This window comes from Arachis stenosperma, chromosome 4 (genome assembly GCF_014773155.1).
Source record: "Arachis stenosperma cultivar V10309 chromosome 4, arast.V10309.gnm1.PFL2, whole genome shotgun sequence".
NCBI classification, from domain to species: Eukaryota; Viridiplantae; Streptophyta; class Magnoliopsida; order Fabales; family Fabaceae; genus Arachis; species Arachis stenosperma.
Genome location: NC_080380.1, coordinates 18398704 through 18470792, shown reverse-complemented (window position 1 = coordinate 18470792; position 72089 = coordinate 18398704). Strand labels below are relative to the sequence as shown.

General features: G+C 38.6%; 1 protein-coding gene and 2 non-coding genes across 3 annotated transcripts; all 3 read left to right on the top strand.

Moving 5' to 3' along the window:
* Positions 1–22135: 22135 nt before the first annotated feature.
* LOC130978722 (small nucleolar RNA R71) lies at positions 22136–22243 on the top strand. The gene has a single exon (XR_009086340.1). It is a non-coding gene; the product is annotated as a small nucleolar RNA R71 (small nucleolar RNA).
* A 13981-nt stretch (positions 22244–36224) lies between these two features.
* Positions 36225–37849, top strand: LOC130977016 (uncharacterized). The gene is made up of 4 exons (XM_057902010.1): positions 36225–36438; positions 36536–36587; positions 36666–36733; positions 37143–37849. Exons 1-4 carry the CDS (start codon positions 36298–36300, stop codon positions 37722–37724), a joined length of 843 nt encoding a protein of 280 aa, XP_057757993.1. The 5' UTR covers positions 36225–36297; the 3' UTR covers positions 37725–37849.
* A 24554-nt stretch (positions 37850–62403) lies between these two features.
* LOC130978019 (small nucleolar RNA R71) lies at positions 62404–62511 on the top strand. Its single transcript, XR_009085683.1, has one exon. It is a non-coding gene; the product is annotated as a small nucleolar RNA R71 (small nucleolar RNA).
* The last annotated feature ends 9578 nt before the right edge of the window (positions 62512–72089 follow it).

The window sequence follows — 72089 nt, the reverse complement described above, 5'->3', positions numbered from 1 at the left end:
TTGCTTGCTTCTTGCTTGACCATACATTGAGAGATTTGCCAAGGAAGCAACACATGCCACTTGTGCTTCTTCTATCAATTCTATCCCCAGAAAAATCTGAATCACAATAACCCACTAAGTAAAAGGAACCAGTTTTGGGATACCATAAACCATAATTAGTTGTACCAAGCACATATCAGATGATCCTCTTGACAGTTGAGAGATGAGATTCCTTAGGTTTTGATTAAAATCTTGAGCACACACTAACACTTTGTATGATATCAGGCCTTGAGGAGGTTAGATACATCAAAGAACCGATCATCCCTCTATAAAGTGCCTCATCAACATCTCTAGCATGTTCATCCTTCTCAAGCTTGATATTTGGATGCATGGCGGTTTCCATCGACTTGGCACATTCCAGCCCAAATTTATTGACAAGTTCCTTGGCATATTTTTCTTGATGAACAAAAATACCTTCTGCAGTTTTCTTGATTTGCAAGCCTAGGAAGAAAGTTAATTCTCTCATCATGCTCATATCAAATTCACTTGTCATTAGCTTAGCGAAATCTGCACACAAAGTCTCATCAGCTGAACCAAAAATGATATCATCAACATAAACTTGCACAAGAATAAAATGATCATTGTAATTCTTAATAAATAGAGTTGTGTCAGTGGCTCTTCTTTGAAAATTGTTTTTCAATAAAATGACCTAAGCCTCTCATACCAAACTCTAGGAGCTTGTCTTGAACCATATAAGGCTTTAGCTAGTTTGAAAACATAGTTAGGAAAGGTTTTATTTTCAAATCCAGGAGGTTGTGCCATATAGACCTCTCTATCTATTTTACCATTGAGGAATGCACACTTTATGTCCATTTGAAATAGCTTGAAGCTGCAATGAGCTGCATAGGCTAAGAGCAATCTAGTGGCTTCCATTCGAGATACAGGTGCAAATGATTCATCAAAATCAATCCCTTCCTCTTGATCATAGCCTTGAGCAACCAATCTTGCTTTGTTTCGGACAATGGTTCCATCTTCACCCAATTTATTTCTGAAAATCTATTTTGTGCCAATGACTTTCTTTCCATTTGAGTGAGGCACTAAGGTCTAGACTTGATTCTTCTCAAACTGCTGCAATTCCTCCTCTATTGCTAATACCCAAGATGGATCAGCAAGTGTTTCTTGGATATTTTGAGGTTCAATCTTTGATATGAAAGCAATGTTGTTGGATTCGGCTCTTTTCAAAGATGATCTAGTAGTTATTCCTTTGGAGGGATCACTAATTATGAACTTTTTAGGATAATTTTTCAGAAATTTCCATTCTCTTAGCCTTTTGGTTTGGGTTGAGGATTCAGGCTCCTCTTGATCAACAATTTCCTCTGCATCAGGATTGTCTGCTGCGACAGGAGATAATTCCAAATTGTCTCCTATAGAATCAATGTTTTTGTTGCTTACAGATACAGTTTCTTGAGAGCTTGAATTTCGTTGAACTGTCTCAGTGTTTTTAGTCAATTTAACTATAAAGCCTGGACTATCATAATACAAACAGTAGGAACACAGTTAGACTCACAGAATGTGACATGCATGGTCTCCTTGATAAACCCCATTTTTAAGGTTTATCTTGTGTTGAATTTAAAGGGTTTTGTCAACTTTTCTCCCATGTATCCAATGAAATAGCATGGTTTTGTAAGTTCTCCTTTAATTGTGCTTAAGAGAGAAAACATGCTTTTTAGGTCTTAAAATAGCTAGATTTAATTCACCTTGATTACATTAGATGCCTTGATATGTTTGTTAAGTGATTTCAGGTTTAGGAGGCAAAGATTGGAAATAAGGAAATGAAGAAAAAGTATGTAGGAATGGAGAACTCATGAAGAAATGAAGGAATCGCAAAGCTGTCAAACCCGACCACTTTGCACTTAATCGATCATAACTTGAGCTACAGAGATCTAAATGAAGCGGTTATAGTTGCGTTAGAAAGCTAACATTTAGGGCTTCAAAATGATATAAAATTTATCATATTTGCATCGCGTTTAGGGGCACGCACGCGCACTATACATGTACGCGCCGATGCTGGCACGTAATTCACTAATTGCAACTCGTGGCCAGCGATTTTTGAAGCATTTTGAGCCCAATCCAACTCATTTCTGATGCTATTTAACCCAAGGATTGTAGAGGGATGAGGCATCTTTAGTCATAGTTTAGTTTTGGAGGAAAATTTAGTTTTAGAGAGAGAATCTCTCTCTTCTCTCTAGGATTAGGATTAGGTTTAGGTTTAGGTTAATCTCTTCTTAGATCTAGGTTCAATTCATGATTTGATTTACTTTTTCTTTACAATTTCTTGTTCCTCTACTCTTCCTCTCTCTAATTTTGCATTTCATTCTTGTAATTGTTTACTTTGTTGTTGATGCACTCTTCCTTCTTCTATTTTCCTTTAATGCCATTTGAGGTAATTCATGTAGATCTTGTTTTCTTTGATTGTTGTTAATTCTTTGCAATTAGTTGTTGTTAGATTTTATTCTTGTTGTTGATTTACTATGCTTTTCCTTTATACCTTCCAAGTGTTTGACAAAATGCTTAGAAGGATGTTGGAGTAGAATTTTAGTGCTCTTGGCTTGGAAAGGTAACTTAGGAACTCTTGAGTTACTAATGTCCAAGTAATTGATGATTGAGATCCATTGACTCTAGTTCTCACTAATTGAATTAGTGGAGAGTTAGGACTTATGGACTAGGATTGATATAGATCATTTGACTTTCCTTTACTACTAGTTAGAGGATGACTTAATGGGATTGATCCTTGCCAATTCTCAAGTTGTGGTTAGTGATTAGGATAGAGATCCTTGACCACCAACCCTTGCTAAGACCTTTTTAGCTATTAGTTTACTTCCTTGCCATTTATCTTTTATGTCTCTTATCAAAACCCCAAACATAACTCATAACCAATAACAAGAACACTTTATTGTAATTCTTAGGGAGAACGACCCGAGGTTTAAATACTTCGATTATTAGGGGTTTGTACTTTTGACAAACAAATTTTTGTATGAAAGGATTATTGTTGGTTTGGAAACTATACTTTACAATGAGATTTCATTAGTGAAATTCTAAACCGTCAAAAATTCATTCATCACTCCTCAACAGTTTTAGAGTTCTTGTTATATACTCTATAGGCTTTGCTGTTTGTGGATTAACCAAGAAAGATACCTTCATGTGTTTTAGGATCAAATTTTCTCAAATTTTCTTTGATATTCAATATAAAACACTTGCAACCAAACACACGAAAGTAATTAAGATTAGGTGGATGACCTTTCCAAAGTTCATATGGAGTTTTCTTCAAAAATTTTCTTATGAAGGTTCGATTTAAAATATAACAAGCTGTATTCACAACTTCAACCCATAAGAATTTTGGAACTTCATATTCACACAATATAGCTCTAGCCATTTCTTATAAACTTCTATTTCTTCTTTCCACAATACCATTTTGTTGTGGTGTTCTAGGACATGAGAAGTTGTGTGATATGCCTAGTTCATCACAAAAAGATTCAAAGTATTGATTTTCAAATTCTTTGCCATGATCACTTCTAATTTAAATAATTTTTAAACTCTTTTCATTTTGAATCTTCTTACTAAATTTTTCGAAAATAGAAAATGCTTCATGTTTATGAGCTAGAAAGATCACCCAACCAAACATAGTGTAGTCATCCACAATAACCATGCCATAACTTTTTCCTCCAAGACTTTGAGTCATAGTTGGTCCGAACATATCAAGATGCAATAGCTCCAATAGTTTCTTAGTTGAGACATCTTCCTTGGGTTTAAAAGAGGTTTTTGTTTGTTTACCCATTTGACAAGCATCACAAGTGATGTCCTTATCAAATTTAATATTAGGAAGACCTCTTACTAAACCCCTTTTTAACAAGATTAGAGATTTAGAACATGCTATCATATCCTAATCTCTTATGCCACATCCATTTTTTTCAGATTCTACTGAAGAGAAACAACTCACATTTTGAACTTTAAGATCATCTAGTGTGAGACCATAAACATTGTCACTTTGATGAGCGGATAATTTGTACCCTTTTTGGCACTGTTTTTAGTATGTTTTTAGTAGTTTTAGTTGAGTTCTTAGTATATTTTTATTAGTTTTTAGTTAAAATTCACTTTTCTGGACTTTACTATGAGTTTGTGTGTTTTTCTGTGATTTCAGGTATTTTCTGGCTGAAATTGAGGGACCTGAGCAAAAATCTGATCCAGAGACTGAAAAGGACTGCAGATGCTGTTGGATTCTGACCTTCCTGCACTCGAAGTGGATTTTCTGGAGCTACAGAAGCCCAATTGGCGTGCTCTCAATGGCGTTGGAAAGTAGACATCCTGGGCTTTCCAGCAATATATGATAGTCTATACTTTGCCCAAGATTTGATGGCCCAAACCGGCGTTCAAAGTCACCCTCAGAAATTCCAGCGTTAAACGCCGGAACTGGCACCTAAATGGGAGTTAAACGCCCAAACTGGCATAAAAGCTGGCGTTTAACTCCAAGAAGAGTCTCTACACGAAAAAGCTTCATTGCTCAGCCCAAACACACACCAAGTGGGCCCGGAAGTGGATTTTTATGTCATTTACTCATCTCTGTAAACCTTAGGCTACTAGTTTTCTATAAATAGGACCTTTTGCTATTGTATTGGAGAGCTTTTGATCATGTTTTTATGATTGAACTCACTTTGGGAGGCTGGCCATTCGGCCATGCCTAGACCTTGTTCTTATGTATTTTCAACGGTGTAGTTTCTACACACCATAGATTAAGGTGTGGAGCTCTGCTGTACCTCGAGTATTAATGCAATTACTATTGTTCTTCTATTCAATTCCGCTTGTTCTTTGTCCAAGATATCACTTGTTCTTCAACTTGATGAATGTGATGATCCGTGACACTCATCATCATTCTCACTTATGAACAAAGTGACTGACAACCACTTCTGTTCTACAAGCAATCAAGGCTCTAGTGAATATCTCTTGGATTCCTGATACACGATGCATGGTTGATCGCCTGACAACCGAGTGCTCGCCTGACAAACGAGCCAGCCATTCCGTGAGATCAGAGTCTTCGTGGTATAGGCGAGAACTGATGGCGGCATTCAAGAGAATCCGGAAGGTCTAACATTGTCTGTGGTATTCTGAGTAGGATTCAATGATTGAATGACTGTGACGTGCTTCAAACTCCTAGCAGGCGGGGCGTTAGTGACAGACGCAAAAGAATCACTGGATTCTATTCCGGCCTGACCGAGAACCGACAGCTGATTAGCCATATGCTGTGACAGAGCATATGAACATTTTCACTGAGAGGATGGGAGGTAGCCACTGACAACGGTGAAACCCTACATAAGCTTGCCATGGAAAGGAGTAAGAAGGATTGGATGAAGACAGTAGGAAAGCAGAGAGACGGAAGGGAAGGCATCTTCATACGCTTATCTGAAGTTCCTACCAATGAATTACATAAGTACCTCTATCTTTATCTTTATGCTTTATTCGTATACCACTATACCCATTTGAGTCTGCCTGACTGAGATTTACAAGGTGACCATAGCTTGCTTCATACCAACAATCTCCGTGGGATCGACCCTTACTCACGTAAGGTATTACTTGGACGACCCAGTGCACTTGCTGGTTAGTTGTGCAAAGTTGTGTAGTGATCACAATTTCACGCACCAAGTTTTTGGCGCCGTTGCCGGGGATTGTTTTGTGTATGGACAACTGACGGTTCATCTTGTTGCTTAGATTAGGTATTTTTCTTCAGATTTCTTAAGAATGTATTCTAGTGTTTCATGATGATCTGTTGAAATCTGGCTGGCTGAGAAGCCATGTCTAATCTTATTGGACCGAGGTTTCAACTAATCATCACAATAGCTTGTTGATTTCTATCAATCTTGCTATTGGAACAATGATCTGCTAAGGCTTGGCTGGCCATTGGCCATGTCTAGTGTTTTGGACCGAAGCTGTCTTTGAAAGCTTGGCTGGCTGTGAAGCCATGTCTAATTCCTGGACCGGAGTCTTAGACTAGCATTGCAATGATTCCTGGAATCCGAACTAAGAATTCTGAAACTTTTATTTTCTATTTCCATATAATTTTCGAAAAAAGCACAAAAAAAATTTCAAAATCATAAAAACCAAAAATATTTTATGTTTCTTGTTTAAGTCTAGTGTCTAATTTTAAGTTTGGTGTCTTGCATGTATTGTTTATTTGATCTTGGTTCTATTTTCAAGTCAATAGTACAGGGAACTGAAGGTTCAGAACATGCAGCAGAGGAATTACACAGAAAAAGCTGGGCGTTCAAAACGCCCAGTGAAGAAGGACAGACTGGCGTTTAAACGCCAGCCAGGGTACCTGGTTGGGCGTTTAACGCCCAAAAAGGTAGCATTTTGGGCGTTAAACGCCAGAATGGATACCATTCTGGGCGTTTAACGCCAGGATGGCACAAGGGGAGGATTTTGTTTTCAAATCAATTTTTTTTTTCAAGTTTTCAAAGTTTTTCAAAATCAAATCTTTTTCAAATCATATCTTTTCAATCAAATGTTTTCAAAATCAATTTCTTTCCTTTTTCAAAGATACTTGCTAACAATTAATGATTTGATTGAACAATTCAAGTATGTTGCCTTTTCTGCTGAGAAAGGTTTAATGTTTGAATCATATCTTTTCTTGTTAGGCAAGTCATAAATTTTTAAAATCAAATCTTTTTTTTAAAATTGTTTTCAAATCATATTTTTCTCAATCACATATTTTTAAAATCAATCATATCTTCTTAACCTCATCTTTTTCAAAATAGTTTTCAATCAAATCTTTTTGATTTCTAATTTCAAAATCTTTTTCAAAAATCATTTGATTCCTTTTCAACTGTGAGTTTTCGAAAATAATCAATCAATTTTTCAAAATGATTTTAAAAAAACTTTTTATTTAATTTTCGAAAATTCTCTTCCCCTCTTCCCACATCCTTCTATTTATGGAGTACCACTCCTTCTCAATGCACAATTCGAACTCTATCTGGTTAAGTTCGAATTCTTCCACCTCTTTCTTCTATTTTTCTGTTCTTCTGACACCTCAAGGAATCTTTATACTGTGACATAGAGAATTCCACATTTTCTTGTTCTCTTCTCTTTCATATGAGCAGGAGCAGAGACAAAGGCATTCTTGTTGAAGCTGACCCTGAACCTGAAAGGACCTTGAAGCGAAAGCTAAGAGAAGCTAAGGCACAATTCTCTATAGAGGACCTAACAGAAATCTTCAAAGAAGAAGAAGACATGGCAGCCGAAAATAACAACAATGCAAACAATGCAAGGAAGGTGCTGGGTGACTTTACTGCACCTACTCCCGACTTCTATGGGAGAAGCATCTCTATCCCTGCCATTGGAGCAAACAACTTTGAGCTTAAGCCTCAATTAGTTTCTCTAATGCAACAGAATTGCAAGTTCCATGGACTTCCATTGGAAGATCCCCATCAGTTCTTAGCTGAATTCTTGCAAATCTGTGACACTGTCAAGACTAATGGGGTTGACCCTGAAGTCTACAGACTTATGCTATTCCCTTTTGCTGTAAGAGACAGAGCTAGGACATGGTTGGACTCACAACCTAAAGAAAGCCTGGACTCATGGGAAAAGCTAGTCAATGCCTTCTTGGCAAAGTTCTTTCCACCTCAAAAATTGAGTAAGCTTAGAGTGGAAGTCCAAACCTTCAGACAAAAGGATGGAGAATCCCTCTATGAAGCTTGGGAAAAATACAAACAATTGATCAGAAAATGTCCATCTGACATGATTTCTGAATGGAGCATCATAGGTATTTTCTATGATGGTCTCTCTGAACTATCCAAGATGTCTTTGGATAGCTCTGCTGGAGGATCTCTTCATTTGAAGAAGACGCCTACAGAAGCTCAAGAGCTAATTGAAATGGTTGCAAATAACCAATTCATGTACACTTCTGAAAGAATCCTGTGAACAATGGGACTAATCAGAAGAAAGGAGTTCTTGAGATTGATGCTCTGAATGCCATATTGGCTTAGAACAAGATATTGACTCAACAAGTCAATTTGATTTCTCAAAGTCTGTCTGGAATGCAAAATGCACCAAGCAGTACTAAGGATGCTTCATCTGAAGAAGAAGCCTATGATCCTGAGAACCCTTCAATGGAAGAGGTGAATTACCTAGGAGAATCCTATGGAAACACCTATAATTCTTCATGGAGAAATCACCCAAATTTCTCATGGAAGAATCAAGAAAGACCTCAACAAGGTTTTAACAACAATAATGGTGGAAGAAATAGGTTTAGCAATAGCAAGCCTTTTCCATCATCTTCTCAGCAACAGACAGAGAATTCTAAGCAGAACCCCTCTGACTTAGCAACTATGGTCTCTGATCTAATCAAAACCACTCAAAGTTTTATGACTGAAACAAGGTCCTCCATTAGGAATTTGGAGGCACAAGTGGGACAGCTGAGCAAGAAAATTACTGAACTCCCCCCTAGTACTCTCCCAAGCAACACAGAAGAAAATCCAAAAGGAGAGTGCAAGGCCATCAACATGGCCGAATTTGGAGAGGAAGGAGAGGAAGTGAACGCCACTGAGGAAGACCTCAGTGGGCGTGCACTGACCTCCATTGAGTTCCCCAATGAGGAACCATGGGAATCTGAGGCTCAAAATGAGACCATAGAGATTCCATTGGACTTACTTCTGCCTTTCATGAGCTCTGATGAGTATTCCTCCTCTGAAGAGGATGAGTATGTCACTGAAAAGCAAGTTGCTAAATACCTTGGAGCAATCATGAAGCTAAATGACAAGTTATTTGGAAATGAGACTTGGGAGAATGAACCTCCTTTGCTCACCAAAGAATTGGATGACTTGTCTAGGCAGAAATTACCTCAAAAGAGACAAGATCCCGGGAAGTTTTCAATACCATGTACCATAGGCACCATGACCTTCAAGAAGGCTCTGTGTGACTTAGGGTCAAGTGTAAACCTCATGCCTCTCTCTGTAATGGAGAAGCTAGGAATCTTTGAGGTGCAAGCTGCAAGAATCTCATTAGAGATGGCAGACAACTCAAGAAAACAAGCTCATGGACTTGTAGAGGATGTTTTGGTGAAAATTGAAAACCATTACATCCCTGCTGATTTCATAGTCCTAGAGACTGGGAAGTGCATGGATGAAACCATCATCCTTGGCAGACCCTTCCTAGCCACAGCAAAGGCTGTAATTGATGTTGATAGAAGCGAACTGATCATTCAAGTGAATGAAGAATCCTTTGTGTTTAAGGCTCAAGGATATCCCTCTGTCACCATGGAGAGAAAGCATGAAGAGCTTCTCTCAAATCAGAGTCAAACAGAGCCCCCACAGTCAAACTCTAAGTTTGGTGTTGGGAGGCCACAACCAAACTCTAAGTTTGGTGTTGAACCCCCACATTCAAACTCTAAGTTTGGTGTTGGGAGGTTCCCACATTGCTCTGATCATTTGTGAGGCTCTATGAGAGCCATCTGTCAAGCTCCTGACATTAAAGAAGCGCTTGTTGGGAGGCAACCCAATGTTATATTTTGACTATTTTCTTTTGTTATTTTATGTTTTTTGTAGGTTGATGATCATAAGAAGACACAAAATCAATTGAAAAAGCAAAAACAGAATGAAAAACAGGAAGAAAAATAGCACACCCTGGAGGAAGAACCCACTGGCATTTAAACGCCAGTGAGGCTAGCAGTTGGGCGTTTAACGCCCAGTCTGGCACCATTCTGGGCGTTTAACGCCAGAAAGGGGCACCAGACTGGCGTTAAACGCCAGAAAAGGGCAAGAACCTGGCGTTAAACGCCAGGAATGGGCACCAGCCCGGCGTTTAACGCTAGAAATGGCTCAAAACGTGATTTTGAATGCCATTTGGTGCAGGGATGACTTTTCCTTGACACCACAGGATCTGTGGACCCCACAGGATCCCCACCAAACCCACCACTCTCTCTCTTCTTCACCTATTCACCAATCACCTCAATACCTCTTCCCCAAAAACCCTTCACCTATCAAATCCCTTCTTTCTCTTCACCACTCACATCCATCCTTCATAAACCCCACCTACCTCACCATTCAAATTCAAACCACTTTCCCACCCAAACCCACCCTCACTTGACCGAACCTTACCCACCCCCTCTCCTATATATACCCTTCTTCACCCCTTCATTTTCACACAACCTAAACACCACTTCTCCCCCTCTTTGGCCGAACACAAAAGCCATTTCCTTCTTCCTCATTTCTTCTTCTTCTACTCTCTTCTTTCTTCTTTTGCTCGAGGACGAGCAAACCTTTTAAGTTTGGTGTGGTAAAAGCGTTGCTTTTTCGTTTTTCCATAACCATTTATGGCATCCAAGGCCGGAGAAACCTCTAGAAAGAGGAAAGGGAAGGCAAAAGCTTCCACCTCCGAGTCATGGGAGATGGAGAGATTCATCTCAAGGGTGCATCAAGACCACTTCTATGAAGTTGTGGCCTTGAAGAAGGTGATCCCCGAGGTCCCTTTTTCACTCAAAAAGGGTGAATATCCGGAGATCCGACATGAGATCCGAAGAAGAGGTTGGGAAGTCCTTACCAACCCCATTCAACAAGTCGGAATCTTGATGGTTCAAGAGTTCTATGCCAATGCATGGATCACCAAGAACCATGATCAAAGTGTGAACCCGGATCCAAAGAATTATCTTACTATGGTTCGGGGAAAATACTTGGATTTTAGTCCGGAAAGTGTAAGGTTGGCATTCAATTTGCCCATGATGCAAGGAGATGAACATCCTTACACTAGAAGGGTCAACTTTGATCAAAGGTTGGACCAAGTCCTCACTGACATTTGTGAAGAGGGCACCCAATGGAAGAGAGATTCAAGAGGGAAGCCGGTTCAATTGAGGAGGCATGACCTCAAACCTGTGGCTAGAGGATGGTTGGAGTTTATCCAACGCTCAGTCATTCCCACTAGCAACCGGTCCGAAGTTACTCTAGACCGGGCCATCATGATTCATAGCATCATGATTGGAGAAGAAGTGGAAGTTCATGAGGTTATAGCCCAAGAACTCTATAAGGTGGCGGACAAGTCCTCTACCTTAGCAAGGTTAGCCTTTCCTCATCTCATTTGTCACCTCTGTTATTCAGTTGGAGTTGACATAGAGGGAGACACCCCCATTGATGAGGATAAGCCCATCACTAAGAAAAGGATGGAGCACACAAGAGACCCCACTCATCATGAGATCCCTGAGATGCCTCAAGGGATGCACTTTCCTCCACAAAACTATTGGGAGCAACTGAACACCTCCCTAGGAGAATTGAGTTCCAACATGGGACAACTAAGGGTGGAGCATCAAGAACACTCCATCATCCTCCATGAAATTAGAGAAGATCAAAGAATCATGAGAGAGGAGCAACAAAGACAAGGAAGAGACATTGAGGAGCTCAAGCACTCCATAGGATCTTCAAGAGGAAGAAAGAGCCGCCATCACTAAGGTGGACCCGTTCTTTAATCTCCTTGTTCTTTATTTTCTGTTTTTCGAATTTTAGTGCTTATGTTTATCTATGTTTGTGTCTTGTGATCATTAGTGTCTTAGTGTCTATGCCTTAAAGTTATGAATGTCCTATGAATCCATCACCTTTCTTGAATAAAAAATGTTCTTAATTGAAAAAGAAAAAGAATTGCATGAATTTTGAATTTTATAACAGTTTAATTATTTTTGATGTGGTGGCATTACTTTTGTCTTCTGAATGTATGCTTAAACAGTGCATATGTCTTTTGAATTTATGGTTCATGAATGTTGGCTCTTGAAAGAATGATGAAAAAGGAGACATGTTACTGAGGATCTGAAAAATCATAAAAATGATTCTTGAAGCAAGAAAAAGCAGTGAATACAAAAAAAAAAAGAGGCGAAAAAAAAAACCGAAAAAAAAAGAAGAAAGAGAAAAAGAAAGAAAAAGAAAGAATAAAGTTGTGATCCAAGGCAAAAAGAGTGTGCTTAAGAACCCTGGACACCTCTAATTGGAGACTCTAGCAAAGCTGAATCACAATCTGAAAAGGTTCACCCAATTATGTGTCTGTGGCATATATGTATCCGGTGGTAATACTGGAAGACAGAGTGCTTTGGGCCACGGCCAAGACTCATAAAATAGCTGTGTTCAAGAATCATCATACTTAACTAGGAGAATCAATAACACTATCTGGATTCTGAGTTCCTAAAGAAGCCAATCATTCTGAGTTGCAAAGGATAGAGTGAGATGCCAAAACTGTTCAGAGGCAAAAAGCTAAAAGCCCCGCTCATCTAATTAATACTGATCTTCATAGATGTTTTTGGAGTTCATTGCATATTCTCTTCTTTTTATCTTATTTGATCTTCAGTTGCTTGAGGACAAGCAACAATTTAAGTTTGGTGTTGTGATGAGCGGATAATTTGTACCCTTTTGGCACTGTTTTTAGTATGTTTTTAGTAGTTTTAGTTGAGTTCTTAGTATATTTTTATTAGTTTTTAGTTAAAATTCACTTTTCTGGACTTTACTATGAGTTTGTGTGTTTTTCTGTGATTTCAGGTATTTTCTGGCTGAAATTGAGGGACCTGAGCAAAAATCTGATCCAGAGACTGAAAAGGACTGCAGATGCTGTTGGATTCTGACCTCCCTACACTCGAAGTGGATTTTCTGGAGCTACAGAAGCCCAATTGGCGCGCTCTCAACGGCGTTGGAAAATAGACATCCTGGGCTTTCCAGAAATATATGATAGTCCATACTTTGCCCAAGATTTGATGGCCCAAACCGGCGTTCAAAGTCACCCTCAGAAATTCCAGCGTTAAACGCCGGAACTGGCACCTAAATGGGAGTTAAACGCCCAAACTGGCATAAAAGCTGGCGTTTAACTCCAAGAAGAGTCTCTACACGAAAAAGCTTCATTGCTCAGCCCAAACACACACCAAGTGGGCCCGGAAGTGGATTTTTATGTCATTTACTCATCTCTGTAAACCTTAGGCTACTAGTTTTCTATAAATAGGACCTTTTGCTATTGTATTGGAGAGCTTTTGATCATGTTTTATGATTGAACTCACTTTGGGAGGCTGGCCATTCGGCCATGCCTAGACCTTGTTCTTATGTATTTTCAACGGTGGAGTTTCTACACACCATAGATTAAGGTGTGGAGCTCTGCTGTACCTCGAGTATTAATGCAATTACTATTGTTCTTCTATTCAATTCCGCTTGTTCTTTGTCCAAGATATCACTTGTTCTTCAACTTGATGAATGTGATGATCCGTGACACTCATCATCATTCTCACTTATGAACAAAGTGACTGACAACCACTTCTGTTCTACAAGCAATCAAGGCTCTAGTGAATATCTCTTGGATTCCTGATACACGATGCATGGTTGATCACCTGACAACCGAGTGCTCGCCTGACAAATGAGCCAGCCATTCCGTGAGATCAGAGTCTTTGTGGTATAGGCGAGAACTGATGGCGGCATTCAAGAGAATCCGGAAGGTCTAACCTTGTCTGTGGTATTCTGAGTAGGATTCAATGATTGAATGACTGTGACGTGCTTCAAACTCCTAGCAGGCGGGGCGTTAGTGACAGACGCAAAAGAATCACTGGATTCTATTCCGGCCTGACCGAGAACCGACAGCTGATTAGCCATATGCTGTGACAGAGCATATGAACATTTTCACTGAGAGGATGGGAGGTAGCCACTGACAACGGTGAAACCCTACATAAGCTTGCCATGGAAAGGAGTAAGAAGGATTGGATGAAGACAGTAGGAAAGCAGAGAGACGGAAGGGAAGGCATCTTCATACGCTTATCTGAAGTTCCTACCAATGAATTACATAAGTACCTCTATCTTTATCTTTATGCTTTATTCGTATACCACTATACCCATTTGAGTCTGCCTGACTGAGATTTACAAGGTGACCATAGCTTGCTTCATACCAACAATCTCCGTGGGATCGACCCTTACTCACGTAAGGTATTACTTGGACGACCCAGTGCACTTGCTGGTTAGTTGTGCAAAGTTGTGTAGTGATCACAATTTCGCGCACCACACTTCTTTTGGAAACAAATAAAATAGCCCCTATTTTCTCATTAATGACCCTACAATCTAATTTCCTAAAGGTTACAGCATAAACAAGGTCACATAATTGACTTATACTCAAAAGATTATGCTTTAACCCATCTACCAAAAAGACACTATCAATGCAAGTAGAAAAATCTTTGCTAACCTTACCAATGGCAATTATTTTACCTTTACTATTATCTCCGAAAGTGACAAATCCTCCATCATACTTGTTGAGTTTAATGAAAAAGGTATGATTTTCGGTCATATGTCTTGAACATCCACTATCAAGATACCACATGTCCAATTTCTTCTTGGATGTAAGGCAAACCAGCATGTTCTTCAACTGACCTTAGGTATCCAAATCCATTTGGATCCTCTTATGTGAAATCTTCTTGGTTACCAAGAGCATTATAATCATGAACAACTTTATATAATTTACTATCATTACCAAAAGACCTTAGAAAGATGAAGCATTGTTGAGGATCATGACCTTTTCAATTGCACTTATAGCAATGGTTCTTGCTCACTGATTTTTGTGCTTTACTGAAAATTTTTTGTTTGAAAATCTTGGAAGAGGAAGCTTCAGATTTTTTAACATTTTATTTGAAAATAGCCTTACTTTCTTCTTTAAATTCAAGTCCAGATTTTTCACAACCAAATCTTTGACAAGCAAGTAATTTATCAAGATTTTGTGAACCTTGAACAAATTTTGCTAAGTCTTTATTAAGGTTTTTAATTTGTTCATTTAGCCTTTTATTTTCAGCAATAAAATCAGTGGAGGCAATGACCGTATGCTTGAGTTTGAATTTGTTTAATTCAGCTCTTAAATCATTGTTTTCTTCTTTTAAAGAAATTTCATCACAAGCTTCGGTTGCCTTTACTTTTTCCAGTAAAAAATCATTTTTTGCTCTCAATGCTTTATTATCTTTCTTGCATTTAATATATTTATCTAAGAGTTTCTTAGAGTTCACAGTAAAGTCTTTGATAATGTAGTGCAATTCATCAATAGATAGGTCAGAGAGATCTACCTCATCTTCATCATCGTGATCAGCCATCAAGCATAGTTAAGCCTCTTGATCTGAGTCTTCAGAACTGGTGTCATTTTCCAAGTCTTCCCATGTTGCTATCATCACTTTCTTTTTTTCCTTCTTTGATTTTTCGCCTTTCCTTAATTGAGGACAATTTGACTTGAAGTGACCCGGTTCCTTGCAGTAGTGACATGTGAACTTGGCTTGATCTTTCTTAAAGTATTTGGATGAAGAACTTCCTTTGCCTTTATTTTTAAATCTCAATAATCTCCTCATTTTTCTTGCAAAGAGCACCATTTCTTCATCTGCAAAATTGTCATCAAATTTCTCTTCTTTGGTTGTCATTCTTGATTTCAGTGCTACACTTTTCTTCTTGTCATCTTTGTCTTGATACATGTTGTAACACCCTAATTACCCTAAGTCTTACCTCGCATCGTAAAGTAAAGGTTAATCAAAGGTTATGACAAGTCTAAAGCTTATACATATAATATATAGAAGAAGTAATGTATTCTAGAAGCCCGATGAAGGATACAACTCAAAAACAAGATTTGAAAAGCACAAAATGTACACACGAAGCTACTAACTTAACGCACAAGGAATAGATATAATATAACAAAATATAAGAGTAGAATAGTATAAAGATCTAGCCACGGCTTGCGGAGTTTTAGCCGACTAGTTATATATAGCCAATACAGAATTTTGAAAAGTTAAAACAGCTTATACAAGTTTTTCTCTCAAAGATAAGCCTATAGGAAAAAGTAAATACAAAAGTGAGAGATTAATACAAAATAATAAAAAAGACTCCTAAAACATATCCAGGATCCTCCACTTTGTCACCATTGGTGCGCGAAATTGTGATCACTACACAACTTTGCACAACTAACCAGCAAGTGCACTGGGTCATCCAAGTAATACCTTACGTGAGTAAGGGTCGATCCCACGGAGATTGTTGGTATGAAGCAAGCTATGGTCACCTTGTAAATCTTAGTCAGGCAGACTCAAATGGGTATAGTGATATACGAATAAAGCATAAAGATAAAGATAGAGGTACTTATGTAATTCATTGGTAGGAACTTCAGATAAGCGTATGAAGATGCCTTCCCTTCCGTCTCTCTGCTTTCCTACTGTCTTCATCCAATCCTTCTTACTCCTTTCCATGGCAAGCTTATGTAGGGTTTCACCGTTGTCAGTGGCTACCTCCCATCCTCTCAGTGAAAATGTTCCTATGCTCTGTCACAGCATATGGCTAATCAGCTGTCGGTTCTCGGTCAGGCCGGAATAGAATCCAGTGATTCTTTTGCATCTGTCACTAACGCCCCGCCTGCTAGGAGTTTGAAGCACGTCACAGTCATTCAATCATTGAATCCTACTCAGAATACCACAGACAAGGTTAGACCTTCCGGATTCTCTTGAATGCCGCCATCAGTTCTCGCCTATACCACGAAGACTCTGATCTCACGGAATGGCTGGCTCGTTTGTCAGGCGAGCACTCGGTTGTCAGGCGATCAACCATGCATCGTGTATCAGGAATCCAAGAGATATTCACTAGAGCCTTGGTTGCTTGTAGAACAGAAGTGGTTGTCAGTCACTTTGTTCATAAGTGAGAATGATGATGAGTGTCACGGATCATCACATTCATCAAGTTGAAGAACAAGTGATATCTTGGACAAAGAACAAGCGGAATTGAATAGAAGAACAATAGTAATTGCATTAATACTCGAGGTACAGCAAAGCTCCACACCTTAATCTATGGTGTGTAGAAACTCCACCGTTGAAAATACATAAGAACAAGGTCTAGGCATGGCCGAATGGCCAGCCTCCCAAAGTGAGTTCAATCATAAAAACATGATCAAAAGCTCTCTAATACAATAGTAAAAGGTCCTACTTATAGAAAACTAGTAGCCTAGGGTGTACAGAGATGAGTAAATGACATAAAAATCCACTTCCGGGCCCACTTGGTGTGTGCTTGGGCTGAGCAATGAAGGATTTTCGTGTAGAGACTCTTCTTGGAGTTAAACGCCAGCTTTTATGCCAATTTGGGCGTTTAACTCCCATTTAGGTGCCAGTTCCGGCGTTTAACGCTGGAATTTCTGAGGGTGACTTTGAACGCCAGTTTGGGTCATCAAATCTTGGGCAAAGTATGGACTATCATATATTGCTGGAAAGCCCAGGATGTCTACTTTCCAACGCAGTTGAGAGCGCGCCAATTGAGCTTCTATAGCTCCAGAAAATCCACTTCGAGTGCAGGGAGGTCAGAATCCAACAGCATCTGCAGTCCTTTTCAGTCTCTGAATCAGATTTTTGCTCAGGTCCCTCAATTTCAGCCAGAAAATACCTGAAATCACAGAAAAACACACAAACTCATAGTAAAGTCCAGAAAAGTGAATTTTAACTAAAAACTAATAAAAATATACTAAGGACTCAACTAAAACTACTAAAAATATACTAAAAACAATGCCAAAAAGGGTACAAATTATCCGCTCATCACAACACCAAACTTAAATTGTTGCTTGTCCTCAAGCAACTGAAGATCAAATAAGATAAAAAAAGAGAATATGCAATGAACTCCAAAAACATCTATGAAGATCAGTATTAATTAGATGAGCGGGGCTTTTAGCTTTTTGCCTCTGAACAGTTTTGGCATCTCACTTTATCCTTTGAAATTCAGAATGATTGGCTTCTTTAGGAACTTAGAATCCAGATAGTGTTATTGATTCTCCTAGTTAAGTGTGATGATTCTTGAACACAGCTACTTATTGAGTCTTGGCCGTGGCCCAAAGCACTCTGTCTTCCAGTATTACCACCGGATACATACATGCCACAGACACATAATTGGGTGAACCTTTTCAGATTGTGACTCAGCTTTGCTAGAGTCCCCAATTAGAGGTGTCCAGGGTTCTTAAGCACACTCTTTTTGCCTTGGATCACAACTTTATTTCTTTCTTTTTCTTTCTTTTTCTCTTTTTTTTTCGTTTTTCTCTTTCTCTCTTTTTTTTATTCACTGCTTTTTCTTGCTTCAAGAATCATTTTTATGATTTTTCAGATCCTCAGTAACATTTCTCCTTTTTCATCATTCTTTCAAGAGCCAACATTCATGAACCACAAATTCAAAAGACATATGCACTGTTTAAGCATACATTCAGAAGACAAAAGTAATGCCACCACATCAAAATAATTAAACTGCTATAAAATTCAAAATTCATGCAATTTTTTTTCTTTTTCAATTAAGAACATTTTTTATTTAAGAAAGGTGATGGATTCATAGGACATTCATAACTTTAAGGCATAGACACTAAGACACTAATGATCACAAGACATAAACTTGGACAAACATAAGCATTAATTTTCGAAAAACAGAAAATAAAGAACAAGGAGATTAAAGAACGGGTCCACCTTAGTGATGGCGGCTCTTTCTTCCTCTTGAAGATCCTATGGAGTGCTTGAGCTCCTCAATGTCTCTTCCTTGTCTTTGTTGTTCCTCTCTCATGATTCTTTGATCTTCTCTAATTTCATGGAGGATGATGGAGTGTTCTTGATGCTCCACCCTTAGTTGTCCCATGTTGGAACTCAGTTCTCCTAGGGAGGTGTTCAGTTGCTCCCAATAGTTTTGTGGAGGAAAGTGCATCCCTTGAGGCATTTCAGGGATCTCATGATGAGAGGGGTCTCTTGTGTGCTCCATCCTTTTCTTAGTGATGGGCTTATCCTCATCAATGAGGATGTCTCCCTCTATGTCAACTCCAACTGAATAACAGAGGTGACAAATGAGATGAGGAAAGGCTAACCTTACTAAGGTAGAGGACTTGTCCGCCACCTTATAGAGTTCTTGGGCTATAACCTCATGAACTTCCACTTCTTCTCCAATCATGATGCTATGAATCATGATGGCCCGGTCTAGAGTAACTTCGGACCGGTTGCTAGTGGGAATGACTGAGCGTTGGATAAACTCCAACCATCCTCTAGCCACAGGTTTGAGGTCATGCCTCCTCAATTGAACCGGCTTCCCTCTTGAATCTCTCTTCCATTGGGCGCCCTCTTCACAAATGTCAGTGAGGACTTGGTCCAACCTTTGATCAAAGTTGACCCTTCTAGTGTAAGGATGTTCATCTCCTTGCATCATGGGCAAATTGAATGCCAACCTTACACTTTCCGGACTAAAATCCAAGTATTTTCCCCGAACCATAGTAAGATAATTCTTTGGATCCGGGTTCACACTTTGATCATGGTTCTTGGTGATCCATGCATTGGCATAGAACTCTTGAACCATCAAGATTCCGACTTGTTGAATGGGGTTGGTAAGGACTTCCCAACCTCTTCTTCGGATCTCATGTCGGATCTCCGGATATTCACCCTTTTGAGTGAAAAAGGGACCTCGGGGATCACCTTCTTCAAGGCCACAACTTCATAGAAGTGGTCTTGATGCACCCTTGAGATGAATCTCTCCATCTCCCATGACTCGGAGGTGGAAGCTTTTGCCTTCCCTTTCCTCTTTCTAGAGGTTTCTCCGGCCTTGGATGCCATAAATGGTTATGGAAAAACGAAAAAGCAACGCTTTTACCACACCAAACTTAAAAGGTTTGCTCGTCCTCGAGCAAAAGAAGAAAGAAGAGAGTAGAAGAAGAAGAAATGAGGAAGAATGGAATGGCTTTTGTGTTCGGCCAAAGAGGGGGAGAAGTGGTGGTTAGGTTGTGTGAAAATGAAGGGTTGAAGAAGGGTTTATATAGGGGAGGGGGGGTAAGGTTCGGTCAAGTGAGGGTGGGTTTGGGAGGGAAAGTGGTTTGAATTTGAATGGTGAGGTAGGTGGGGTTTTATGAAGGATGGATGTGAGTGGTGAAGAGGAAGAAGGGATTTGATAGGTGAAGGGTTTTTGGGGAAGAGGAGTTGAGGTGATTGGTGAATGGATGAAGAAGGGAGAGAGAGTGGTGGGGTTGGTGGGGATCCTGTGGGGTCCACAGATCCTGTGGTGTCAAGGAAAAGTCATCCCTGCACCAAATGGCATTCAAAATCACGTTTTGAGCCATTTCTGGCATTAAACGCCGGGCTGGTGCCCATTCCTGGCGTTTAACGCCAGGTTCTTGCCCTTTTCTGGCGTTTAACGCCAGTCTGGTGCCCCTTCCTGGCGTTAAACGCCCAGAATGGTGCCAGTCTGGGCGTTAAACGCCCAACTGCTAGCCTCACTGGCGTTTAAACGCCAGTGGGTTCTTCCTCCAGGGTGTGCTATTTTTCTTCCTGTTTTTCATTCTGTTTTTGCTTTTTCAATTGATTTTGTGACTTCTCATGATCATTAACCTACAAAATAAAATAAAATAACAAAAGAAATAGATAAAATATAACATTGGGTTGCCTCCCAACAAGCGCTTCTTTAGTGTCAGTAGCTTGACAGAGGGCTCTCATGGAGCCTCACATTTTCTCAGAGCAATGTTGGAACCTCCCAACACCAAACTTAGAGTTTGAATGTGGAGGTTCAACACCAAACTTAGAGTTTGGTTGTGGCCTCCCAACACCAAACTTAGAGTTTGACTATGGGGGCTCTGTTTGACTCTGATTTGAGAGAAGCTCTTCATGCTTCCTCTCCATGGTGACAGAGGGATATCCTTGAGCCTTAAACACAAAGGATTCTTCATTCACTTGAATGATCAGCTCGCCTCTATCAACATCAATCACAGCCTTTGCTGTGGCTAGGAAGGGTCTGCCAAGGATGATGGTTTCATCCATGCACTTCCCAGTCTCTAGGACTATGAAATCAGCAGGGATGTAATGGTCTTCAATCTTCACCAAAACATCCTCTACAAGTCCATGAGCTTGTTTTCTTGAGTTGTCTGCCATCTCTAATGAGATTCTTGCAGCTTGCACCTCAAAGATCCCTAGCTTCTCCATTACAGAGAAAGGCATGAGGTTTACACTTGACCCTAAGTCACACAGAGCCTTCTTGAAGGTCATGGTGCCTATGGTACATGGTATTGAAAACTTCCCAGGATCTTGTCTCTTTTGAGGTAATTTCTGCCTAGACAAGTCATCCAGTTCTTTGGTGAGCAAAGGAGGTTTATTCTCCCAAGTCTCATTTCCAAATAACTTGTCATTTAGCTTCATGATTGCTCCAAGGTATTTAGCAACTTGCTCTTCAGTGACATACTCATCCTCTTCAGAGGAAGAATACTCATCAGAGCTCATGAAAGGCAGAAGTAAATCCAATGGAATCTCTATGGTCTCATTTTGAGCCTCAGATTCCCATGGTTCCTCATTGGGGAACTCAATGGAGGTCAGTGCACGCCCACTGAGGTTTTCCTCAGTGGCGTTCACTTCCTCTCCTTCCTCTCCAAATTCGGCCATGTTAATGGCCTTGCACTCTCCTTTTGGATTTTCTTCTGTATTGCTTGGAAGAGTACTTGGAGGGAGTTCAGTAACTTTCTTGCTCAGCTGTCCCACTTGTGCCTCCAAATTCCTAATGGAGGACCTTGTTTCAGTCATGAAACTTTGAGTGGTTTTGATTAGATCAGAGACCATAGTTGCTAAGTCAGAGGGGTTCTGCTTAGAAGATGATGGAAAAGGCTTGCCATTGCTAAACCTGTTTCTTCCACCATTATTGTTATTGAAACCTTGTTGAGGTCTTTCTTGATTCTTCCATGAGAAATTTGGGTGATTTCTCCATGAAGAATTATAGGTGTTTCCATAGGGTTCTCCTAGGTAATTCACCTCTTCCATTGAAGGGTTCTCAGGATCATAGGCTTCTTCTTCAGATGAAGCATCCTTAGTACTGTTTGGTGCATTTTGCATTCCAGACAGACTTTGAGAAATCAAATTGACTTGTTGAGTCAATATCTTGTTCTGAGCCAATATGGCATTCAGAGCATCAATCTCAAGAACTCCTTTCTTCTGATTAGTCCCATTGTTCACAGGATTCCTTTCAGAAGTGTACATGAATTGGTTATTTGCAACCATTTCAATCAGCTCTTGAGCTTCTATAGGCGTCTTCTTCAAATGAAGAGATCCTCCAGCAGAGCTATCCAAAGACATCTTGGATTGTTTAGAGAGACCATCATAGAAAATACCTATGATGCTCCATTCAGAAAGCATGTCAGAAGGACATTTTCTGATCAATTGTTTGTATCTTTCCCAAGCTTCATAGAGGGATTCTCCATCCTTCTGTCTGAAGGTTTGGACTTCCACTCTAAGCTTACTCAATTTTTGAGGTGGAAAGAACTTTGCCAAGAAGGCATTGACTAGCTTTTCCCATGAGTCCAGGCTTTCTTTAGGTTGTGAGTCCAACCATGTCCTAGCTCTGTCTCTTACAGCAAAAGGGAATAGTATAAGTCTGTAGACCTCAGGGTCTACCCCATTAGTCTTGACAGTGTCACAGATTTGCAAGAATTAAGCTAAAAACTGATGAGGATCTTCCAATGGAAGTCCATGAAACTTGCAATTCTGTTGCATTAGAGAAACTAATTGAGGCTTAAGCTCAAAGTTGTTTGCTCCAATGGCAGGGATAGAGATGCTTCTCCCATAGAAGTCGGGAGTAGGTGCAGTGAAGTCACCCAGCACCTTCCTTGCATTGTTTGCATTGTTGTTGTTTTCGGCTGCCATGTCTTCTTCTTCTTTGAAGATTTCTGTTAGGTCCTCTGTAGAGAGTTGTGCCTTAGCTTCTCTTAGCTTTCGCTTCAAGGTCCTTTCAGGTTCAGGGTCAGCTTCAACAAGAATGCCTTTGTCTCTGCTCCTGCTCATATGAAAGAGAAGAGAACAAGAAAATGTAGAATCCTCTATGTCACTGTATAGAGATTCCTTAAGGTGTCAGAAGAACAGAAAAATAGAAGAAAGAGGTAGAAGAATTCGAACTAAATCAGAGAGAGTTCGAATTGTGCATAGAGAAGGAGTGGTACTCGATAAATAAAAGGATGTGGGAAGAGGGGAAGAGAATTTTCGAAAATTAATTAAAAAGTTTTTAAAATCATTTTGAAAAATTGATTGATAATTTTCGAAAACTCAAAGTGGAAAAGGAATCAAGTGATTTTTGAAAAAGATTTTGAAATTAGAAGTCAAAAAGATTTGATTGAAAACTATTTTGAAAAAGATGAGGTTAAGAAGATATGATTGGTTTAAAAAAATGTGATTGAGAAGATATGATTTGAAAACAATTTTTTAAAAAAGATTTGATTTTAAAAATTAATGACTTGCCTAACAAGAAAAGATATGATTCAAACATTAAACCTTTCTCAACAGAAAAGGCAACATACTTGAAATGTTGAATCAAATCATTATTTGATAGCAAGTATCTTTGAAAAAGGAAAGAAATTGATTTTGAAAACATTTGATTGAAAAGATATGATTTGAAAAAGATTTGATTTTGAAAAACTTTGAAAACTTGAAAAAAATTGATTTGAAAACAAAATCCTTCCCCTTGTGCCATCCTGGCGTTAAACGCCCAGAATGGTGCACATTCTGGCGTTTAACGCCCAAAACTATACCCTTTTGGGCGTTAAACGCCCAACCAGGTACCCTGGCTGGCGTTTAAACGCCAGTCTGTCCTTCTTCACTGGGCGTTTTGAACGCCCAGCTTTTTCTGTGCAATTCCTCTGCTGTATGTTCTGAATCTTCAATTCTCTGTATTATTGACTTGAGAAGACGCAAATTAAAAATATTTTTGGATTTTTAATAATCAAAATGCAACTAAAATCAAATAACAATGCATGCAAGACACCAAACTTAGCAGTTTGTATACTACTGACACTGACAAAATGAGAATGCATATGGAGAACAACAAAACACTCAAGTCAAGAGAATTCAAAGATCAGAGTAAGAAATAATCAAGAATTACTTGAAGATCCTTAAGACACATGAATGAATGCATGCAATTGACACTAAGCTTAAAATGAGACACTAGACTCAAACAAGAAATTTTTGGATTTTATGATTTTGTAAATTTTTTTTTTCGAAAATTATATGGAAGAGAAAATAAAGGTATCAAAATTCTTAATGAGAATTCCAGGAATCATGCAATGTTAGTCTAAAGCTTCAGTCTAAAGGAATTAGACATGGCTAGCCAAGCTTCAGCAGGACATTGCATTCAAGAGCTAAATTGATGAAGATCAATCAGCTTTGGTGATGATAAGAACATCACCTTGAAACACTAGAATTCATTCTTAAGAACTCTGAAGAAAAATACCTAATCTAAGCAACAAGATGAACCGTCAGTTGTCCATACACAAAACAATCCCCGGCAACGGCGCCAAAAACTTGGTGCGCGAAATTGTGATCACTACACAACTTTGCACAACTAACCAGCAAGTGCACTGGGTCATCCAAGTAATACCTTACGTGAGTAAGGGTCGATCCCACGGAGATTGTTGGTATGAAGCAAGCTATGGTCACCTTGTAAATCTTAGTCAGGCAGACTCAAATGGGTATAGTGATATACGAATAAAGCATAAAGATAAAGATAGAGGTACTTATGTAATTCATTGGTAGGAACTTCAGATAAGCGTATGAAGATGCCTTCCCTTCCGTCTCTGCTTTCCTACTGTCTTCATCCAATCCTTCTTACTCCTTTCCATGGCAAGCTTATGTAGGGTTTCACCGTTGTCAGTGGCTACCTCCCATCCTCTCAGTGAAAATGTTCATATGCTCTGTCACAGCATATGGCTAATCAGCTGTCGGTTCTCGGTCAGGCCGGAATAGAATCCAGTGATTCTTTTGCGTCTGTCACTAACGCCCCGCCTGCTAGGAGTTTGAAGCACGTCACAGTCATTCAATCATTGAATCCTACTCAGAATACCACAGACAAGGTTAGACCTTCCGGATTCTCTTGAATGCCGCCATCAGTTCTCGCCTATACCACGAAGACTCTGATCTCACGGAATGGCTGGCTCGTTTGTCAGGCGAGCACTCGGTTGTCAGGCGATCAACCATGCATCGTGTATCAGGAATCCAAGAGATATTCACTAGAGCCTTGATTGCTTGTAGAACATAAGTGGTTGTCAGTCACTTTGTTCATAAGTGAGAATGATGATGAGTGTCACGGATCATCACATTCATCAAGTTGAAGAACAAGTGATATCTTGGACAAAGAACAAGCGGAATTGAATAGAAGAACAATAGTAATTGCATTAATACTCGAGGTACAGCAGAGCTCCACACCTTAATCTATGGTGTGTAGAAACTACACCGTTGAAAATACATAAGAACAAGGTCTAGGCATGGCCGAATGGCCAGCCTCCCAAAGTGAGTTCAATCATAAAAACATGATCAAAAGCTCTCCAATACAATAGCAAAAGGTCCTATTTATAGAAAACTAGTAGCCTAAGGTTTACAGAGATGAGTAAATGACATAAAATCCACTTCCGGGCCCACTTGGTGTGTGTTTGGGCTGAGCAATGAAGCTTTTCGTGTAGAGACTCTTCTTGGAGTTAAACGCCAGCTTTTATGCCAGTTTGGGCGTTTAACTCCCATTTAGGTGCCAGTTCCGGCGTTTAACGCTGGAATTTCTGAGGGTGACTTTGAACGCCGGTTTGGGCCATCAAATCTTGGGCAAAGTATGGACTATCATATATTGCTGGAAAGCCCAGGATGTCTACTTTCCAACGCCATTGAGAGCGCGCCAATTGGGCTTCTGTAGCTCCAGAAAATCCACTTCGAGTGCAGGAAGGTCAGAATCCAACAGCATCTGCAGTCCTTTTCAGTCTCTGGATCAGATTTTTGCTCAGGTCCCTCAATTTCAGCCAGAAAATACCTGAAATCACAGAAAAACACACAAACTCATAGTAAAGTCCAGAAAAGTGAATTTTAACTAAAAACTAATAAAAATATACTAAGAACTCAACTAAAACTACTAAAAACATACTAAAAACAGTGCCAAAAAGGGTACAAATTATCCGCTCATCAACCATCAAAGCAATGCACCAAGGTGGGTTACGACTTGCATCTGAAAAACAACAACAGAATATGGTATGAGAACCGGAGGTTCTCAGTATGGTAACAGTGCCTAGTGATGTAAGATATAAGACCCTGGGACGCTAGAGGCAATCTTAGAACTTCATATCCATCACAAGATTCATCTTAAAGCATAACTAAAACATTAAATCATAACTTAAAACCTTAACATAATAAAAGGGACAGTCTATCTTAGGGAATTTTCTAATCTAACAGCTCTCCGCTAACCCACAGCCTTCACCAACCTACCCTCCATGTGATCCCATCGCTACCGCCTTCTGAACCTCCTCAATCCCAGTAGAAAACACAGATAATATCAATACAAGTAAAACATAAGTATAGGCATATATGACAAGTAATTAAAGTAGGCAATTAGACATGTTATACAATTAGGCAAGCAATTACAAGTCGGCAAAGCAAACAAATAGATAGAAGATGCACATGATGAATGCCTGTCCTATTGGCTGTGATATCACATTGTCGGTTCAACTGCCAACCCGACACATCTCCATGGAGATGTCGCCCTTCGGAATCATAATGGGAACCCCCCGAGATATGGTGCTCGGCACACCGTCCAGGATTTTGTGCCTGCACACTCTAGTGATCCGAAGGGATGCGAGCGGGATACTATTGCCACGGACCTCACATCTCAATGGAAGCGAGACGAACCACCGCCCTCACATCGCCGCCGCTACCTTGACAGGCGGGATCCAACCACCGTCCCTGCCAGGCGCATAGCGTCTCAACAATCTCAATTTAAAAATGTTATATCAGTGGTTTTTTCAAAAATTCATTATTTCATCATTGCCACTCCAAGTCCTCGACTCATCTCAAACACTGTCAATTCATAATTTCCATTCCGAACTCATTAATTCATCAATTTCTCAATCCATTGTCAGTATTCACCAATTCACTACTCTTCCTTCTCTCTCAACCAAACCCATCCTCAATACACCAGAAACCTAAGCCTCCGTTCTCTAACTTTTCAAGGTAATATCAAATTAAATCTCTTTGGACCTTTTCTATGTTTGATACCCGAAAATAAGCCAAAGAGTCTTAAATAGGTGTCATAGAAGTTTACAAGCTTGTTGGGAAGGTGAAACAGTTAAAAACAATATTTTAGTTGAAAAACAGGGCATGTGCGTACGCACAGGAGTGTGTGTGCACACGCCCAGGAGGATTTTCAAGATGTGTGCATATGCATAGGGGTGTGCGTACGCACAAGTGTAAAATTTTCCAATTCTGTTCGCTCGCACAAGGCGTGCGAACGCCCTCAACAGAATGCACCTTCCAACGTGTGCGTGCGCACACAGAGCGTGCTAGCGCTCCCATCAGTAGCCATGTCCCCATGTGTGCGTACGCACAAGGCTGTGCGTGCGCACAGGTTCAAAAATCCACAGGGTGTGCGTGCACACAAGGCTGTGCGTGCGCACACAAACCAGAAATCACAAATTCTGCAGCATTGACAGAATTCAGATTTTGACACCAAACTTTGAATGATCATAACTTCCTCTATAAAAATTCATTTCCTACAAACTTTATATCCATTTAAAGATTGTTCAATGTACTTTAACTTAAAACAAAGTTCAACAAATTTTAAAAACAAAGGCTCAAGTTATGATTCGTCAAAGTTCACAAAAAATTTATTTTTACCAAAATTTCACAAAGTTCTCAATTTTCCATTTTCACTACCAAAACCAAACCAAAACCACATTAACTCCATCCCACATCATGTTTTACCATTTATGCCACAATCCACTACTTATATCATCAAATTCTCAAACCCAGTTAGTTATCCATGATTTCACACTAAAACCCATTCTCATCCAACAAACTTAACAATAATCATTTTACCACTTTCAATCATCAACATTAACCTCATTCATTCTCAATATTAATAATCAACATTGTTTAACAACATCAACAATATTTCTCATCTAAATTCATCACACATCATACATCAACAACATTATTCAACAATATCAACAACATCAATTCCTTATACATCATCAACCAACCAAAATCAACAACCATATCAATCCAAACCTATCCTATAGGTCACTAGCCTAAGTGTCCAGAAATATTATATATTACATAGAGAAAACCGAAACCATACATTGATCGATTCCCAATATACACTAAATCACGAAGTTGACCTCAACCGAGCTTCCACAAGTTCTCAAACTCAATCAAGCCATCAATTCAACTCCAAGCTCTAAGTAATTGCCAATAATCACAACTTCAAACTATATATACACATAATTTCATAACCAATCAACCTAGGGTTCAACTTAATCACAATTTCACAAGGGTTCAAGACACTCTTACCTTACCCAACAGTTTTGGAAGCCAAACCTAATAGTAATCAAGTACTAGAGTGTACCTAAACACTCATGATCACAAAATTTCACTCAATGCAAAACCCTAAAAATTTGAAATTTTGTAAGGAAGAATTGAGAGGGATTTCATGATTTTCTTACCAGTTTCTTGGGTGAGTTTTGTAGAGCTCTCCACTGTGATCGCGTGGTCGCAAACAGTGCGGCGATCGGAGCTCCGTAGCTCAAGTTATGAGCTTGGGAAGATGATGATGAATAGAGCTTTTTCTCCCTTCTCCCTCTTTTCTTTCAGCTGGTGTGTGTTGTGTTTGAGTGTGTTAAGTGCTGATGCGTTCATTAATGGAGGATTTTATATGTTGGGCTTGGGCCTAACTTGGGCCCGGTCCAACCCATTAACATTTTTAGCCCATTTGGCCTAACTTTGGGCCAAATCTCTAAAATTAATGCCCGGTTTTTAATTTCTAATATTTTCTTGAGGTTTTCTACTGTTTCTAATTATGCTCGCATAGTATTGGACAGACTTGAACTGGTTTGACCGGTTCAGCTGCCAATTCACAGTTTTACTCGGTTTTTTGCAGTTTTACTAAGTCCAAAAATCATATTTATATTTTATAATTCTCATTCTAAATTTTTGAAACCTAATTTTTGCAATTCAATTATTTAATTAGACAGTTAATTAGTCTCGGTTCTTACACATGTGAGTAGTTTTATAGGCCAGCAACTTACCTCTTAGCTCATCATAGGTGATTTTTATCAAATCATTTTTTCAAAGATGGTTGTGCTTTTTTACTTCCCACTTCTTAGTAAGAATCCTTAAGATCTTCCTTACCAAGGTTTCTTCAAAATAGCTCTTCCCTGTGGCATCCAAATTGTTGATGATTATTGAGAACCTTTCGAACATTTGATCAATGCTCTCCTCCTCCTTCATATTGAACATTTCATACTCCTTCATCAGCATGTCAATTATGGTTTTCCTCACTTGTTTAGTGCCTTCATGGGTGAGTCTGAGCTTGTCCCAGATTTCTTTAGCCGTCTTGCATCTTGACACTTTTTTGTATTCTTTAAAATTGATTGCACAGTACATTAGGTTGATTGCCTTTTCATTGAGTTCAACCTTCTTCTTTTCTTATCCTGTCCACTCATTGTCTTCTTTTGCCACAACTTCTCCATCAGCATTTTACTTTTTTGGAATGTCTGGTCCGTTGAGAATAATCTTCCAAATGTTGTAGTCGATTGACTGCACAAAAATTCTCATTCTCTCTTTCCAGTAAGAGTAGTTGCTGCCATTAAAGTAAGGAGGTCTATTATTTGACTGTCCTTCAATGAGAGTGTACTCTATGATGTTGGGACCCATATTGTTGGCCATGGATCTTTGCTCCAAGTTGTGAACCTTGACTCCTTGAGACCTTGCTCCTAAAAACAATTGATGGAACTGATTGAACTTGAGAAGGGGGATTGAATCAAGTTGGCTCAAAAATGAACGTTTCAAGCTCTGTTTTTGCGAAAGCTAATTTTGTAGGAGACTTTTTGTTTTGTCTCATACTCAGAAAAGAAACAGAGAAGGAAAGAAGAGAAAGAGGCTAGCATGTATCCTGATTTGGATTTTAAGTGCCATGAATCTTACGTCTAGTCTCCATCACAACCATGGTGAAATTTTCACTATAATCAACTGATTACAATCACCAATACTAATGAATTACAACCTAATTCATCTAGTATCTTCCACTAAGCTTTCTACCCCAAAGCCTAGCAACACAAGTGTTGTCCCAACTTCGAAGGGGAACCTAGCCAGATTCAGAAATACCAAGTGCTATCCCAACTTGGCAAGGGAAACTAAACCTTAGTTCAACAAAACCATATTACACAGAAATATTTCTTTGGCTTTTTCATGCCTCTCTCTTGCCTCTTCTCTCATGAATTTTTCAACTCACATTCATAAGCCTTTTTCTCAAATACAGAAAGATGACATTAGATAGTCATAGCAAAAAAAAAATCTGAAATAAAGCACAAATTGAAGGAAAATGATTTCAGCTCAAGTGTTTTGAGATGATGCTCTTGTATCACTCTATTTTCCTTGATTTCAAATATTGAAGTGAGGCCTCCTTTATAGAATCAGCTTGCTTTTTCAATTTATTCTTCCTTTCCTCTTCTGATTTCTCGTACTATCAATCTGTTGGAGCTGTCTCCTATGGCATGCAGTCCTTTTTCTATCTTGCTCCACTAACGCTGCTTGTTGGAGGGTCTAATCCACCAACCTCTATTGACGTTAGAGTTGCTGTCTTCCTTGGCATGTAAAGCACTTCTATCTTTTAGCCATTTCAACTGCTGTCCATAGCTCTGTGTTTTTGTTTTGCTCTTCCAAATTTACTTGTGATCTTCTGCATTTTGATTTGGTTATATCCTTGGAGTGGGTTGATGTCCTAATGTCTTAAGAGTGTCCCAGCTGTCCTTATTGTGTTGTTAATGTTCTTTTGTTCCAGCTATCCTTCATTTTCCATAATGAAGACAAATGCCCATTTATCACTTTACAAATGCATAGCCTTATTCCTTAGCATTTCGCTGAACCGTGCTTGTTAAAGACATTGGACTTATGTATTGAATTGAAGCATTAAAGGAATACTTAAGCAATACTGTTGGGCTAAGAAATGAATAATGGCCTGCATCATTAAAACACACTTTAAACCATAATTGAACTTTTAATCCAATAAATATTTATATATAAGCTCAAAATCAAACTTAGCTCAACAATACTTAATCTAGTCAAACAAAAGAAATCAATTTTTTACGTTTAAATTTTTCTGTTTGATTAATAAAAGTATATTTGACTATAAAAGTATATTTGATTTAAAAAGTAATTATATATCACATAATATTTTTTCATTTTTTATTTATATATGTGTTTATTTTTTTATTTTATATGAATATATTTTTTTGACAGTCAATCTTCTTGTCTCTTGTTTAAAAACAAATAGAGTAAAATGACAATTGGGTCTTTAAACATTTCGATTTTAGATTTATTAGTTCCTAAAGAAAAAAAAGTATCAATTTGATCCACTAAGATAGCAAACGATAAACATGTTATGTCCTTCTATCAATTCATCACGTATAACTTAAGGATGATACTTATATGTAACGTTAACTACTATGACGTATCTATTTATGAAAGATCGTCATATAGATAATAACTTTTGAAGTAAAACTTCACTTGTTTTAATAGAATTCGTGATAAATAAAAAATAATTAATAAAAATTATATAAAAACTGAAAAAATAATAAATACTTCATTATAAAGATAATAAATAATTTATTATCCAAAATTAAACTTTTTTTATACTCATGTAATAATAATAAAATACGTATAGATAATGAAATATACGAATAATTTTATTTTGTTTTTTATTATCTATTGACGGAAAAATATATAGACGTACTATTTAATTATTATCATAAAAAACCTAATTGATATATATTTCTTTAAGGATTAATTGGTTCAAAATCGAAATGTTCAAAATTATACTTTGCTCGAACAAATAAATAAATAAAAGTATTTTGTGTTTGTCTAAAGCATATTGTTACGTTGTACGGTTGTACCAACGTGTGCATACATAGTTTTACCGGATCTATCAATCAAAAGGTATACTCGAACCAAAATAAAATAAAAAGCTTACCAGATCGAATTAAATATAATTATATCTAGGTCACAAGTTATGGGGTGTAAATCTTTCTTAATAAATAAATAATAGCTATTTTTGTTTATAAAATTTAAAATCCACATACTATTTGACTTTTGTTTCAGTGTAAATCTCTTTACATGTGTTTCGAATATTATATTATTATTATCATTGATTTTGAATGAAACTAATTTTAAAAAATATAAATAATAAGTTAATAAATTTTTGTAAATAAATGAAAGAGTAGGTTCGGATGCACACGGGTTGAGATAGGTTGGTGGCGGGATCCAACCCAACATTGACCTGAGTTTAATGAGTGGGACACCTTTGGTTCAGCTATGCCCACATTTGCATGGCTTTTTTTTTTTTTTCTGAAAAAAACAATATAGATTTGTATTTATTAATGTGGTTATTTTTTGTGGTGTATGGTCACTTTTGTACATAAACTTTAGTGTTTTGACTTTGAAATATCGTGTGGTTATTACGAGAAAATTAATCCCAGGAAACTTTGGGTGACTCTTTGTACATTGTTTATTGTATCTATATTTGTGGTTGGAATGATCTTAGAGAAAGGTGAGTGGAGGGTGATGTGTGTTACAATTTTCTTATAAATAGTGTATGATGTGTTGAGAAAGCACTCTTGCATATAGTTTTATAGATTTATAACGATGTTTGTTTATTAAATAGTTAGAGTAAAGTATTATTATAATATCTGAGTTAAATTTTAGTTTTATTTTTAATATTTCAAACGTTTTATTTTTTTAAATATTTTATTTTATCTTATTTTAATTTTTTAGATCAAATTAAAAAAAATTTTAAACATTAATTTTTCTATTATTATTATTTTTTAATTTTCTTTCTGCTTCTTTTACATTTAAATTACTATAAATACTATTATAACCATTATAATTACAATTATAGTCTCTATCTAGAAAAAGATATAACAACGGAATAGATTGGTATTTTTAAAAGAAATAAAATTTAAATTTTGATTAAATGACTAAAATAAAATAAAATTTGCAATAAAAATATAACATTTCAATTACTATAAATGAAATTAAGATGTAATTCAAAGAAGAACTAGAATAATAGTTTACACTGGATAGGTAAAAATATTATTACTCTTTTTTTTTTGTCATTTTTTATTATGAAGTTACAATGAGAAGTATTCTCAGAAGTTAACGATGGGCTATGCGCAATTTTCTTTAATTTAGTGTTTAGTCTCAACTTTAATTGGCCCTAAGTCTAGTGGAATAGATTCACTGGACCGTGAAGAATAATACTAGGTAATCTCTTTAGTAATCAATCGTATCATGTATGTCTTCATGACCTCATTAATGTTTGGTCAATTTGTACAAGAATAATACTAGGTAATCTGTTCACCTGAAAAAAAAAATACACAGTAATAAACTTTTTTCAATTAATATTAGTTAATTTGTTTAAAAATTATTTTGTTTATCTTAAATTTTAGTCTTTAAGTCATAAATTATTAATTTTAAATTTTAAATTATAAATTTAAACCTTAAATTTGGTTAATATTGAGTATTGACTAACTAAAATTTAGTTTTTTATAATATTTTTTAATAACTGTGTAGTGCATTTATGTGATGATAAATTGATAATTGATGAATGTATAAATGTATTTGTCCAACTCTAGTTTCCTTCAACAAAATAGTATGATGGGGAAAGCCCTTTTGGGCAAACTTACCATTTTGGATAGTGAATGGAGCCATTTGAGAATTCAGCGCCAAAATCATTGTTGAACCATCATAAATTAAACTTCCTTCTAAAGCCATTATGCAATGCAAGTTATTACATTTCACCTAAGATCCAACAACTAACACAATAACACATTAGAATAAATTCAAAGAAGAATTTAGAAAGAAAAAATAAATAAAAAATGCAAGGTAAGGATCTATTAGAAAATTTATTATTATTATTTTCACCTACTTAACTTAGGTTACCTTTCGATGCCTAAGATTCAACCAAGAATCATATAGTGAGGCTAATCATACCAGAATGCTCTCCATATTCAAGGTTGTTAATTGACACCTACCTACCACATTCACAAAATTTCTCCATAACCGTCACTAATGAGTCATGACCCTTCATCTAAGCTATCATTTCTCCACCTGCAAATAACATCTTTCATCTGTATTACTCTCAGTGTTATAGGTTCTAGGGGCTAATTTACCTGCACCTCAAAATAGGGGTGTCAAAAATCCCCAGCAGGCTGGGATCTCCGCGGGGACCGCCCCAAATGGGGCCCCGATGGTGGGGAATTTTTCTCGTGGGGATGGGGATGGGGAGCAAAATTCTCCCGAGACAGGCGCGGGGACCCGAGCGGGGATCCCCGCCCCATCCCCGATAATTCCCCGAATTGTTAAACTTACTTAAATACTCTTACTTTATTTTTAACATAGGGGGTATTTTAGTAATTTCACCCATTAAAAAACCTTAACCCTATATTCCCTTCTCACCTTTGTTGCTGCGCCCTCTCTAACTCTCTATTCCCATTCAAACCCCAACTCTCCAGACTCCAGTCACTCACTCACTCTCCACTTTGTTCAAACTTCAAAACCCTCACAGCTAGCCATCGGCCACTCTTGCGCCGTCATCCTAGCAGCTTCACCGCGTCGTTCTCTCTCCTCAGGCACGGCGTCCTTCTCCTCTCCACTTCTGCGTCTGCGTGTTTGCTTCCATTCTCGTCACTGTATGTTAACATATTTGTCTCTATTGTTTTAACAGAGAACATGGAGATGTTTGTTGGAAGTTTTATACCGACAATGAAAGAATATTTGATGTTAAAGACTTTGTTTTATTGCTTTCTTTATAATGGAAGTTGCATTTTAAGATTTTATTTTATAGACTATGATTTGCTATGTTGTATTTCTGGACTTATAATCTTAGATAAGATATGTTTGTGTGTTTGTAATAATATTTTTTAGTTTGTTTTTTTGTTTTTTGATATTTTTTACTATAATTTCCATATGAATCTTAAACATAGGTAGATGGGGAATGGGGCCCCGCGGGAAACGCGGGGAATGCGGGGAACGGGGATGGGGACAATTATCCCCCCATGACGGGAAATGGGGCGGGGACGGGGATTAATTCTGGGGGCGGGGACGGGGAGTAGGGAAGCATCCCCCGCCCCCGCCCCGCCCCATTGACATCCCTACCTCAAAATGGAAGGAGCTCCCTTTTTCATCAATGTTATGTAATATACTAAGTCGTCCTTTAAAAAAAATATGCACATCAAACAGCTACAGAATTAATTATTATATATTTATGTATAAATATATATAATTTAATTTATTTTTAATATATATTTTATATTTATAATTAATTTTAGTATATATATATATATAATATCATTAATTTTCATAATATATAACCTTCTACTCTATAAACAATAAAATTTAAATGATATCAGAGCTCACTTTGGACAAATTAGTATACCATGGAATTATGCATTAGAAACAAATAACTTTATTTAAAAAAAATACAGATTAGTCACCCAACAAAAAAAAAACAGATTATAACTAAATTATTATTTTTTTATGTAACTTACTTAAAACGATATTTAATTTGAAATGAAATGAATAATATTAAAATTACACGCATGATCATTGCCCAAACCAGAGTATGTCCGACACTGATATACTATGCATGCGTTATATTATTGTTATCCTACATATAGAATTATACACTAAAAATTAATTATAAATTAAATATTATATCATATTATAAATTTCTTCTGAAAAAAACAAAATTCATGAAATTATATAGTCTCCTAGGCCATACAAATACTTGGATAATGATTTTAGTTTCACTTTATAATGTTCTAATTTCAATCTAACGCTACTAACATGTAAAAATTAATAAACTACTAAAAGTCAGTAATTAAATCGGTCAATAAAATACATCTTGAAATACTATAAAAATGCTTGAACTTTTATATATCAATTGCTCACTTGCAATCTTTTAGCTGCAGGGCTTTCTTTATTAGTTGCAACCAAAACAAACTTAATTTCAATTTAAAATTTCAAAATTCAAAACTCAACAGATTAAATAAAGTAAAAATAAAAGAAGAAAAACCACTCCGCAATGCTTGCTTATTATTCTAAACCGCTCCACTTCTTTATAGTATTATTATTGTTATTACTATTACTAATACTATTTACTCTCTGCATTCAAAAACTAATTAAAATTACAAAACACCATGTTCACTAATCACTACCACTTGTGAAGGAACTTTCACCCTTTCCTCACTAATCACTACTCTCATTATTATTATTCTCAAATGGGACAAGAATCAGATTACAAAAGCCAACTGGTATTGGAGATTTGCTCAATTTCCACACGTTCTGTTGTATGTGTTCATAGACTTGTCCCTAACAAAACTAATAATCCACCTTTCATTGATTGGTACTGCATTCTTGGAGTAAGTATTAACATTTCTAATGATGACCCTTTTCCTTTTTGGTGCTAAAGTTTGTAGCTTTTATCTTGGTTCTTCTTTATATGATGAAAAATAATAGGTGGCAGGAAATGCAGATGTAAATACAATCCGAAAGCAGTACCATAAACTTGGTAGGTTTTATTAAGGTTAACTCTAATTTTTATTATGATGTAATGAGTAATAAGCCTTGCAACTTTTTCTTGGGTCAGCCTTGCAACTTCATCCAGATAAGAATAAGCATCCCAAGGCTGAAATTGCATTCAAGCTTCTATCTGAGGTTAGTTTATGATATTCTTTTTCTTCCTTTTCCTTATTTTTGTTTTTATAAATTATTATAAACCTAGGGATGATGAATAAACGATGAGCAAATGGTTTTAAATTATAACAGGATAGAATATGTCTTTTGTCCCTAAGATTTAAAATATTTTTAACATTTAATTTTATTCAATTTTTTTAACATTTTCGTTTTATTTAATTTTGTCTCTAATATTTTAGATAGAGTTAATGTTTGAGAGTAATTTTGATTTAAATAAAAAATATTAAAGATATTTTAAAAAAATCACAAAAATTAAGAATAAAAAGCATACTTTACCCCGTGATATTGCAGTTGCATTGTAGAGCCTTAAAACCAAGTTCTTAGTTAAAAGGAATATAATCGGCACTCAGTTATTTTGATTTTTATGTAGGCATATGCATGTTTATCTGATGCAGCAAAAAGAAAAGCTTTTAACTTGGAGCGAAGCAAGAGTTTATGCATTGAGTGCAACAGAATCCCTAGCAATTCAAACAATAATAATGGATCTTCTTCAAGTTTCAAATCATCAAGGAGTAGTAGCATCAGCAGTAGTTCAAGATCATGTAAGCTTTGGCGAAACATCAATGACATAAGAGAAAGATTAAGGGAAGAAGCTAAGGTGATAGAGAAATGTTTGAGGGTAAATAATTCAGTGCCAACAAAGAATTATGATGATGATTATATGCATAGAAGTAGAGGGCCTAACAACAATAATAATAAGCATAGAGTTGAGAAAGAAACACCAGTTTTCAATCCATCAAATTACTTGTACCAAGGGTACCCTCATAGGAGAAATCATGTTAACAAGGATTATTCTGAGAAATTTTGGTACTTGCAGCAAGAAACTAATGCAGTGCATAGTAATAACTATTCCAAGGGAGGATCAGATAAGCTTTCTTCACCAGTTTTTGAGGTTGAAACACAGAGGAGCATGTTCAGTAGAAAATTTGGTCCTATCCCCTCACAATGTTAGATTTTTTTTCTTTTATCTATTTAGTTATATAAAGTAATGTGGTTTGACATGTTCTGGATTTTTTTAAAGGACTAATTGAACATCATTATTTTATCTCATGTGAAGTTTAGTCTACTCATTTTATTTTGGATACTATGCTGGTTCGTTTATGATTTGTTATCAGTTGGAATTTCAATAAAGGTACATATTTTATCTTGTCTATTTTGGTTTTCCACCGATATATGCATACTCTATTCCTTACTACAGAACTATGCCTTTTAATACTAGTCTTTTGTTATCCTTTTTAGACTTCGAACTGGATCTAACTTGGCAAAGTATTTGATGGAACTCATGTAAAGAACTCTATTCAATGGAACTGTCAAAAATATTTATAAATTTATCCTAATTTATTAATTTCTATATACATATTTTTAACAAAATCTTTTATATTTTTTAAAACAAGCACAAATCTCAAAATACTCCATAGATATGAGAAGCCATCAGCCCATAAAATAATAATTTGATCTAAGCATTGTCAGAATCACTAAAACCTGCTTCCAAGTTGTAAGTTTCAAGTGTAAAATGTATATATGTCAAATTAATTGACCCTCCCTATATAGATCTCAGCTTCGCCAAGCCTTCCTGTCACGTTCCAACTTCCAAGTCGCAAACACGTAAAGCAACGACAACGAAGAAGAACGAAGAAGAAAGGAAGAGGCCCCAATGAAGAGTGAATTGGAATTACTACTTGGTTTCAGGTTCCACCATACTGATGACAAGAAATGTGCTTCACAGTCTATTGTTGTTCCTATCGATCAAGGAGATCGATTTATATAAATTTGATCCATGGCACCTTCCAGACTTTTAGTTATACTACTTAATTTCTCAAATAAAAAAAAAAAAAAGAAAACGAAACAAGGGCTTATTATTCCTTTTTGGTATATATATAGAAATGGCTCTATACGGTGAGAAAGAGTGATATTTCTTCTATCATAGGGACCGCAAATATCCCAACGGTTCGCACCCAAACCGAACCCCAGATTATCTTGCCGAGTTGCCGAGTTATCTTTGCCGATGTAATCTTGCCACCGACCGCCGTTGTATAGAGTGGAAGCCGTTACGCTGGAGATTGGGGTAGTGATGGTTGGTACTGGGTGAGGATTTTGAGGTTTGGGCTTGCTTTTTTTAGTTGAAAATGAGTAAATATAAAAGCAAAATGGTCCTGAAATTCAGCTTGCTTTAGATTAGTCTTTTACTTTTTAAAATGACTAAATAAGTCTTTCATTCTTAGAATTGTGAATTTCTGTTAGTCCAAAAATTACCCGACGTTTTAACGGTGAGGTATAATATGCACTTAACTGCACACTGATGTGGACACACAATGAGTTTAACTCAAATTGGTATCCCAAATTTGATTAAAGCACCCAAATTGATCCAATTCTTACTTATAAAACTCTAACCCCCAAATATTCATCTTTATTCTTTGTCTCCACTTCTCTCCTCCTCGTTGATGTTGTTCATCTTGGCATTAATCTGAAGGATATTCTAATTTTCGATAACCCTTCGTTTTCTTGTTGTTGTTATTTTCTGATCCAACCAAACAACACCTCTAGTTTTTTTTTTTTGTCTCCACCATACCTTGATGTATTCTTTTCTTTGTTCCTACAAGTTCGATGATGCGGCAATAAAAAATAATGTGCTTCAATTCTGTTTTGGTTGTTTGTGCCGTTTGTTTCGGGATTAATCGAACCACCACGGGGTAGTTATTTTTCACTTCTTCTTCTGATGACGTAATCACTTCTTCTTCGTCTTCATTTTTTTGTCATTGGAAGCTTTTTGTTGTTGCTTTTTTTATTCTCATTGGAAGCTTCTTTTTCTTCGGTTGATGTGGTTATGGATGCGTTGTTGTTGGTACTAATTTAGAGGATTTGTTGTGTTGCGGTGTCATCGAGTCTGGTGGTGGCGGCGGTGGTGATGGTGGTAATAAAAGGGGGCAATCTTGTTGGTCATTGTTGTTGAAGAGGAGAATGTTGGAAGAATATGGAATGTAGAGTAAGATGGTGGTTAGGATCAACTAAGAGGTGATGCTGCTTTTGAATCCATTATTGTATTGATTGGAATAAAGGTGCATTTGATTTTCTTTTATTAATTATTAGTTTATTTTCAAGGTTTGATTTTTCTTTCCTTGAGATTGTTTCTTGCTTACAAAGGTGGTGTATGGGTAGGAAGAAATTTAGAAGTTCAGAATAATTTATTCAATCAAAACAGAAATTAAGAAATTATTTTAATATTTTTATTTTTGTTTAATTTGCTTTCTTGTTTCTTTTTGTGTTTTGTTGCTTATGATTCTGACGTGTGAAGTTTGTTATGGCTAGAACAATAACAACGAGGAGAGCAGTGGAGACAAAAAACAAAGATGAATACGAAGAACAAAGATGATCATTTAGGGGTTAGGATTTTATAAGTGAGAATTGGATCAATTTGGGTGTTTTAATTAAATTTGGGATACCAATTTGAGCTGAACTCATTGTGTGTCCACATCAGCGTGTACTTGGTACTTAACTGCACACTTCAGCACCGTTAAAATGTCTGGTAACTTTTGGACTAACAGAGATTCACGATTCTGAGAGTTAAGGACTTATTTGGTCATTTTAAAAGGTGAAGGACTAATTTAAAGCGAGTTGGAAATTTTATGAACTATTTTGGGCATTACATCAAATATAAAATAATAGATTGAGGTGAATGTATAATTTTTTTTTGCAATTTCATTGAATGGAGCTTTATGTGACAGTTCCATAGAATACTTTGCCGAGTTAAACGCCAAAATAGTCCTTGAATTTGTTGTCGTGTACTAAAATTGTACCTGAAATTCTAATTGCACAAATTACATCATTGAGATTGACAAAAGTGCGCCACGTTAGTCCCTGACCTATTTTTCATTAATGATGTGATAACATGGCTTGATGATGTGGACTGTTAGTGACACGTGTCACTCCATGGTTTAGCCACGTGTAATGGTATGATGATGTGTTGACCGATGACACGTGGCATGCTGATATAGATGATTGTGCCACGTATCACAATGCTATTTGGCCACGTGTTCGTTTATGCCACGTGTCCCAATAGTATTCGTCCACGTGTCATCCGCTATGTCATCATTGTAGATGCACCAAATTAGTCCCTTACTTTGCATTAAGTGACTCATTTTAATCTCTGAAATTGAATATCGTGCACCAAACTAGTCCCTTTACTAGTTTTTTCTCATTTTTTTCTTTAAATTCAAAATTCTCAATATCTTTGAATGCATTAATTTCAATTCTAGTTTTTCACATGTTATTTAAATACAAGTGCTTTTATAAAATATTTTTTCTCTTGCGGATACACCTAACTGCCGTCTTAAAGTTGATGTGAAGACATTTCAAGAATTTTTACTTCTATGATCCAACCTCTTTCGTCTAGACTGAAGAGGTCAGAGATGGTTGTGAGGGTGTTTGAAGTATCTTCAGTACTGTAGCTCATTTACACACAACGAAAACGTGTATTTCATAAGAACCGAAAAAAAGTGTATTTTAATTCTTGATTTATTGTTTAAAAACGCATGTTTTTTGATAAAAAATATGTTTTATCAATCATATAATTCTTTTTCTATTATAATATCTTATATTACAAAATTTACCAATGTTAAATTATTATAAAAAAATTATATAATTAAAACTAAAATCTTAAAATTTTTTTATAAAAACACTTGTGTTTAAATGATATATGAAAAAATGGAATTGAAATTAGTGCCAAGATATTAAAAATTTTAATTTTTTTAAAAAATGAGAAAAAACTAGTAAAGGGACTAGTTTGGTGAACAACGTTCAATTTCAGGGACTAAAATGAGTCACTAAATGCAAAGTAAGACTAATTTGGTGTATCTACAATGATGACATAATGAATAACACCTGGACGAATACTGTTGTGATACATGGCACAACCATCCATATTAGCATGTCATGTGTCACCGGTCAACACACCATCATACTATTACACGTGGCCAAACCATAGAGTGGCACGTGCCACTAACAACCCACGTCATTAAGCCATGTCATCACGTCGTTAATGGAAAAGGATTTGGATTCTCTAAAGTTTGAATTTTACTTTAGAGAGTAAAGTATGATCTTCTACCCTTGAATAGTTTCTCTTTCATATTTATTTTTGGTCCTACCTATAAAATAAATGGTGAGAGATCACACTTTACTCTCCAAAGTTAAAAGAGGATCCAACTCCAATGGAAAATGGGTCAAGGACTAACGTGGTGCACTTTTGTCAATCTCAGGAACGTAATTGGTGCAATTAGAATCTCAGGGACGATTTTAGTACACGACGCCAATCTCAGGGACTATTTTGGAGTTTAACTCATACTTTGCCAACTAACTTAATATCAATGAATGCTCTTTTGATAAAAGATGAATTAGTTGACACTATCTTGTGTAAAATAAAAATAATATACTTTTATTCTATTTATACGATATGGTTACAAATAGTTGGAGGATTTTTTTCATCGTAAAATTATATAAATATTATCTCTAAACTCATATGTTTCCTGAGTTTTGAAGTTACTTATTAAGAATATCCAAAAATTCATATTATGGTTCATTTTTTTTTTGCTAATAACATAATTTTTTTAGGAGAATCAAAAGAAGATTTAAGCTAGAAGCTAGATTATTTGTGGAAAGAAATTTTAAAGGTGTATGATTTGAACATAAGTCGCAATAAGATGCAATATATGCAATGCAAATTTGGTATAAGAAGAAAAAAATACAAACACATAATTGAAAATTGAAGAAAACATTACATCATAAGTAAAATGATCTTGGGTATATTATTCAGAAAAAATGAAAAAATCAAGGAGGATGTGAACCATAGAATTCAAATGGGTTAGTAAAAGTAGCAAAATGTACTTAAATTTATATACAACAAATAAATATTTTTAAAACCTAAGGGTAAAATTTATTGTTTTGAGATTAAATCAGCTATATATGGTATATGGAATGGAGGGTCGGACGATAAAAGGTAAGCACAAACATAAGTTTAATATCATCAAAATGAGAATGCTTAGATGAATAAACAGTCAGATGTGAAAATTCATCTCTGAAATACGCTAAGTTACTATCGGATTTAGAATTTCACAACTAAATCTGACGATAAATAAAGGCACAAAAATTAATTTTATTAGCACCAAATTTTTTGTCGAATTTTTTTATGGTAATACAAATTAGTGAAATGCGGTGTTTAGGCAATAACAAACACCTTAGCATCAAATTTTTTTGCTAGTAAATCTGACGATGAATTTGGAGTGGTAAAATTTAAACGTGAAAATCCTCCCCCTTTCCCTCCTCCTCTCTCTCTCTCTCTCTCTCTCTCTCTCTCTCTCTCTCTCTCTCTCTCTCTCTCTCTCTCTCTCTCTCTCTCTCCCCTCCATTGAAGAACGTTACTGTGCCACCACCCAGAACTGTTGTTGCTGCCGCTTAGCCCCATCATCGTCACATATTAGCACATCACCATCATTACTGCTGGAGTCTCCATGGAAAGCCTCCGTCATTGCTGTTAGTGTCCCTTGCTGTCGAAGGTCGTCATTGCATTGCCGTTACTGTCGTGGAGGTTTACCGCGCTAAAGATAAAGTTGTTCTCCATTTTTCCTTTTGGATGTTTGTTATATTACACCTAAAATTTATTAAATCCTAGCTTGACACCACCGTAAGTTTTACTGCTGTCTCCTGTTACCACCATTCTTCCACCATTTTGCAGTTACCATCATTGGTAATTTTTCTATAATTTTTGTTTTCAAATTTTTTTATATGTTTAGGATTTTATTAAGTATTTTATTAAATTTTTTTATTAAATTTTGTTAATGAAATATGTGATTAGGTTTGTTGTAATACCTGATCACCTTAAGTCTTACGTCTAGCCGTAAAGCAAAGGACGATAACACGTCATGATAGTTCTATAACTAATGCAATAGTTTATAATCAAGAGATAATAATAACTAGAAGCCTGATGAAGGAATAAAAGATCAAAGACGTATAAAATAGATATACAAAGCGCAGAACATTAGCACACGATAACCAAAGCGCGTAGGCACGAGTAAGAACAAATTACATAAAACCTTGCACAAGCTCCAAGATATACAAGGTAATAGGTAAAGTTAGCAAATTATATGTACAATATACAAAAGGGAACTAGCCGCAGTCTGTGAAGTTTTGGCCGACTAATTTTAAACCTAATATGATAGAGTTTTGATAATAAAACAACTTATATCCTATCTCTCAAGGTTTTCAGAATAAAATCCTCTAAGGCACCAAGTTTACAAAAGTGAGAGACTACAAAAAAATAAGTAAATAAAAAGTAGAACTTGAGCTATCTTTCGCTCTGTCACCACGTCCTCAAACTCAACGAGGTGGGTTGCGACCTGCATCTGAAAAACAACAACAGTATATGGTTGTTGAATCTATATTTGATGATAAATTTTGGCTTGAATTGAGTGAATTTCATCACATAAACCCGCATTTATTCACTTAAATAGCATACTTTTGTGATTTCTCTCTAAATTGTGCCTAAATGTGAAAACATGCTTTTTTATGCTTAAATTAATCAATTTTATTCCACTTTTATTCTATTTGATGCTGTGATATATTTTGTTGAGTAATTTCAGGTTCAATAGGTAAGAATGACTTGGTAGAAGTGGAAGAAAAGCATGCAAAATGGGAGAACACAAGACGAAACAAAGGAGATACACACATTGCAGTGTGCACTCATACCTTCCTGTGCATACGCACAACATGGAATTCAGCAAGTGTACGTACGCACAAGTTCTGACACATGATTTCATTAAAAATTCACGTGACTTGTGATTTTGGGGGCCTTTTGGCCCAATTTTGGAGGTCCTGAAGCTGAAATGAAGGCTATATCAAAAGGGCAACATTCTATAACAAGGAGGGTATTATTACATACCATAGTAGATAGTTTTAGTTAGATTTAGGTTAGTTTTAGGAAATTTTCTCTAAGGGTTTTATTAGGGCTTATAGTAGAATTTGCCAATTTACAATTTTGATCTTGGATATTTGCTTGTCTCATTGTAAGTAATCTTTAATCTTCTCTTTAATTACACTACTTGTACTACATTTTCTTATAGTTGAAGTTACTTTGTTAATATATCCAATTGTAATTTCTTAAGTCTTTTGTTGATGAATTTGATGTTTTATGATTTATATATGCTTGATTGAGTTTCTATCATTGATTTTGTGCATAGATTGGTTATAGTTTTCATTATCTTTTGTAATTTGCCATGTTTTGTTTTTATTTCACCCCCTTGGCTTGGAAAATGAGTAACTAGGATACTAGAGTCATAATGTCCGATATTTAGTGGTGATTTTGGGTTGTTAGTCTCTCTTATTTCCACTAACGCTAGCTTTTACTAAGTTAATTTGCAAGTTAGCTAGGATTTGTGGATTAAGGTGAATTATGCTCGTTTGACTTATCCTCGATGTTATGGTCGACAAAGTGTGACTAACTCATTGTAATTGCCATAGTTATGGTTATGATAAGAATATGATTCTTTAACTCTCATTACCAAGTCAACGCTCTTTATGCATTAATCACATTTTCACTAGTTTTGATCTTGTTTCTTCTAATTTGCATTAATTGTCTTTTGATCCATTATTAATTCATTTATTTTTTAAAATTCTTTTAAATTTCCGTTCCATGCTCGAAATCCCCTTATTTCACAACCAAACTTGTGCATGCCTAATTGCTAGCTTCGTGGGAAGATGATCCAGGATTTAAAACTCCTGGTTATTTTGATTTGTATTGTGACAATCTTTGTTTAAATTTTGATGTGTGGATCGATTGTCGGTTTAGACTATGCTTGTAACGAAATAATTATTTTCTATTGAGAAATTCTAAGTCGGCATAAATCCTCTCCATCAATGGTATGAGAACTGGTGGTTCTCAATATGGTAACAATTCCCAATAGATAACATATAAGATTCTGGAAAGCCAAAGACAATCTTAGAACTTTTACATGCATAAAATTCCAACTTATAATATATATTTTAAAACCATAACATGGTTATCTATCTTAAGGGATTTCTACTCTATGTTCATTGTTGTCCCACAGCCTTTGCCAACCTATCCTCCACGCGAGCTCCTCAATCCCAGTAAAACACAAGTAATACAGACAAGTAAAACACAAGAAGAGTTCATATACTGCAAGTAATTCAATTAGCAAATAGGCATGTTATTCATTTAGGCATAATGTAATTAATCAAAGCAAGAAAACACATAGAAAATTCATATAATGAATACCTACCCTATTGGCTATGATATCACTTGTCGGTTCAACTGCCAACTCGACACATCCACTTGGGATGTCACCTTTCTGCTATACCCCTGGGATATAGTGCTCGGCTCACTTTGTGTACCCTTGGGATATAGTGTTCGGCTCACTTTTATGCGCTCTCTGGGATATAGTGCCTAGCTCATTTTTATGTGCATTCCTGGGATATAGTGCCCGACTCACTCTTTTGGGTCATAGTGTCCAATTCATTCTTATGGTACGGAAGGTTATATGAGCGGGAGATTGCCTCAGCCGTCACATATGAACATAGGCGGGAGACTGCCATAGCCCCTACGCCAGTGCCACAACCTTGAAAAGCGGGATCCAACCACCATCCTTGATCGAGGCGCATAGTGACTGATCAATCATAGTATATTAATGTATGTTTTTCAGTTTCAGTGATCACTGTTCATATTCACTAAATTCCTCAACCTTAATCCTTCATAATTTCTCATTCATATTCAATTTCTCAATTCATCATCAATACAACACTCCACCAACCCACTCTAGTTATTCCATCCATAATACATTACAAACTTAAGTCACCATCTCTAAACTCATAATAGAAAATACCCCTTTTATTTCACCCAGTATACTCATGCTCGTCGCAAAGTCTAAACACTAGCTAGGGGATCTTAAATAAGGGGTTACAAAGGTGAAAGAACAGAGTGAATATGCAAAAAAAGTTAAAATAAACATTTTCAGCAAAATAGGACATTCATGCGCATGTTATGTGCATGAAAAATATTTGATTCTGAAAATGAAAGTTGTGCGTACGCATGACTTGGTTTTTATGCATACGCATGGTATGCGCACAAAACTCGTACCAAATTCCTTCCGGTCTGTAACGCTCCTCATGCGTATGCATGATCTCAGTTTTCTGCAACTTTTGCAGAATTTAGTTTTTTTAACCACAACTTCAAACAGGCATAACTTTTTTGTTAAAAATTATTTTCCGTCCGTTCTTCAAACGTCATAAACTACACAGACCTAACTTTTATTTAAGATAAGTTTCACAAAATTTGAAGGTCCAAAAACCAAGTTATGGTCTGTTGAAGTTGGTTAAAAAAGATAAGTTTTTACTAAAATTTACCAAAGCCTCTAGTTTTCGAAACCCCTAACTGTTCATACCCTGGGACGAGTTATCCGACCCGGGATGTTCTACAGACAAAGCGACTGACCTCTTCAGGTCAGGACAAACCGACCTCTTCTCAAAGAGTTCAGCCAAGTCATAGGAAAGCCCAATAAAGAGCCCAAATAGAGGAACACGACCTCAATCCAAAGGCAGCCCAAGCCTATAGAGATAAGGGCGGTTCCCATGAAAGATAAGATAAGATAAGATAAAGATAAGATAACTAACTTATCTTATCTAAAGAAGATCACTCTACACTATTATAAATACACTGGAGCACCCAGGTATAACTCATACTCTGATTCTACTCAATACCTGCTTAATACCCATGCTAACTTAAGCATCAGAGTCCCTTGCAGGTACCCCCCACCCTCTGGGGACAAAGGAATCAGCACCTCCACCAAGTCCAACAAATCGGACACAGCATCTCCGATCATTATAGAAGATCTCATCCGAGATCGACCTACAGTTTCAGGTAACCCTTGGAACATTGGCGCCATTGCCGGGGAACCCTGAAGTCATCCCATCACCATGGCGGACGACCATGACAACGACCATACCTCAGATCTAGAGGAAAGAACACTGCATAAAAATGCAGACACCACACCAAAAGATACTTCCCAAATCGACAACGAGAAGAACTCCCCAAACGAGGGAGCTATGGATGCATTTCAAGACCGGTTAAAACAACTTGAGGAAGAAGCCCTACGCCAACAAGAGGCCGAAAAGAACCTACAAAGGGAAATAAGGCGATGCCAGGAATTGGAGAACAAACTCCTAAAACTTGAGGCCGATGTGAAGACCAAAGCCAGCTGATCCACTCCTGAAGATAGCAACCGCAAGGAGCAAGATCCATTCACCAAGGAGATCATGAAGACAAAAATCCCAAAGGACTTTAAACTCCCATACATGACCTTATACGACGGCACTACAGATCCCAGCCATCATCTCAGTAACTTCAGAAGCAGAATGTATCTCATCGATGCCTCAGATGTAGTTCGTTGCAAAGCTTTTCCAACTACTTTAACAAAAACAACAATTAGATGGTTCGACAACCTCCCTCCTAGGTCCATCTCAAGTTTTGACGACATGGCTAAGAAATTCCTGGCCAGATTCTCCATCCAAAAGGACAAAGCTAAACATGCTCTGAGCTTACTAGGAATCGGACAAGGAGAACGAGAAACCCTGCGCAACTACATGGAGAGATTCAACAAGACATGCATGGATATACAGAACCTGCCAACAGAAACCGCTATTATGGGTCTCATTAATGGTTTGCGAGAAGGGCCCTTTAGTCAATCTATATCAAAGAAGTACCCCACATCTCTGAACGAGGTGCAGAAACGAGCAGAAAAGTACATCAACATGGAGAAAAACTCCCGATTAGGAGAGACCTCGAAGGCCGGGTTCACCCCCTGGGATAAAGACAAAGATTCCAGAAAGAAGGAAGATCGACATGGAGAGAAAATAAAAAATACCACAATTACACCTCTCTTCGGGTGTCTCTTGTGTACGTATACAGAGAGGTTTGCAACACGAAAAAATACCACCAGCTCGACCACTCAAAGGCAAAAAAGGAGGAGGAAACCGGGCTGAATATTGTGAATACCATCGGATCCGCGGGCACTCCACCAATGAATGTTTCGATTTAAAAAATGTCATAGAAAAGCTCGTACGAGAAGGAAAGCTAGATCGATATCTGGCCACCCATGATGATGAACAAAGAAAAAGAAGAAGAGCAGAAGATGTCGGAGCAACCGCGCGATCATCTCGAACGCCAGAAAGACATGTCCATATGATACACGTCAGATTTGTCGGGGGAGGAATCTCCAAATCATCTCGCAAAAGACATCTCAAAGACGTATATCACGTCGCAGGAAAGGAGGAAGAAGCACTCGACATCCCGGCGATCACTTTTACCAAGGAAGACGCATCCGGCATCGCATTAGGGCATGATGATCCCATGGTCATCACTATTATACTGGCAAACACAAATCTTCACCGCACGTTGATAGACCAGGGGAGCTCCGCCGATATCTTATTCAAAACTGCTTTTGACAAACTCGGCTTGGAAGAAAAAGAACTCAGAGCATATCTGGACAGCCTGTTCGGGCTAGGAGATACCCCAGTTCAACCGATGTGATACATCTCACTCCACACAACTTTCAAAAAAGGAAGTCAGTCAAGAACACTCAAAATAGATTACATCGTAGTCAACGTAAGTTCAGCTTACAATGCTCTAATAGGTCGGACCACGTTAAATTAGCTCGGCGTAATAGTCTTGACTCCGCATCTATGCATGAAGTTTCCAACTGCAGGAGGAATAGCCACGATAAAGGCAGATCAGAAGATGGCACGCTGCTGTTACAATGAAAGTCTAAACCAAGAGGAGAAGAATTCCACACAATTGAGCTCGGTGGAATTCAGAGGCGGGAAGAGCTCCGCCCACAACCTGAAGGAGAAATAGAGAAAATTCAGATGGGGGATACCCCGGACCAAACAACTAATATCGGCACACTCCTAAAAGGAGACATAAAAGAATCACTCATACAGTTTCTATGAGACAACGCCGACCTCTTTGCGTGGAAAGCCGCAGATATGCCAGGCATAGATCCCAAACTAATGTGCCACAAGCTAGCAGTCTACCCAGGATCTCGGTCGGTACAACAAAGGCGTAGAAAGCTAGGACCAGAACGCTCTCAAGTTGTGGAAGAACAGGTACGAGCTCTACTGGAGGCAGGTTTCATAAGAGAAGTCAAATACCCGCTATGGCTTGCTAATATCGTATTGGTAAAAAAGTCAAACGAGAAGTGGAGAATGTGTACTGACTATACCGATCTCAACAAAACCTGCCCGAAAGATCCTTATCCGCTCCCAAACATCGACGCTCTGGTAGACGCCTCCTTCGGATATAAATACCTCTCCTTCATGGATGCATACTCAGGATATAACCAAATCCCAATGTACCCACCGACCAAGAAAAAACCTCATTCTTAACCCCAAAGGCAAATTACTGCTACATTGTTATGCCCTTCGGTCTTAAAAACGCGGGAGCCACTTACCAAAGATTAACGAACAAGATTTTTTCGGATCACATTGGAAAGATCATGGAGGTCTACGTAGACGACATGCTAGTGAAGATGCAAAACGAAGAGATGTTATTATCCGACCTGACACAAGTATTCAACACCATAAGACGACACGTCATGCGACTCAATCTCGCAAAATGTACCTTTGCAGTAGAAGCTGGTAAATTCTTGCGTTTTATGATCACATAGAGAGGAATCGAGGCAAACCCGGACAAGTGCAGGGCCGTACTCGACATGAAAAGTCCGACTTGTGTCAAAGAGGTACAACAACTCAATGAGAGGTTGGCAGCTTTATCCAGATTCCTGGCCGGATCAGCAATAAGATCTCTCCCCTTCTACGCCACTCTAAGGGAGGGAAAGGAGTTTGAATGGACAGCAGAATGCGAGCAAGCCTTCCAAGATTTCAAAAGGTTCCTGGGACGGCCACCTATACTAAGTCGGCCACGAGAAGGAGAACCACTCATATTGTTCCTCGCGGTGGGAAATCGGGCAATAGCCTCAACACTGGTCCGAGAAGACAATAGCGGGCAACAACCCATATACTTTATCAGCAAAGCATTACATGGATCCGAGCTGAACTACCAGAAAATAGAAAAGTTCTCTTACGCTTTCATAATAACATCTCGACGACTTCGCCTATATTTCCAGTCTCACACCATTAAAGTTCGGACCAACCAGCCCATAAAAGGGATCTTACAGAAAACAGACTTTGCAGGAAGAATCTTGTAATGGGTAGTCGAGTTGTCCAAATTCGACTTTCAATACGAAGCTCGGACGGCCATTAAATCTTAATATCTGGCCGACTTCATTGCGGAATTCACGGACACACCGGAAATACCCACAGAATGGAATCTATATGTGGATGGTTCCTCAAATAAAACAGGAAGCGGCGCGGGTGTAATAATTGAAAGTGACCAGGGAACCCAAATCGAACTCTCCCTCAAAATCGGGTTCTCTGCCTCAAACAATCAAGCGGAATATGAGGCACTACTAGCTGGTTTGAAGCTGGCTAGGTAGGTTGGAGCTCAAAAACTTATCATCTTCAGTGATTCACAGGTAGTTACTTCACAAATAGTAGGAAGCTACCAAGCCAAAGATCCCACTATGAAAAAGTACTTGGACAAAACCAGGGAATAGCTTGGACAACTCGGAGAGTATGAGATTCGTCACATACCCCGAGAACAAAATGCTCGGGCCGATGCACTCTCAAAACTAGCCAGCACCAAACTAGTAGGCAACAATAGAAGCCTCATCCAAGAAATTCTACAGAATCCATCAATCTAAGAAGAAGAAAATGTCCTAGCCAAAACAGGTCGCGATCAGGGATGTATGACTCCCATAATTAACTACCTCAGAACAGAAGCTCTCCCCATAGATGAGAAAGAGGCAAAGAGGTTAAAACGAGAAGCACAATACTATACCATCATAAATAATACTCTATACAAAAGAAGGGATTTCAATACCACTGCTAAAATGTGTGCCGACTTCCAACACAAAAGATGTCCTAGAAGAAGTACACAGTGGCATTTGTGGCAATCACCTCGGAGCGTAGGCACTCGCCAAAAAGTACTTCGGGCAGGATTTTATTGGCCAACTCTACAAAAAGATGCCATAGAATTTGTAAGGACATGTTCACCATGTCAGAAGCATGCCAACTTTCACACCGCTCTGCTAGAGGAACTCATCAGCGTAATCTCACCTTGGCCATTTGCAAAATGGGGACTCGATCTCGTCGGAACTTTTCCTCAAGGATCGGGACAAGTCAAATTCCTCATAGTAGGAATAGACTACTTCACAAAATGGATCGAGGCTGACCCCTAGCCAATGCCACAGCTCAAAGAAGTCAGAAATTCCTATATAGAAACATCGTCACAAGGTTCGGAGTTCCATACTCCATCACTACAGACAATGGTACCCAGTTCACAGACGCAGGCTTCAAAAAACTAGCGGCCGACCTGAATATAAAACAACAATTCACCTCTGTCGAGCACCCCCAAGCCAATGGGCAAGCTAAAGCTGCTAACAAAGTTATATTAGCAGGGTTAAAACGAAGATTATAAGATACAAAGGGAGCCTGGACTGAGGAGCTCCCGTAAGTCCTATGGGCATATTGAATGACTCCACATTCCACGACAAAAGAGTCACCCTTCCGATTAGCTTACGGAATGGAGGCGATGATCCCAGTGGAGGTCGAAGAAGGATCACCCAGAGTAATCCATTTTAGCGAAAAAGCCAATTCCCAACTTCAAAGGGAAGAGCTCGACTTACTTCTAGAAATCCGAGAAAGAGCTTGGATAAGGGAAGAGGTGTTGAAACGATGAATGGCCTCCAGATACAACCAAAAAGTAATACAACGGGCCTTTGCTGAAAATGACCTCATCCTAATTCGAAACGACATAGGAACAACTCGACCTGGAGAAGGAAAGCAGGCAGCAAACTGGAAAGGACCCTTCCAAGTCATAGAAGTACTGGGAAAGGGCTACTACAGGCTTTCCGAACTCGACGGGCGAGAGCTTCCTAGATCATGGCACGCCTGCAACCTAAGAAGGTACTATAGCTATGGATGATAAAAGATCTCCGACAAAGCGCACTCTTTTTCCTAAAAAAGGTTTTTTAACGAGGCGCCCCGCCAAGACCTACAAATCACCCGACTTAGGAAATTAACTCCTCATGTATATTTGCATTCTCTTTTAATAAATTTTTTCAGATTTTCTACAAATGCTCAAGTCGTATTATTCTGAAAACATTCATCGCCGATTATAAAGCTACAGAAAGACAGAAAGTGAAAACCAAATTCACTGCGCGATCACGATAAAAACGAGGGTTAAAACCCAAATTCTACAAAATCGGCAAAGATGAAAATAGAATAATGCAAGAAGTTATAGAAAGTGATCCATAGAAAGGACCTGACGAGGTCCTAATAAAATGGATTGCTATAAAATAACTTAAAGACTGGCCAGCACAAAAAGTCAGACCAGCCACAACAACTCAAGTTATAAGTAAAGCCCTGGAAAGAGGTCTGGCCAACCCTATAAAAGAGGATTACTATAACTTCGAAGAGCCCGACAGGAGGAAGTCGGACTCCTACAAATAAGTTACAAAGATAATCCCTGAAAGAGACCTAAACAAAGGTCCAAGAAAGAGGATTATCAAGTAACTCGACAGGGCCCGACGTGATAAAGTCGGCCCAGAAAGATAAGTTATAAAAGATAATCCCTGAAAGAGACCTAAACAAGGTCCAAGAAAGAGGATTATCAAGTAACTCGACAAGGCCCGATGTGACGAAGCTGGCCCAGAAAGATAAGTTACAAAAGATAATCCCTGAAAGAGACCTAAACAAGGTCTAAGAAAGAGGATTATCAAGTAACTCGACAGGGCCCGGCGTGACGAAGTCGGCCCAAAAAAGATGTAAAGCTACAAAAGGTAATCCCCGAAAGAGACCTGAACAAGGTCCAAAAAAAGGATTATCAAGTAACTCGACAGGACCCGATATGATGAAGTCGAGCCCAGGACATAAGTTACAAAAATAGTCCCCAAAAGAGACCTAAATGAGGTCCAAAAAAGAGGATTACAAATACAACCAAGCCAAAGAATCAAGCTGATCATGCCAGGACAAAATGCGAGCCTACGAAGGTACCAAGACAAGTGCAAGCAGACATGATACAAAAACTACTAAGTTATGATAATAGCAAGCTTCAGAGGCCACCAAAATCAGCCCCAAAAGCTCGAAAACTACTTTATTTTTCGAAAGTAAAAGTTGCTAAACAAGCAACCAAAACAAAGTATCAATAGTCAGCAAAAACACCATTTACAAAGATAAAGAAGTTCAAAAGCCCACAAGCCGGGCTATCTACATTAAACAGGAAGAAAACTCAGTCAACATTAGAAGACTTCTCAGCAGTATGAACTCGGGGTGAAGGAGGACGAGTCTGAAGAGGCACTGCATCTACTGTCACATCATCTCGGTTCAAGATTTGGCAATCCGGTTCCCCTTCTGGATGACTGATCCCAGCAGTAGAAGTCGGAGAAGCCGGCAGAGCAGAAGTCTTGGTATCAGGCAGTGAGGGACGATCATCATCATCATCATCATCGGGATCGTCAGGAACAATCTTACCATCCCCAACAATATTGTCCAGGCTAATAAGGGAAAGGTCGAGATCTGGCACAAGAACTCGGAATCGCTCTTTCAGATTCTCATAAGCCGCAGTAACACTACCTACAAGATGACTTTGTAGCTCGGAGTAATTGGCCTGAACAGATTCCAACCTACCGCTGAGCTCCATCACCTCTCTATAAGTAGTAACATAGCTATCCTTATGTTTTTGAGCCGTATCCTCGGCCAGTTGCGCGGCAGCTGCCAGACCAACAGCCCGGGCCTTTTCCCTCTTCAGCTCCTTTTTTAGCTCGGCCACTTCTGCCTCAAGCTCCTCCTTCAAACCCTTAATTCGGTCAAATTCTGATTTCGCCTCCTCCATAAAAGCCTTGGTAGCATGGATAGGAAGATCTTGAGCAGTTCAGTATAAAGTCGCTCCCATGTGTGCCAATGTAATACCACTCCGAGTAATAAAGTCTAAATGACAAAGAATTGATACATCGTCGGTAGGCATGACAACATAGGGAGCAATCTGTTGGTCTACAAACCCAACTGCATCAAAGTCAGGAGCACCAAGATTAAACGGCTCGACAGTCCGAGGTCTTTTTGGAGGAGGAGCAACTGGAGGAGCAGAGGTACCAACCAAAGTCTGAGGCGGGTCAACCAAACGAACCTGGGGAATTGGGATCATCCTCCTCGGCCTAGGAGAGCTCGGGACAGACGGCTTCGACAAAACTTGGGAGGACCTTTCCCCGACCACCTTGGCCGGACGTTCTGAGCCGCGGTAGCCTTCCTTGCCTTCTTAAAGGCCTTCAGTGAGTCATTATTCTTCGACATCTCTGAAAAAACAAGAAAAATACAACGACTTATGAATATCCAGAAAGGAAAGCAGAAAACAAAAGACATGGGTGCACAGTTTAAAAAATACCCAGCACAGCACGAATCAAGGATGGATCCCCCAGAAATTTCTTGGTCTCAAGATGAGAAGGTTCCCCCCAAATATCCTCTAAAGCAGTGACAAAGGCCTGCTCGACCTCGTCTAACATCTCCCAGGTATACCTAGACACAACTACATTCCTCTGCCACTCTAAAGGAAAACGAGGCTCGCTATTCTCATCCAGGAAGAAAGGACGAGCTCCTTCAACAGCTCGGATCTTGAAAAAGTAATTCTTAAAATCGCGGAAAGACTCATCATACATGGAGAAGACTTTATGTCCCTGGGCCGACCTAAAAGAAATCCAAGAAGCTTTCTTTTGGTAGTCTCAGGCTTGGTCAACACAAAGAGATACAGAAAAAGGGTTAAAGAGGGCTTAATACCAAACTCATGACAAACCATCTGAAAAATCTTAATAAAACCCCAAGAATTCGGATGAAGCTGAGATGGGGCCACGTTGCAAGACCACAACAGGTCGGTCTCAAAAGAAGTAAAAGGAAGGGTAATATCCTTCTGGCTAAAGAAGAAATCGTATGCATAAAAGAAAGGACGCTCTCCCTGGATCGAAGTAGGAAAACAGACCCTGTCATCAGAATCGGGTGCCACCAACTCATAGTTGCGTTCTTGATTCTCACTACCACATATTCGATAGTGTTTCCTAAGCTTCATGCAGAATTCCGCATTGGCTAGGGATACACACAGCAACACTAGGGAGTCCAACCAGTCGGACATCCCCTCAGAAACCTTAGAGGATGCCTCGACAATATTTTTGCGAGACGACATGGCCAACTAATCCGACAAAGAAAAGGAAACGGGTTACTGGTGCGCGAAATTGTGAACAATACTTTTTCACAACTCTCATAATCCCCGGTAATGGCTCCAAAAACGTGGTGGCTCAATACCATGGCATTACACAACTTCGCACAACTAACCAGCAAGTGCACTGGGTCGTCCAAGTAATACCTTACGTGAGTAAGGGTCGATCCCACGGAGATTGTTAGCATTGAAGCAAGCTATGGTCATCTTGTAAATCTTAGTCAGGCAAACTCAAATATATATGATGATGAACGAAAATAATATAAAGATAAAGATAGTGATACTTATGTATATCATTGGTGTAAGAGCTTCAGACAAGTGTATGAAGATGCCTTCCCTTCCGTCTCTCTGCTTTCCTACTGCCTTCATCCAATCCTTCTTACTCCTTTCCATGGCAAGCTCGTGTAGGGTTTCACTGTTGTCAGCAGCTACCTCCCATCCTCTCAGTGAAAGCGATTGCATATGTCCTGTCACGGCATAGCGGAATTCAGCTGTCGGTTCTCGGTCAGGCCGGAATAGTATCCATTGATACTTTTGCGTCTGTCACTAACGCCCTAGCCTGCTAGGAGTTTGAAGCACGTCACAGTCATTCAGTCATTGAATCCTACTCAGAATACCACAGACAAGGTTTAGACCTTCCGGATTCTCTTGAATGCCGCCATCAGGTCCTGCCTATACCACGAAGATTCCGATTAAAGAATCCAAGAGATATTCACTAAGCCTCAGATGCTTGTAGAACAAGAGTGGTTGTCAGTCACCTTGTTCATGAGTGAGAATGGTGATGGGCGTCAATCATCACCTTCATCATGTTGAAGAACAAGTGATATCTTGGATAAAGAACAAGCGGAATTGAATGGAAGAACAATAGTAATTGCATTAATACTCGAGGTACAGCAGAGCTCCACACCTTAATCTATGGTGTGTAGAAACTCCACCGTTGAAAATACATAAGAACAAGGTCTAGGCATGGCCGAATGGCCAGCCTCCCAAAGGTCTAAGATAGCATAAAACGAAGATAGCTACCAAAAGTCTCCCCAAATACAATAGTAAAAGGTCCTACTTATAGAAAACTAGTACATAGATGAGTAAATGACATAAAAATCCACTTCCGGGCCCACTTGGTGTGTGCTTGGGCTGAGCAATGAAGCTTTTTCGTGTAGAGACTCTCCTTGGAGTTAAACGCCAGCTTTAGTGCCAGTTTGGGCGTTTAACTCCCAATTAGGTGCCAGTTCCGGCGTTTAACGCTGGAATTTCTTGAGGTGACTTTGAACGCCGGTTTGGGCCATCAAATCTTGGGTAAAGTATGGACTATTATATATTGCTGGAAAGCCCAGGATGTCTACTTTCCAACGCCGTTGAGAGCGCGCCAATTGGGCTTCTGTAGCTCCAGAAAATCCACTTCGAGTGCAGGGAGGTCAGAATCCAACAGCATCTGCAGTCCTTTTGAGTCTCTGGATCAGATTTTTGCTCAGGTCCCTCAATTTCAGCCAGAAAATACCTGAAATCACAGAAAAACACACAAACTCATAGTAAAGTCCAGAAAAGTGAATTTTAATTAAAAACTAATAAAAATATACTAAAAACTAACTAGATCATACTAAAAACATACTAAAAACAATGCCAAAAAGCATACAAATTATCCGCTCATCACAACACCAAACTTAAATTGTTGCTTGTCCCCAAGCAACTGAAGATCAAATAAGATAAAAAGAAGAGAATATGCAATGAACTCCAAAAACATCTATGAAGATCAGTATTAATTAGATGAGCGGGGCTTTTATCTTTTTGCCTCTGAATAGTTTTGGCATCTCACTCTATCCCTTGTAATTCAGAATGATTGGCTTCTTTAGGAACTCAGAATCCAGATAGTGTTAATGATTCTCCTAGTAAAGTATGATGATTCTTGAACATAGCTATTTCTTGAGTCTTGGCCGTGGCCCAAAGCACTCTGTCTTCTAGTATTACCACCGGATACATACATGCCACAGACACATAATTGGGTGAACCTTTTCAGATTGTGACTCAGCTTTGCTAAAGTCCCCAATTAGAGGTGTCCAGGGTTCTTAAGCACACTCTTATTTGCCTTGGATCACAACTTTTATTCTTTCTTTTTCTTTCTCCTTTTTTTTCGGTTTTTCTTCTCTTTTTCTTTTTTTTTTCGTTTGCTTTTTCTCTTTTTTTTTTTCTACTTTTTCTTGCTTCAAGAATCATTTTTAATGATTTTTCAGATCCTCAGTAACATGTCTCCTTTTTCATCATTCTTTCAAGAGCCAACATTCATGAACCACAAGTTCAAAAGACATATGCACTGTTCAAGCATACATTCAGAGAACAAAAGTGTTGCCACCACATCAAAATAATTAAACTGTTATAAAATTTAGAATTCATGCAATTCTTTCCTTTATCAATTAAGCACATTTTTATTCAAGAAAGGTGATGGATTCATAGGACATTCATAACTTTAAGGCATAGACACTAAGATACTAATGATCACAAGACACAAACATGGACAAACATAAAGCATAAAAATCGAAAAACAGAATGAATAAAGAACAAGGAAATCAAGGAACGGGTCCACCTTAGTGATGGCGGCTCTTTCTTGCTCTTGAAGATCCTATGGAGTGCTTGAGCTCCTCAATGTCTCTTCCTTGTCTTTGTTGCTCCTCCCTCATGATTCTTTGGTCTTCTCTAATTTCATGGAGGAGAATGGAGTGTTCTTGATGCTCCACCCTTAGTTGTCCCATGTTGGAACTCAACTCTCCTAGGGAGGTGTTTAGTTGCTCCCAATAATTTTGTGGAGGAAAGTGCATCCCTTGAGGAATCTCAGGGATCTCATGGTGAGAGGGGTCTCTTGTGTACTCCATCCTTTTCTTGGTGATGGGCTTGTCCTCATCAATGGGGGTATCTCCCTCTATGTCAACTCCAACTGAATAACAGAGGTGACAGATGAGATGAGGAAAGGTTAACCTTGCCAAAGTGGAGGTCTTGTCCGCCACCTTGTAGAGTTCTTGGGATATAACCTCATGAACTTCTATTTCTTCTCCAATCATGATGTTATGGATCATGATAGCCCGGTCTATGGTAACTTCGGACCGGTTGCTAGTGGGAATGATTGAGCGTTGTATGAACTCTAACCATCCTCTAGCCACGGGCTTGAGGTCATGCCTTCTTAATTGAACCGGCTTTCCTCTTGAATCTTGCTTCCATTGTGCGCCCTCTTCACATATGGTTGTGAGGACTTGGTCCAACCTTTGATCAAAGTTGACCCTTCTAGTGTAAGGGTGCTCATCTCCTTGCATCATAGGCAAGTTGAACGCCACCCTCACACTCTCCGGACTAAAATCCAAGTATTTCCCCCGAACCATAGTGAGATAATTCTTTGGATTTGGGTTCACACTTTGGTCATGGTTCTTGGTGATCCATGCATTGGCATAGAACTCTTGAACCATCAAGATTCCGACTTGTTGAATGGGGTTGGTAAGCACTTCCCAACCTCTTCTTCGGATCTCATGGCGGATCTCCGGATATTCACCCTTTTTGAGTGAAAAGGGGACTTCGGGGATCACCTTCTTCAAGGCCACAACTTCATAGAAGTGGACTTGATGCACCCTTGAGAGGAATCTATCCATCTCCCATGACTCGGAGGTGGAAGCTTTTGCCTTCCCTTTCCTCTTTTTAGAGGTTTCTCCGGCCTTGGATGCCATAAATGGTTATGAAAAAGCAACGCTTTTACCACACCAAACTTAAAATGTTTGCTCGTCCTCGAGCAAAAGAAGAAAGAAGAGAGTAGAAGAAGAAGAAATGAGGAAGAGGGGGAAGGTGGTGTGTTCGGCCAAGAAGGGAAAGAAGGGGTGTTTAGGTTGTGTGAAAATGAAGGGTTGAAGAAGGGTATATATAGGAGAGAGGGGGGTTAATGGTTCGGCCATGATGGGTGGGTTTGGGAGGGAAAGTGGTTTGAATTTGAAGGGTGAGGTTGGTGGGGATTTATGAAGGATGGATGTGAGTGGTGAAGAGAAAGATAGGATTTGATAGGTGAAGGGTTTTTGGGGAAGAGGTATTGAGGTGATTGGTGAATAGGGGAAGAAGAGAGAGAGTGATGGTGGGGTCCTGTGGGGTCCACAGATCCTGTGGTGTCAAGGAAAAGTCATCCCTGCACCAAATGTTGCTCAAAATCACGTTTTGAGGTATTTCTGGCGTTAAACGCCGGGCTGGTGCCCATTCCTGGCGTTTAACGCCAGGTTGTTGCCCTTTACTGGCGTTTAACGCCAGTCTGGTGCCCCTTTCTGGCGTTAAACGCCCAGAATGGTGCCAGACTGGGCGTTAAACGCCCAACAGCTAGCATTACTGGCGTTTGAACGCCAGCTTCTTCTCTTCCAGGGTGTGCTGTTTTTCTTCCTGTTTTTTATTCTGTTTTTGCTTTTTTCATTATTTTTGTGACTTCTTATGATCATCAACCTACAAAAAAGATAAAATAACAAAAGAAAATAATTAGCTATAAAACATTGGGTTGCCTCCCAACAAGCGCTTCTTTAATGTCATTAGCTTGACAGAGGACTCTCATGGAGCCTCAGAAATACTCAGAACCGTGTTGGAACCTCCCAACACCAAACTTAGAGTTTGAATGTGGGGGTTCAACACCAAACTTAGAGTTTGGTTGTGGCCTCCCAATACCAAACTTAGAGTTTGACTGTGGGGGCTCTGCTTGGCTCTGTTTTGAGAGAAGCTCTTCATGCTTCCTCTCCATGATGATAGAGGGATGTCCTTGGGCCTCAAACACCAAGGATTCTCCATTCACTTGAATGATCAACTCTCCTCTATCAACATCAATCACAGCCTTTGCTGTGGCTAGGAAGGGTCTGCCAAGGATGATGGATTCATCCATGCACTTCCCAGTCTCTAGGACTATGAAATCAGTAGGGATGTAATGGTCTTCAATCTTCACCAAAACATTCTCTACAAGTCCATGAGCTTGTTTTCTTGAATTGTCTGCCATCTCTAATGAGATTCTTGCAGCTTGCACCTCAAAGATCCCTAATTTCTCCATTACAGAGAGGGGCATGAGGTTTACACTTGACCCTAAGTCACACAAGACCTTTTTGAAGGTCATGGTGCCTATGGTACAAGGTATAGAAAACTTCCCAGGATCTTGCCTCTTTAGAGGCAGTTTCTGCCTAGACAAGTCATCCAGTTCTTTGGTGAGCAAAGGTGGTTCTTCCTCCCAAGTCTCATTTCCAAATAACTTGTCATTTAGCTTCATGATTGCTCCAAGGTATTTAGCAACTTGCTCTTCAGTGACATACTCATCCTCTTCAGAGGAAGAATTCTCATCAGAGCTCATGAATGGCAGAAGTAAGTCCAATGGAATCTCTATAGTCTTATTTTGAGCCTCAGATTCCCATTGTTCCTCATTGAGGAACTCAGAGGAGATTGGCACACGCCCACTGAGGTCTTCCTCAGTGGCGTCCTCCTCCTCTCTTTCCTCTCCATATTCGGCCATGTTTATGGCTTTGCACTCTCCTTTTGAATTTTCTTCTGTATTACTTGGAAGAGTACTAGGAGGGAGTTCAGTAATTTTCTTGCTCAGCTGTCCCACTTGTCCTTCCAAATTTCTGATGGAGGACCTTGTTTCATTCATGAAACTTTGAGTGGTCTTTATTAGATCAGAGACCATTGTTGCTAAGTCAGAAGTATTCTGCTTAGAACTCTCTGTCTGTTGCTGAGAAGATGATGGAAAAGGCTTGCCATTGCTATACCTGTTTCTTCCACCATTATTGTTATTGAAACCTTGTTGAGGTCTCTCTTGATTCTTCCATGAGAAATTTGGGTGATTTCTCCATGAAGAATTATAGGTGTTTCCATAGGGTTCTCCTAGGTAATTCACCTCTTCCATTGAAGGGTTCTCAGGATCATAAGCTTCTTCCTCAGATGAAGCATCCTTAGTACTGTTTGGTGCATTTTGCATTCCAGACAGACTTTGAGAAATCAAATTGACTTGTTGAGTCAATATCTTGTTCTGAGCCAATATGGCATTCAGAGTGTCAATCTCAAGAACTCCTTTCTTCTGACTAGTCCCATTGTTCACAGGATTCCTTTCAGAAGTGTACATGAATTGGTTATTTGCAACCATTTCAATCAATTCTTGAGCTTCTGCAGGCGTCTTCTTCAGATGAAGAGATCCTCCAGCAGAGCTATCCAAAGACATCTTGGATAGTTCAGAGAGACCATCATAGAAAATACCTATGATGCTCCATTCAGAAAGCATGTCTGAAGGACATCTTCTGATTAATTGTTTGTATCTTTCCCAAGCTTCATAGAGGGATTCTCCATCCTTCTGTCTGAAGGTTTGGACTTCCACTCTAAGCTTACTCCATCTTTGTGGTGGAAAGAACTTTGCCAAGAAGGCATTGACTAGCTTTTTCCAAGAGTCCAGGCTTTCTTTAGGTTGAGAGTCCAACCATATTCTAGCTCTGTCTCTTACAGCAAAAGGGAATAGCATCAGTCTGTAGACCTCAGGGTTAACCCCATTTGTCTTGACTGTGTCACAGATTTGCAAGAATTCAGCTAAGAACTGATGAGGATCTTCCATCGGAAGTCCATGGAACTTGCAATTCTGTTGCATTAGAGAAACTAATTGAGGCTTAAGCTCAAAGTTGTTTGCTCCAATGGCAGGGATAGAGATGCTTCTCCCATAAAAATCAGGAGTAGGTGCAGTGAAGTCACCCAGCACCTTCCTTGCATTGTTGGCATTGTTGTTGTTTTCGGCTGCCATGTGTTCTTCGTCCTTGAAGAATTCGGTCAGGTCCTCTAAAGAGAGTTGTGCTTTAGCTTCTCTTAGCTTTCTCTTCAAGGTCCTTTCAGGTTCAGGATCAGCTTCAACAAGAATGCCTTTGTCTCTGCTCCTGCTCATATGAAATAGGAGAGAAAAAGAAAATGTGGAATCCTCTATGTCACAGTATAGAGATTCCTTGAAGTGTCAGAGGAAAAGAGAAATAGTAAGAAGAAGGAGAAGAATAATTCGAACTTTAATTAGATAAGGTTCGAATTGTGCATTAAGAAGGAGTAGTACTCCATAAATAGAAGGATGTGGGAAGGAGGGAAGAGAATTTTCGAAAATTCAATTAAAAGATTTTGAAAACATTTTGAAAATTTGATTGATAATTTTCGAAAATTAAAAGTGAAAAAGAAATCAAGTGAATTTTGAAAAAGATTTTGAAATTAGAAATTAAAAAGATTTGATTGAAAACTATTAAAAAAGATGAGGTTAAAAAGATTTGATTGAAAAGTTATGGTTTTAAAAAGATGTGATTGAGAAGATATGGTTTGAAAACAATTTTAAAGGATATGATTTGAAAACAATTTGAAAAGATGTGATTTTTAAAAAAAATTGATGACTTGCCTAACAAGAAAAGATATGATTCAAACATAAAACCTTCCTTAATAGAAAAGGCAAAAAATGTTCAATCAAATCATTAATTGTTAGTAAGTATCTTTGAAAAAGGAAAGAAATTGATTTTGAAAACATTTGATTGAAAAGATATGATTTGAAAAAGATTTGGTTTTGAAAAACTTTGAAAACTTGAAAAAAGATTGATTTGAAAACAAAATCTTCCCCTAGCACCATCCTGGCGTTAAACGCCCAGAATGGTATACATTCTGGCGTTTAACGCCCAAAATGCTACCTCTTTGGGCGTTAAACGCCCAACCAGGTACCCTGGCTGGCGTTTAAACGCCAGTCTGCCTTCTTCACTGGGCATTTTGAATGCTCAGCTTTTTCTGTATAATTCCTCTGCAGTATGTTCTGAATCTTCAATTCTTTGTCTTATTGACTTGAAAAGACACAAATTAAAATATTTTTGGATTTTTAATAATCAAAATGCAACAAGAATCAAATAACAATGCATGCAAGACACCAAACTTAGCAGTTTGTGTACTACTGACACTATATGAGACACATAAATACTCAAGCCAAAAGAATTCAAAGATCAGAGTAAGAAATCATCAAGAATTACTTGAAGATCCTTAAGACATGAATGAATGCATGTAATTGACACCAAACTTAAGATGAGACACTAGACTTAAGCAAGAAACAGCAAATATTTTTTTGGTTTTTATGATTTTGTAATTTTTTTTGTGTTTTTCGAAAATTAAGTGGAAAAAGGTATCAAAATTCTTAATGAGAATTCCAGGAATCAGTGCAATGCTAGTCTAAGACTCCGGTCCAGGAATTAGACATGGCTTCACAGCCAGCCAAGCTTTCAAAGAAAGCTTCGGTCCAAAACACTAGACATGACCAAAGGTCAGCCAAGCCTTAGCGGATCACTGCTCCAAAAGCAAAATTGATGAAAATCAACAAGCTCTTGTGGTGATAAGTTGAAACCTCGGTCCAATCAGATTAGACATGGCTTCTCAGCCAGCCAGATTTCAACAAATCATCATGAAACTCTAGAATTCACCTTCAAGAATTTCGAAAAAAATAAATACCTAATCTAAGCAACAAGATGAACCGTCAGTTGTCCAAACTAGAACAATCCCAGGCATTGTTACCAAAAGCTTGCTCAAAACTTGAACAATCCCCGGCAACGGCGCCAAAAACTTGGTGCGCGAAATTGTGAACAATACTTTTTCACAACTCTCATAATCCCCGGTAATGGCTCCAAAAACGTGGTGGCTCAATACCATGGCATTACACAACTTCGCACAACTAACCAGCAAGTGCACTGGGTCGTCCAAGTAATACCTTACGTGAGTAAGGGTCGATCCCACGGAGATTGTTAGCATTGAAGCAAGCTATGGTCATCTTGTAAATCTTAGTCAGGCAAACTCAAATATATATGATGATGAACGAAAATAATATAAAGATAAAGATAGTGATACTTATGTATATCATTGGTGTAAGAGCTTCAGACAAGTGTATGAAGATGCCTTCCCTTCCGTCTCTCTGCTTTCCTACTGCCTTCATCCAATCCTTCTTACTCCTTTCCATGGCAAGCTCGTGTAGGGTTTCACTGTTGTCAGCAGCTACCTCCCATCCTCTCAGTGAAAGCGATTGCATATGTCCTGTCACGGCATAGCGGAATTCAGCTGTCGGTTCTCGGTCAGGCCGGAATAGTATCCATTGATACTTTTGCGTCTGTCACTAACGCCCTAGCCTGCTAGGAGTTTGAAGCACGTCACAGTCATTCAGTCATTGAATCCTACTCAGAATACCACAGACAAGGTTTAGACCTTCCGGATTCTCTTGAATGCCGCCATCAGGTCCTGCCTATACCACGAAGATTCCGATTAAAGAATCCAAGATATATTCACTAAGCCTCAGATGCTTGTAGAACAAGAGTGGTTGTCAGTCACCTTGTTCATGAGTGAGAATGGTGATGGGCGTCAATCATCACCTTCATCATGTTGAAGAACAAGTGATATCTTGGATAAAGAACAAGCGGAATTGAATGGAAGAACAATAGTAATTGCATTAATACTCGAGGTACAGCAGAGCTCCACACCTTAATCTATGGTGTGTAGAAACTCCACCGTTGAAAATACATAAGAACAAGGTCTAGGCATGGCCGAATGGCCAGCCTCCCAAAGGTCTAAGATAGCATAAAACGAAGATAGCTACCAAAAGTCTCCCCAAATACAATAGTAAAAGGTCCTACTTATAGAAAACTAGTACATAGATGAGTAAATGACATAAAAATCCACTTTCGGGCCCACTTGGTGTGTGCTTGGGCTGTGCAATGAAGCTTTTTCGTGTAGAGACTCTCCTTGGAGTTAAACGCCAGCTTTAGTGCCAGTTTGGGCGTTTAACTCCCAATTAGGTGCCAGTTCCGGCGTTTAACGCTGGAATTTCTTGAGGTGACTTTGAACGCCGGTTTGGGCCATCAAATCTTGGGCAAAGTATGGACTATTATATATTGCTGGAAAGCCCAGGATGTCTACTTTCCAACGCCGTTGAGAGCACGCCAATTGGACTTCTGTAGCTCCAGAAAATCCACTTCGAGTGCAGGGAGGTCAGAATCCAACAGCATCTGCAGTCCTTTTGAGTCTCTGGATCAGATTTTTGCTCAGGTCCCTCAATTTCAGCCAGAAAATACCTGAAATCACAGAAAAACACACAAACTCATAGTAAAGTCCAGAAAAGTGAATTTTAATTAAAAACTAATAAAAATATACTAAAAACTAACTAGATCATACTAAAAACATACTAAAAACAATGCCAAAAAGCATACAAATTATCCGCTCATCAGTTACTAACCCCAAAAAAGCAAGTTCGGACAAAATGAAAGCAACTCGGACAAATGCGACCTTAAGCACACAAAACAGTAAAAGGAAAATCCCAGGACGCACACTGGTGCACGAAATTGTGATCAATACAACTTCGCACAACTAACCAGCAAGTGTACTGGGTCGTCCAAGTAATAAACCTTACGCGAGTAAGGGTCGATCCCACAGAGATTGTTGGTATGAAGCAAGCTATGGTCACCTTGTCAATCTTAGTCAGGCAAACTCAAATGGGTATGGTGATGAACGAATAAAACATAAAGATAAAGATAGAGATACTTATGTAATTCATTGGTAGGAACTTCAGATAAGCGTATGAAGATGCCTTCCCTTCCGTCTCTCTGCTCTCCTACTGTCTTCTTCCAATCCTTCTTACTTCTTTCCATGGCAAGCTTATGCAAGGGTTTCACCATTGTCAGTGGCTACCTCCCATCCTCTCAGTGGAAATGTTCAACGCACCCTGTCACGGCACGGCTATCCATCTGTCGGTTCTCAATCAGGCCGGAATAGAATCCAGTGATTCTTTTACGTCTGTCACTAACGCCCCGCCTTCAGGAGTTTGAAGCACGTCACAGTCATTCAATCATTGAATCCTACTCAGAATACCACAGACAAGGTTAGACCTTCCGGATTCTCTTGAATGCCGCCATCAGTTCTAGCCTATACCACGAAGATTCTGGTTAAGAAATCCAAGAGATAAACATTAGAGCCTTGTTTGCTTGTAGAACAGAAGTGGTTGTCAGGCACTCGTTCATAGGTGAGAATGATGATGAGTGTCACATAATCATCACATTCATCATGTTCTTGGGTGCAAATGAATATCTTAGAACAAGAACAAGCGGAATTGAATAGAAGAACAATAGTAATTGCATTAATACTCGAGGTACAGCAGAGCTCCACACCTTAATCTATGGTGTGTAGAAACTCCACCATTGAAAATACAAAAGAACAAGGTCTAGGCATGGCCGAATGGCCAGCCTCCCAAAGTGATCAAAAGATCTCAAGAACAAAAGATTCCAAAGATCAGAAGATGAAAATACAATAGTAAAAAGTCATACTTATAGAAGACTAGTAGCATAAGGTTTACAAGATGAGTAAATGACATAAAAATCCACTTCCGGGCCCACTGGGTGTGTGCTTGGGCTGAGCAATGAAGCATTTTCGTGTAGAGACTCTTCTTGGAGTTAAACGCCAGCTTTTATGCCAGTTTGGGCGTTTAACTCCCATTTTGGTGCCAGTTCCGGCGTTTAACGCTGGGAAATCTGAAGGTGACTTTGAACGCCGGTTTGGGCCATCAAATCTTGGGCAAAGTATGAACTATCATATATTGCTGGAAAGCCCAGGATGTCTACTTTCCAACGCCGTTGAGAGCGCGCCAATTGGGCTTCTGTAGCTCCAGAAAATCCACTTCGAGTGTAGGGAGGTCAGAATCCAACAGCATCTGCAGTCCTTTTCAGTCTCTGAATCAGATTTTTGCTCAGGTCCCTCAATTTCAGCCAGAAAATACCTGAAATCACAGAAAAACACACAAACTCATAGTAAAGTCCAGAAAAGTGAATTTTAACTAAAAACTAATAAAAATATACTAAAAACTAAACCAAATATACTAAAAACATACTAAAAACAATGCCAAAAAGCGTACAAATTATCCGCTCATCACAACACCAAACTTAAATTGTTGCTTGTCCCCAAGCAACTGAAAATCAAATAAGATAAAAAGAAGAGAATATACTATAGACTCCAAATTATCAATGAAACTTAGCTCCAAATTAGATGAGCGGGACTAGTAGCTTTTTGCCTCCGAACAGTTTTGGCATCTCACTTTATCCTTTGAAATTTAGAATGATTGGCTTCTTTAGGAACTCAGAACCCAGATAGTGTTATTGATTCTCCTAGTTAAGTATGATGATTCTTGAACACAGCTACTTATTGAGTCTTGGCCGTGGCCCAAAGCACTCTGTCTTCCAGTATTACCACCGGATACATACATGCCACAGACACATAATTGGGTGAACCTTTTCAGATTGTGACTCAGCTTTGCTAGAGTCCCCAATTAGAGGTGTCCAGGGTTCTTAAGTACACTCTTTTTGCCTTGGATCACAACTTTATTTATTTCTTTTTCTTTCCTCCCCTTTTTTTTTCTTTTTTCGTTTTTTTTCTTCTCTTTTTTTTTGTATTCACTGCTTTTTCTTGCTTCAAGAATCATTTTTTTATGATTTTTCAGATCCTCAGTAACATGTCTCCTTTTTCATCATTCTTTCAAGAGCCAACATTCATGAACCACAAATTCAAAAGATACATGCACTGTTCAAGCATACATTCAGAAAACAAAAAATATTGCCACCACATCAAACTAATTAAGCTAGTTTTAAAGATGAATTCGAAATCCTGTACTTCTTGTTCTTTTGTGATTAAAACATTTTTCATTTAAGAAAGGTGATGGATTCATAGGACATTCATAACTTTAAGGCATAGACACTAAGACACTAATGATCATAAGACACAAACATGGACAAACATAAGCATAAAAATTCGAAAAACAAGAAAATAAAGAACAAGGAGATTAAAGAACGGGTCCACCTTAGTGATGGCGGCTTGTTCTTCCTCTTGAAGGTCTTATGGAGTGCTTGAGCTCCTCAATGTCTCTTCCTTGTCTTTGTTGCTCCTCTCTCATGATTCTTTGATCTTCTCTAATTTCATGGAGGAGGATGGAATGTTCTTGGTGCTCCACCCTTAGTTGTCCCATGTTGGAATTCAATTCTCCTAGGGAGGTGTTTAGTTGCTCCCAATAGTCTTGTGGAGGAAAGTGCATCCCTTGAGGCATCTTAGGGATCTCATGATGAGAGGGGTCTCTTGTTTGCTCCATCCTTTTCTTAGTGATGGGCTTGAGGTCATGCCTTCTCAGTTGAACCGGCTTTCCTCTTGAATCTCTCTTCCATTGAGCGCCCTCTTCACAAATGTCTGTGAGGACTTGGTCCAACCTTTGATCAAAGTTGACCCTTTTTGAGTTTGAAAGGGCCCTCATGGATCACCTTCTTCATGGCTACAACTTCATAGAAGTGGTCTTGATGCACCCTTGAGATGAATCTCTCCATCTCCCATGACTCGGAGGTGGAAGCTTTTGCCTTCCCTTTCCTCTTTCTAGAGGTTTCTCCGGCTTTGGATGCCATAAATGGTTATGGAAAAACAAAAAGCACTGCTTTTACCACACCAAACTTAAAAGGTTTGCTCGTCCTCGAGCAAAAGAAGAAAGAAGAGAGTAGAAGAAGAAGAAATGGAGGAGAGGGAGATGGCTATGAGGTTCGGCCAAAAGGGGAAGAAGTAGTGTTTAGGGTGTGTGAAAATGAAGAAGTGAAGAAGGGTTTTTATAGGGGTGAGGGGAGGGGTAGGGTTCGGCCATTATGGGTGGGTTTGGGAGGGAAAGTGGTTTGAATTTGAATAGTGAGGTAGGTGGGGTTTTATGAAGGATGGATGTGAGTGGTGAAGAGAAAGATGAGATTGGATAGGTGAAGGATTTTTGGGGAAGAGGTATGGAAGTGATTGGTAAATAGGTAAAGAAGAGAGAGAGTGGTGGGGTTGGTGGGGATCCTGTGGAGTCCACAGATCCTGAGGTGTCAAGGAAAAGTCATCCCTGCACCAAATGGCATGCAAAATCACGTTTTGAGCCAATTCTGGCGTTAAACGCCGGGCTGGTGCCCATTTCTGGCGTTTAACGCCAGGTTCTTGCCCTTTCCTGGCGTTTAACGCCAGTCTGGTGCCCCTTTCTGGCGTTAAACGCCCAGAATGGTGCCAGACTGGGCGTTAAACGCCCATCTGCTAACCTTACTGGCGTTTAAACGCCAGCAGGTTCTTCCTCCAGGGTGTGCTGTTTTTCTTCCTGTTTTTCATTCTGTTTTTGCTTTTTTCATTGATTTTGTGACTTCTTATGATCATCAACCTACAAAAAACATAAAATAACAAAAGAAAATAGTCAAAATATAATATTGGGTTGCCTCCCAACAAGCGCTTCTTTAGTGTCATTAGCTTGACAGAGGACTCTCATGGAGCCTCAGAAATGCTCAGAGCTATGTTGGAACCTCCCAACACCAAACTTAGAGTTTGAATGTGGGGGTTCAACACCAAACTTAGAGTTTGGTTGTGTTCTCCCAACACCAAACTTAGAGTTTGACTGTGGGGGCTCTGTTTGACTCTAAATTGAGAGAAGCTCTTCATGCTTCCTCTCTATGGTGACAGAGGGATATCCTTGAGCCTTAAACACAAAGGATTCTTCATTCACTTGAATGATCAGTTCACCTCTATCAACATCAATCACAGCCTTTGCTGTGGCTAGGAAGGGTCTGCCAAGGATGATGGATTCATCCATGCACTTCCCAGTTTCTAGGACTATGAAATCAGCAGGGATGTAGTGGTCTTCAATCTTCACCAAAACATCCTCTACAAGTCCATGAGCTTGTTTTCTTGAGTTGTCTGCCATCTCTAATGAGATTCTTGCAGCTTGCACCTCAAGGATACCTATTTTCTCCATTACAGAGAGAGGCATGAGGTTTACACTTGACCCTAAGTCACACAAGGCCTTCTTGAAGGTCATGGTGCCTATGGTGCAAGGTATTGAAAACTTCCCAGGATCCTATCTCTTTTGAGGCAGTTTCTGCCTAGACAAGTCATCCAGTTCTTTGGTGAGCAAAGGGGGTTCATCCTCCCAAGTCTCATTTCCAAATAACTTGTCATTTAACTTCATGATTGCTTCAAGGTATTTAGCAAACTTGCTCTTCAGTGACATACTCATCCTCTTCAGAGGAAGAATACTCATCAGAGCTCATGAAAGGCAGAAGTAAGTCCAATGGAATCTCTATGATCTCATTTTGAGCCTCAGATTCCCATGGTTCCTCATTAGGGAACTCATTGGAGGCTAGTGCACGCCCATTGAGGTCTTCCTCAATGGCGTTCACTTCCTCTCCTTCCTCTCCAAATTCGGCCATGTTGATGGCCTTGCACTCTCCTTTTGGATTTTCTTCTGTATTGCTTGGAAGAGTACTAGGAGGGAGTTCAGTAATTTTCTTGCTCAGCTGTCCCACTTGTGCCTCCAGATTCCTAATGGAGGACCTTGTTTCAGTCATGAAACTTTGAGTGATTTTGATTAGATCAGAGACCATGGTTGCTAAGTCAGAGTGGTTCTGCTTAGAATTCTCTGTCTGTTGCTGAGAAGATGATGGAAAAGGCTTGCCATTGCTAAACCTGTTTCTTCCACCATTATTGTTATTGAGACCTTGTTGAGGTCTCTGTTGATCCTTCCATGAGAAATTTGGATGATTTCTCCATGAAGAATTATAGGTGTTTCCATAGGGTTCTCCTAGGTAATTCACCTCTTCCATTGAATGGTTCTCAGGATCATAGGCTTCTTCTTCAGATGAAGCACCCTTATTACTGCTTGGTGCATTTTGCATTCCAGACAGACTTTGAGAAATCAAATTGACTTGTTGAGTCAATATCTTGTTTTGAGCCAGAATGGCATTCAGAGTATCAATCTCAAGAACTCCTTTCTTCTGATTAGTCCCATTGTTCACAGGATTCCTTTCAGAAGTGTACATGAATTGGTTATTTGCAACCATTTCAATCAGCTCTTGAGCTTCTGTAGACGTCTTCTTCAAATGAAGAGATCCTCCAGCA

Excerpts from the sequence above, each read along its gene's own strand:
- LOC130977016 (XM_057902010.1), top strand. The coding sequence starts at position 36,298 with ATGGGACAAGAATCAGATTACAAAAGCCAACTGGTATTGGAGATTTGC. Across the intron at positions 36,439-36,535 it reads ATTGGTACTGCATTCTTGGA|GTGGCAGGAAATGCAGATGT; the intron begins GTAAGTATTAAC and ends GAAAAATAATAG. Across the intron at positions 36,588-36,665 it reads AAAGCAGTACCATAAACTTG|CCTTGCAACTTCATCCAGAT; the intron begins GTAGGTTTTATT and ends TTCTTGGGTCAG.